At 55.5% G+C, this 55646-nt stretch overlaps 1 protein-coding gene across 2 annotated transcripts; it reads right to left on the bottom strand.

Annotated features, from left to right (window-relative positions):
* Positions 1-2278: 2278 nt before the first annotated feature.
* On the bottom strand, positions 2279-46470 carry ASB2 (ankyrin repeat and SOCS box containing 2). Of its 2 annotated transcripts, none has more exons than XM_072762218.1 (10): positions 45471-46470; positions 32958-33251; positions 25020-25109; positions 21944-22110; positions 20971-21126; positions 18731-18976; positions 15421-15592; positions 7019-7589; positions 5361-5514; positions 2279-2952 (listed from the first exon to the last, which is right to left on the bottom strand). In XM_072762218.1, exons 2-10 carry the CDS (start codon positions 33161-33163, stop codon positions 2816-2818), a joined length of 1899 nt encoding a protein of 632 aa, XP_072618319.1. In that variant the 5' UTR covers positions 33164-33251; positions 45471-46470; the 3' UTR covers positions 2279-2815. The 2 variants fall into 2 exon arrangements, with proteins under 2 accessions (XP_072618319.1, XP_072618321.1); XM_072762220.1 differs by having other exon boundaries at positions 5365-5514; positions 45471-45866.
* Between the last annotated feature and the right edge of the window lie 9176 nt (positions 46471-55646).

The following is a 55646-nucleotide window of genomic DNA, read 5'->3' on the forward strand; positions in this document are numbered from 1 at the left end:
TTCCAGGATAGAGTCCCACATCGGGCTCCCTGCAGGGAGCCTATTTCTCCCTCTGCCTATGTCTCTGCCTCAATCTCTGTCTCTCATGAATAAAATCTTAAAAAAAAAAAAAAAAAAAAAAAGCTGTGGTTAAAAAGAAAAAAAGCAGCTGCAGTAGTAGCCGCAGATGACTCTGACCCAAAAATGAGTCAGGCAGGCTCAAAGGGAAACACAAAGTAACCCATCTCCTAGCCTCAGATCTCCAGCACTGTGCTCTTGCCCGTGAAATGGGAACCACTTCCAGGATTTTGAGTGTTTGGTGATGCTGTTGAGACTACCCTGAGGCCAAAGTTTGGGGGTGGGGGGAAGGGGTTTCTGCAGAGGGTCACGGCTGTGAAGCCCTGTGGGGAGCAGTGGTGGTCCAGAAATGCAACCACCAGCACAGCCTGAGCACCGACCAATCAGAACTGACCCTGGAGAGCAGCTCGCCCCCTCCCTTCCAGGCCAGGCATTAACCCTTCAGCTTCTGGGTTGTGGGGAGGTGGGGGGGCCCTGGACCTGAGAAGGCCAAGGGTGGGAAAGACGCTTCAGGAGGAGGGGCCTTGACCAGTGCCTGTGACCTACAGTGTGGACCAGCATCAGTATTCTGAGAACCCAGCGTGATGCTGGTGCATCCCAGCCCCGGGTACCCCACATCCTACATTCAGTGGTGCTAATGAATGCAGAGACTGAGCCTTCCTGCCCCACCCCTCCCACCTACCTTCTCAACCTCCTCTCCTCCAGGGGGGCACCTCCCTCAGACTGGATTCGTCCTCCCCGTCCCCCCACCTCCTGCCCCCAGTGGCCACAGCCAGTTAATACTGGTACAGGTGACCTGAGGAATGCTATAGTGCCCCATACCCAGCCCCGGTGCACCCACGCATCTTTCTTCTCTGGTTCATCGTGGACGGCCGACCCCTTCCCCACCTGAGAATAAAGGCTCTCCCTCCGGCTGCCAGATGAGCAAGGACAATTTTCCGACAGGGTTTTCCACTGACTATGCACTGAGCCCTCTCTGGCCACGTCCCTGGGGCCCCTTGGTAGAACATCTCCAGTGTGGAGGTTTCCGTGGGGAATTCTTGAGGATCTCTTGCAGCAAGGCCACATGGGACCCTGGCCCAGCACTGTCAGGTTAAACCCCAGGGATTTGCTATGTGTGTCCAGGCAAGTCCTCTCCCTTCTTTGGGCCTATTTTCCCATCAGGACCATGAAGGAGTGGGCAAGATGCACTGGGTTCCTCTGACCTGTGGCTGGAAGTGCTGCTTGGCAGACTTTTCCTCCTCATGAAGACACTAGATCTTACTGGTTCCATGGAAAGCCAGTGTGTAGGGGTTGGCAAGGCTGCTGGGGACCACACGATGGGGAAGCTGAGGCCCCAGAGGAGCACACCAAGGGCAGAGCCGGACCTCCAAGCTGTGCTCCCCCACCGGCCAGCTGCTTACTTTGCCAAACCCAGAAACGGACATTGATTGAACCTAAGACTCTTCCAGAATCTGGGGCGGGGCAGGTGCAGGTTCTAGGCAAGGTCACCTCTCCCGTGTCACCGCAGACTGGCCTGGACTCCCGTGGTTTTCATCACGCTTCTTTCAGAGGGAATGCTGATGAGTCACTGCAGCTTCATGGAAACAGGGTTCAGCGGCCTCAGTGCCAGGCCACAGAGCCCAAGAAGGTGCTACGACCATGCCCGTTTGAACCATGGGCTGGCAGCTCCAGAAAATGCCTGGTGCGCCCCACAGAGCCACACGAGGACCCACAGAGGCAAAAGAGGGGACAGGACCCCATGTCCCTGGTTTGATGCCTTTGCAGGAGTTGACGGCGGCCTCTGCTCCAGTGCCGTGGCTCACGGTGGTCAGCATTTAGATTTTTTTTCCTCCCTCACATCTCAACTTCTGTAGCAAAACAAGGGTGGGCAGGACCTGAAGACAGAGTGCCAGGAAGCACGTGTGTGCGAGGCAACCCCAGGTGTCAGGAGACTTGTAGACACCAGGCCCTGTTTGGGATGGAGCTCCGGTTTCCATGGTGACTGAAGCAGGAGCGAGAAAGCAACCCCAGCGGCCAGGCTCCGGGGCAGGAAGCTGCCCCTCTCCTTGAGCTGCAAACTCTGTTCTGGCTTTCAGAAGCCCAAAGGGGACACGTCTAGCGGTCTGTGCACCCTATCCCAGAACCGGCCCCATGCCCGCTGCCACCAGGAGCGAGGCCGAGGACCCCAGGCCCTGGGCTGGGGTGGGGGGTCTGATGAGAGGGACTTTGCTGGGCAAGGTGTCATCCGTGTAACATTTATTGTATCTATGGTGGACCTCCCACCTATCCCCATCAGACCACATCCCCGGGAAGAAAGCTCAGAAGTCACGTGGAGAGTTTTATGGAGCACAGGCGGAGGGGACTGGGACAGCCCGGCAGCCGGGTTGAACTGAAAAGGCAGACTCATCCCTGAAAGCGTTGGGGTCGGGGCTTCCCTGCTGGCTCCCACCCTCCCCAGGCCACCCCAAGGTCTGCCCTGCCCCCTCTCCCAGCCCCAGGAATGGAGGCTCTGCTGTTCCCAATGGCAGAGAAGGTCTGGGATCCACTCAGCAGTTTGAAAACAAACACGGTTTTTCTCCTACTGGACACATTCTGTTCTCTGGTCCGGGCAAAGCTCTGGCCCAGAGACCCGGCGAGGTCACGGCAGCTGCCCCAGCTGGACAGGGAGGCAGCCCACAGGCTCGGTCTGTCCCCAGGTCCCCCTGGATTTGGGGACACTGCCGTCCTGAGGCTTTAGTGAAACAGTCTGAGGAGCCGCTCCTCCACAAAGCCTTGGCTACTGAGTGTTCTCGTACTTCAGGTACCTAATCAGCCTGCCCGGGAGCGGCAATAGGTCTAGGAGTTTTATGCGGTGCTTCCCGACAGCCTTTCTCACTTGCAGCCGGCACAGGTGAGCCAGAGGTCTGGGAAGTTCTGGGGAGAGAAAGAGAAATCCTGATGTGTTATTTGCAACCAGCAAAGAGTTTGCACCTGTGCCCACTGGCAGGTAGGAGACACCCAGTCGATGTGACCGAAGGCTGCTGGGGGGGGTGGCGGTGGTGGTGGTGGGCAGCACCTGAGTGGCTCAGGCAGTTAAGCATCCAAATCTTGATCTCAGGGTCATGAGTCAAGCCCTGCGTTGGGCTCCATGCTGGGCGTGCAGCCTATTTTAAAAAAGAGAGGGGGGGTTGCTTGACCTCCCCCTCCTCGGGCTCTGTAATCCCAGCCTCTGCCAACTGAAAAGATCTGGCAAAGTGGCTTCCTCCTTGTAGCCCCTCATTGATCTGCACAGCCCAAGGAAGTAGATGGGGCAGGTACAAACCCATTTCACAGGTGAGGACCTAGTGAAGCCACACCCGGAACCGGAGCTGCCATGCCCCTCTTCTTGTGCTCCTTCCTCTATATACACAGCCCGGACGGCCAACACAGCCTTAGCAAAAAGGTCAGACAGTTCCACTGTTAAGTGCCCCCATAAATGGAATTAAGCCCTGAGCTCTGGTGGTGCAGAGAGGCCAGGGTGTGGGCAGGGATGGGGAACACCTCCCCACGCATCCCAAGATCCCACTGGGCTGCCTCCCCCCAGAAGCCCTCCTGGGATACCTCGTAGAGTTTTCTCATCTCAGGGGAAGGAGGTGTGGTAGGAACAGGGATTGATGTGTCTAGTAATAGGGTAATTTATTTCAGCCTTGGGCTCAGGGTCTAGCACGGGGGATGGGGGTTGTTTGTTGAATCAACACCATTCATTCACTCAACACACACACATGTTGATCTTTTCACTGGCTGGTCCCGTGTTAGGCCAGAGATGCAGAGATGCCTACCCAGGACTTTGGGGAAGGCTTTCACACCACATGGTGCCATCTGAGCAGGGTCTTGACAGGTGGGCAGGTGTTTGCCAGGTGAAGAAGGGAGGCAGGGGCATTCTGAGCAGGGCAAGTGGCTATGCCACGCCAACGAGCCCGTGGCTAATATGGAAGATTGGGATGTGGAGGGAATGTGGAAACAATGGCAGGTGGCTGCAGTGCCACCCAGCTGCATTTCTCGCTGCTTGGTCTTGCTTAGGACAGACCTCCCATCTGGGAAGCTCAGTCCCTTTCTCAGCCCAAGTGAAGACTAAGCTGGAGGGGAGGAAGGCCAAAGGCCACTGCGGAGCAAAGGATCATGGAGAGAGCAACCAGTTACTCATGAATGTGGTGAATGTTCACCAAGCCTCTCGGGCTATGCCCCGGGTGAGTGGGCAAGTCCCCACCACCCTCCCCCATCGCTGCTTCAATAACTTTATCAAAGGTCTAACTCAAATGCTTCCCAGGCATTTGTGCAAATGAGAAATCCTATTGTAGGTTTGGGTTCTATGGGGGCACGGGGATCAAGGAGAAAGGTGGCAAGTCAGAGTTGGGGCACTGGGGCATGGGCACCTGGATAGTCAGGGGACAGGCAACAGGGTGGCACAGACTCATCTGGGGACAGCAGCAGTGGTGACATAATAGAAACTTGCTGTGAGTCAGCCTCTTGGCTCCATGATTGACAAACACTTGGTCAGAGATGGGCCTGTGCCCCTCAGAGTGTGAGAAACCCTTCGGGTAAATGGATCTCCTCTGGGCAGATGCTTATTTCTCAGTACCAGTGGCAGCACCCAGTTTGATTACTTCTGACACTTTACCTGCCCAGGTGAGCTCCGTAATGCCCAAGAGGGGTTCTCGGCCTGACTCGGCCAGGCTGCCCCATCGACACCACTGTGGATGGTCATCCAGCAAGCCCCTGGCTCCAGAGGCCTGCCTCTCGGCCTAGTGCTGCTCCCGGTGTGTGGACTGGGGACCAGCAGTTCGGACACCACCTGGGAGCGCGCTGAAATGCAGACTCTCAGGCCCTGCCCCAGGCCTGCTATATCAGAGTCTGCATTTTTAACAAAATGCCCAGGTGCTCTGTATGCACTTTCCAGTTTAAATGCCTGAGACCACCATCTCTCCTCTACCCCGTCTCACTACCTCTCAGTGACCCACAGACATAGGCAACTTACTCCAAAAGTCCCAACACCCCTCAGCGAGCTGGAGCCGTTTAAAACACCTGGAAAGATTTGGCAGAGAGACTCCGGGGTTGGTCAAACCTAGGTTTAAATCCCAGCTCTGCCACTAAATAGCAGTGAGACCTTGTCTCCCATGACATCATCTCTTGGAGGGTCAGGCTTCTCATTTACAGCAGTGTCATGGAGACACCGTATGCGACACGTGGCACAGAGCTTGGCACGCAGTAGGTGTTCATCAAATGCTAGTAGGCGGCACGTACGGTGAGTCCTGGGCCTGAATCAGGCAGGGGGACCTGCCAGGAGCGACAGCAACTGCCCCTACCTGCCTTCTCCTTGATGACGGCCCAGTCCTCGAAGCTCTCGATGTGTTCCTTCAGCCGCGAGCACAGCTGCACGTTGCCCACATAGTCCAGGAGGATGTCGATGATGGGCCCTGCCCAGCGGCTCACTTCTGGGGTGGACAGGATCTCGCAGAACTGGAAGAGATCACGCATTGGTGCTGGGGCTCCCCGGACCAAAGGCAATGCCTCAGGGGGCTTGTCTGTCGGGGAACCTGAGGCCGGGGAGGGGAGGGGAGGGATCCGAGGACCGAGGACTGGGCACACACACTCATGGCAGGATCCAGTTCTACAGACGCACCCCTCCCCCATCCACATATCCTCTGCTGCGGAAAGGGGGAGGTGGGCAGCTTGACCATCATCTCTCTAAGCCTCAACTTCCTGTTCTAGAAAATGGGAATATGACAACTGGAGGGTGGTCCTCTCTCTTTTTTTTTCTTCAAATGAGAATTAAGGTAATATATGAACATATAAACTCCTTTGCAAGCAACAAGTGGCTCCTAAATGATTCCCATTAGCTATTACAGATCCGACCTGTGAAGTCCTCGGCACAGGCAGGTCCGGCCTCTGGGTGGCCCTGCACCTCATCCGACCTTGGCCAATCTGCCCTCACCTTCCACCCCCATCCTGGTCATCATTCAGCGGCATATTCCAGGTGCAGGTTTGCCACGGGTGACGCACCCCCGAGTCTTACACCTTATACGTTCTGGTCACTCCTCCGCCTCACTGTCAGTTCCTGACATTCCCCACCACGGGGCGGCCCCAAAAAGGACGCAACGGGTCCTCGAGCCACTAAGTTCTGCTGCCTCTAAGGTACGCTAGCCATGCGGTTCGGTGGCCTGCAGGTGCGCCCGCTCTGAGGGCGCTGGGCTGGGGCGGGGGCGGGGGGGGCGGTGGTGGGCATGAGCCCCGCATCCCCCATCCCCCTCTATCCCCTTCCCCCTCCATCCCCCATCTCCCTCCATCCCTCCATCCTCCTCCCCTATCCCCCTCCATCCCCATCTCCCTCCATCCCTCCATCCCCCCATCCCTCCATCCCTCCATCCCCCTCCATCCCTCCATCCCTCCATCCCCCTCCATCCCCCATCCCCCTCCCCTATCCCCCTCCATCCCCCGTCTCCCCCATCCCTCCATCCCCCTCCATCCCTCCATCCCTCCATCCCCCTCCATCCCCCTCCCCTATCCCCCTCCATCCCCCGTCTCCCCCATCCCTCCATCCCCCTCCATCCCTCCATCCCTCCATCCCCCTCCATCCCCCTCCCCTATCCCTCTCCATCCCCCGTCTCCCCCATCCTTCCATCCCCCATCCCCCCATCCCTCCATCCCCCTCCATCCCCCTCCCCTATCCCCCTCCATCCCCCTCCATCCCCCCCATCCCTCCATCCCCCTCCATCCCCCCTCCCCCTCCATCCCTCCATCCCCCATCCCCCTCCATCCCTCCATCCCCCTCCATCCCTCCATCCCTCCATCCCCCTCCATCCCCCTCCATCCCCCATTCCCCTCCATCCCTCATCCCCCTCCATCCCTCCATCCCTCCATCCCCCTCCATCCCCCCCATCCCCCTCCCCTATCCCCCTCCATCCCCCATCCCCCTCCATCCTTCCATTCCCCCCCCCCCCCCCCCCCCCCCGCCCCCGCGCACCTGGACCTCCGCGGGCTCCTTGTCGGCGGCGGCGGCGGGCGCGTCGCTGAAGCGGCTGGAGCGCGGCGGCGCGGGCGGGTGCGGGCCGGTGCCGAAGCGGCAGGAGAAGCAGGGCTCGCCGTCGCAGCCCAGGTCCATGAGGAACTTGAGCAGCGACAGGCACTTCATGGCGAACATGATGGTGGCGGGGAAGGCGGTGGGGTGCGAGGCGATGCGGGCGTCGATGTCGGCGCCGTGGTCCAGCAGCAGCCGCACGCTGCGCAGGCAGCCCAGGCGGAGGGCCACGAGCAGCGGGCTGATGAGGTCGCGGTTGGGGTCGGCGCCGGCCCGCAGCAGCAGCTCGGTGGCGGGCACGTTGTTGTTGACCACGGCGAAGTAGAGCGCCGAGCTGCGGCGGTCCTCGTACAGGCGCGCGCGCTCGGGGGCCAGCGGCGCGTTCACGTCGAAGCGCGCGCCCAGCAGGGCCCGCAGCACCGCGTCGTGGTTGCGCTCGGCCGCCAGGTGCAGCGGGCTGACGCCGCTCCTGCGCACGCGCGTGCGGCTGGTCACGGGGAGCAGCATCTGCACGATCCTGGGGCGGCGGGGGGGGGGGGGGGGGGGGGTCGGATCAGGGAACAGGCCCCGAGCGCCAGGCGCCTTCCCCAGGGCACGCCGCCGCCGCCGCCCTAGGGGCCGCCGCTGGGCCCAACCCTCCTCCGAGCCGAGCCTCGGGGCCTCCGGGGGCTGGTTCCGCCGTACTTGGGCCGGACTGGACCGTGGGTGCGAGAACTTCGGGGGCACCTAACTTCAGGCTAAGGAGTGTTGCCTATTCCCAGCTCAGTGATATGGAGGGATTGACTGGAAGGCCCACACCCCCAGGGCAGGAGGCAGCGGGCCGTGCTGATGTTTGCAGGTACAAGTTTGGCACCGGCCCTGCCTAAGCGGAGTAGCGGTGGGGGAGCTCGCCATGTGCCAGGAGACACCTCCAGGGTGGGGGGAGCTTGCAGCTTGCTATGTGCCAGGAGACACCTCCAGGGTGGGGGGAGCTCGCCATGTGCCAGGAGACACCTCCAGGGTGGGGGGAGCTCGCCATGTGCCAGGAGACACGTCCAGGGGTGGGGGAGCTTGCTATGTGCCAGGAGACACCTCCAGGGTGGAAGGAGCTGGCCATGTGCCAGGAGACACCTCCAGGGTGGGGGGAGCTCCCCATGCGCCAGGAGACACCTCCAGGCTGGGGGGAGCTCGCCATGTGCCAGGAGACACCTCCAGGGTGGGGGGAGCTCCCCATGTGCCAGGAGACAACTCCAGGGTGGGGGGAGCTCCCCATGTGCCAGGAGACACGTAAAGGATTTACAAACACATTTAAGCTTAATCTTTTCAACAACCAGGAAGTATGTCTCATCATTCCCATTGTGCAGATGAGAAAGCTCAAGGCTCAGAGAAGTCGAGGGACTTGTCCAGGCCACGTATCGAGCGAGGCAAACCAGGAAATGTGCCCTCTTCCTACTCCAGGGCTGTGCTGTCCCACATCTCTGTGGAGCTGCCCAGTCCGGGGAGATAGGAGGGCACCGATGTATCCAACCCCAACCACTCCTGCTCTAGGCCCCAGGCAGCCCTAGGTGACCACGAAGTGTCCTCCCCTCTCCTGTGAGTCTTGACGCCTCTTTCCCTAAGGCTGATTTGAGCCTCCCCCAGGCTCTCTGCCTTGCCTATGGCCGGGGAGGCTTGAGCAGCCACTCCTGAGGCTGGAGATGCCTGCAGGCCCTGGCTCTGCGCTCCTGCTCTCAGGATCCACATTAATCAGTCATGTCCTCCCAGTAGCCCTGGGAGGTAGTATTGCGCTGTCCTCGTTTACAGATGAGAAAACACGGGGCCCAGAGACGGATGTGACTTGTAGGAGGACCAGTAAGTGATGGAGTGAGGGTTTGAACCTAGGCAGCCCGATTCCCCAGGCCACACTCTCAACCACTGTCCTACGTGACGGTGACAGCTGAAATGTCACAGGGTTTTGCATTGTAATGCGTTGACTTGCCTGCCCCTTTTAACCTTCCCTGCAGTCCTGTGGGGTGGCCGGAGCAGCTCTGTGGCCTTCCTTTTAACAGACGTTGACTCAGAGAGAGGAAACAACTCATCAGAGGTAGTAAGCAATTTTAGGGGGTCAATTCCAGGGGCTCTTGACACCTTGTCTTTGCTCTCTTCCCCTAGACCCCTGGCACTGACGTGACTCCAAACCCTAATCCATCCAATCCTTGCTGACAGGTGACCTTGTGGCCCCATGCAGGCTCAAAGGAGGTGGCCATGGTGGGGCAAGCAGGTGCCACTGGGGCCTGTTCCCACGCCTCTCTGCCTCCTGGCATGCTGGCTTCGCGGCTTCCTGGAAATCTTATGCCAGTGACCTCCTGCTAGGATCTCAGTGGAAAGTCTTATTATTGTTAGTGACGCTATGTTTGCCTAAAATCTGCCTCTAAAACCTCAAAAGGAAATTCACACACCCAGGGGGGCTAATTGCCTCCTAATTTCTATTTGTGCAGACACAGGAGGCCTGACCCCGCTCTGTAGAGGTGCTGGTCAAAGGCAGGGCTGGGGCCTCACCCTGGACCACAGCCATCGCCAACAAATGCTCCCTAACAGCCGTGGCATGCCCGAGCTCTGGAAAGAACAGAGAAAGAGAGACTGCCCTGGGGCTGCTGGCCAGAGGAGGCTGGTATCCCTGGCAGGTCACAACCGGCCTCCAGAGATCCCTTGCCCAACCAGGGCAAAGTGGCAGGAATGTGGGAACATGACTGGATGCTGCCTACAGGTCCCAGAAGCATCATCCTACTAACGCAGGAAAATCATCCCATTGTGCACGTCTGTAGGATTTTCCCGACCTGGAAGTAAATGTTCCCTGCGGGACAGGATCTGGAGATCAGTCCGTGCAGCCCTCGCATTTTCTAGGGGGGTGAAACTGAGGCCCAGCATGGGGTGGGGGAGAGAGTGAGGTTGGATTGGAGGTGGTTGGCAAAGTGAGGGCAGGGTGTAGGTGTTCAGAACCTACGTGCAGGGCCGGGCCTTTCTGTGATGTTCCACTACCCTGGCCCCAGGGAGGGACCGTGTTGGCCGCCCTGCCACAAATCATCACTTTTTTCCCCAGCCCTTGATGTGGGATGGAAGGTTGGAGGAGGAAGGTGACCCCATGAGAAGGGCTGGAGCCTCCCTTACTCCTCCCACCGGCAGGTCCTAGGCCCACAGCACTCAAAGTGTCCCTCATGAAGAGAAACGAAGGTGCCCACTGCCCAGGGGGACCGTTGGTGCCTGCCAGGCTCCCTGCTCCCCCTCCCCCCTTCCCCAGCACAAGGGCCACACCTATCCCCAGACCAGAGCAGACCCAGCTTAGGGCTTTTCCAGGGAGGCCTCAAGCAGCAGCTGGGCAGGTGACCCTGGCCCCTGCCTTGTGTTTGGGACACACCGGTAACTGAAGCCAACTTTCCCTGTCCCAGGCAGCCTCATTCTCTTTTCTCCAGGCCCCAGGTCCCTACCCAGGATCCTGATTTCCTCAAGGCTGTTGCCCTGGCTCCGGTGTCCTACCTGCACTCAGCCCAGTGAGAAGGACTAGAGCAGAGCACTTTGAGTCAAAGGACACTGCTGTCCTGAGCAGTGTGGGGCCCTGCATGGGGCCGCGGCCCTGGGTACACCACCAGCACTGTCTCTCAGTGCTGAGCCATCTGAGGCATGTCACTCGACCTCTCTGAACCACATCTGAAACAGAGGGGTCGTTATCACAAGAGTGATGATGATGATGATGGTGGTGGTGGTGGCCACCCTTTAGGGAGTCCCTATGAATTGCTGCGAGCACTCCCCGCTCCTGAATAATATTGCTGAGCGTTTACTCTGTGCCAGGCACCAAAGTGCTTTACAAGCTTACCTCATTTATCCTGGAAAGGACCCTGTGAGCTAAATATTTTATCCCATTCACTCTTCCTAATAGCCCAGCAGCGTGGGGCGGCCTGGCCCAGGTTACAAAATACAATTTAATGATACCTTTCGCCGAGGCTGCTTTTGAGGATAAAATGAGGTCACGCTGTTGGGCACATGGTAGGTACCCAATACGCGGTGGCTGTCGGTGTCTTGACCACCACTGTGACTGCAGCGCGCTTCCCTGCTACACCAGACATGCAGGCATTCTGGGTCACAAGGTCATGGTGGCGTGACCTTTGTCAGCGCTGGGTGGAAATTCCATTGCAGACTAGACCTTCACAAGGGAACCGCCACAGTCACCCACAGATGGCTCGGTTGCCAAAATCAGTGTTCAGCCTGCCATGCACATGTGTGTGTGCATGTGTGTGCATGTGTGTGTGTGTGTGTGTGTGAGAGAGAGAGAGAGAGAGAGAGAGAGAGAGACTACCTCTTCTCTGAGCCTGGGTGATGCTCCTCCTGGGGCCAGAAAAGGCTCTACCGTGGAGAATCTGCCTGAGGGCCTTCCCAGGGCTATAGTGGGACTCTTGCCCACGAGGGATCCTTCTAAGGGGAAGTGCGCAGCTTTCCCCAGAGGTCCTAGGAGCTGGAGCAAGGGAGGAGCTTCTCCATGAAGGAGGAAGAGCCCAAACAGCAGAACCGGGTGCCCTGCTGCATGAACAGGTGCGCCGAGGGCTCTCTGGGCCTTCAGAGACTGGAACCTCACCAAGGCTGCAAACCGCCAGCTCCGTCACAGCTCAGGATGGCTCAGGGAGGCCCCACAGTGCAGACTCCTGGGCTCTGCCAACCGGAGCCTGATTCAGCAGGTCTGGGGAGGGGGCCCAGGAGGTGTTACAGGTGACCTGTGTGCCCCACCTTGGGAAACTTGGATGCAAACCTTCATCATTTTCCTCCAGAAGATACAGGCAGTAAACCAGTTTCCTTTGGAGGATGGGCGTGGGTAAAGGGGTCCTGTGCCCACAATTCCCCCTCTGATTCTCTTGGAGGCCTCAAGCTTTGAGCTTCAGGTTCCCTTTCAGCCAATGGGGAGACTAACTTGCTCGTGAATGCGCTTTATAAACTGCGTTTTAACTTACTGTGTTTACTGTTCTTTCTTCTCCCTTTCTCCAAAACAAGTGTTAAAGTGGCTTGCAAAGGTGATATAAATTAGAAGTAAAAGAAAAACTATAGTTGAAAACTAGGACGTCAGAAATGAGGCCCAAAAGGCCAGTCTCTGTTATATGCCAGGCACAAGACAGACTCTAAGATCCTGGTTCTCTATGGGGCTGCCTGGTGAAATCATCTGGGCAGCTTTTAGAGACCCTGAAACCCCAAAACCCCAGCCCCAGCCCAGACTGCTTACATCAGAATCTCTGAGGATGAGTAAGGGCCAAACATTAAGAGTTTTAGAGCCTCTGGCAGTGGTGGTGGGGCTTCCAGTGTGTAGCCAAGGCTAAGAATCCCTGGTCTTGGTGCTATTCTAAATTTAGTGTAAAGGAGTCATGGGGCATCTGGTCTTGTCCAACACAGTTTCTTAACAAATCGATGCTTGATGTTGGGTTTTAATCTCATACTGTGCCTTTACTAAACTGGAAATGAAGTACAAGGTAAGGTGTGCCTTGGAGGTGACTTGGGTGTCCTCTAGGCTCCCTTCTCAGCCATGCCCGAATGTCACACCCTCTGGTTAAATGTGCTGTAGCGATGGCACCATCTGGTGAACCCTGAGACCAACTGCTGGGCGCTGCTTTCCACGCCCTAGACAGGCAGGGTGTTTTGGCAGGTGGCGGAGTGTGGAACGCCTATGGAATGTCACATCAAATCCCCGAGTAGCCTATGGGAGGTCAGCATGGACAGGGCCATTAGTGCCACATGCCCGAGGAGTGAAGTGCCCAGGGCTTGCCTGGCCATGGGCCTTGCCAGGTGGCAGGAGCTGCTGCGAACCCGGCTTTAATCCTTTGTTGGGCAGCCCTCAAAAGTGCAGGCCTGGCCCCTCTCACCCTCTCAGTCTTGGGGAGCAAAAGGAAGTGGGGCCTGGGAATGGAAGGTGAACAACCAGGGAAATCGTGTTGAGAGTCATGAATCCAAAGAAGATTGGGAGGAACACAAACTGTCCAGAGAGAACCAGCCTAGCTCCCTGGCCAAGCTTAGGCACACCCAGTGCTCCTTCAGCGTACCCTCCCGCTGGGGCCAGACTGCTAACTTCAGGGGCCATGTGAGGCATTCGGGTGTGACCGAAGGATGCCAAGGGACAGTGCCAGCTCTGCCACTCTGTGGCAAGCCACTTCCCATTTCTCTCCTCTGCAAAATCAGGGCCTGTATTACGTCAGTGATTCCCCCGAAGGTGTGGATGCTGTATCTGCGTGGCTCAGGGAGCTCTTCACAGGTAGAAGCTTAGGCCCCCTCCCTCCTGGCGATTCTGGTTTAGTGGTTCTGGGATGTGTCGTTTAACAAATAGCCCAGAAAGACGGTGCTGTACAGGAAAGTGTGGGGGTCCAGGGACCCTGGAGACTTCAAGGGCCAGCCCCTTCCCTCTCCTTCATTCTTTGGATCTCTCCCACTGGGTCATGCCTGAGATAAACCACGTCTGCTGACTGATGCTGGATCTTTCTGGGGTTGAAGAGAAAGAATCCATCTTGCCCGGCACCACTGCCTGACGTGGTGCTTTCTTCCCTCTATTGGCTGAATGGAAAAATGAGGGAACGTGCTCTTCCTACCTAGGAGAGCGTGAGCGCACCGACCTGCGGGGTACCTGCTGTGTGCCGGGCAGTCTGCGGGGTGCTTTACTTCCATTCCTTAGCCGTGTATATCCACTTCGCTAACAGTCCTAACAACAACCCCATGAGGCAGGTGTAACTGTCCCCCATTTTGCAGAAGGAGAAACTGAGGCTCAGAAGGGTTTAAGCAATGTGACCAATGGCTTCAAACCAGGGGAAATTCAAACCCAGGTCCGTGTGCCTTGCAGCCTCCTGCTCTAGGGTTCAGGGAAGGCGGGGTCTCCTCTGTGCATGTAACCTCGGGGAGGGCTTGTGGGCAGGGCATCTTTGGTTGGCCATACGTGCAGACAGCCTGCAGAGCGGGGCCTGGGGTTCCGGGGGGTCCTTCTCTTTGTCTCCATTCCTCTCTGTGGGATGCCACTCTCACCCCTATTTCCATCTGCCTTAGCAAACACAGCCAACACCCCCCAACGTGAACAATCTGTGTTCTTCCCTCTTCTCTCTACCTGATGGCAGGTAGATGGGGAGGTGTTGCCCAGACTGTGTCATCTGGGGTGCGCTGGATGGAATTTTATGTGAAAAGCTTTCCTTATTAATTGTAAATTGGCAATTTTGGCGATTTAACCGTGTGATGAATGTTTCCTTTTGAAACCAAATTCATTTTATGTAAACATATCTTCAAAAGAAAACACCCAGCGGTGAACGTATAGGTGCCTAAAATCAGGAAGGAGGTCTGTGAGTGGTCAAAGTCTGGAAAGCACTGGTGGAGCGGCTGTTACAGAGCCCTGTCATCCTTCAAGGGCAGCTGGGGTTCTGCGTCCTTCAGGGAGTCCTCTCTGAGCCCACCAGCTAGTGGCGATGCTGGGGTATGCTTAACAACCAGCTCTTCGGGAGCAAAGGGGACCCTGATATGTTGCACTCACCAATTTCCATGGCGTGAATACTCTCGCTATGGCCAAATGTCACATCAGGCTGCCCTGGTGAACAGTTGGCTCCCGTGAGCTGGGACGAGCCAGCTCCAGCACACCTCTGCTGCCAGGCCCCACTAGTCTCTCTCCTCTAGGACTGCCACAGAGCTCAGCTCTTCACGCTCTTTCATGATGTCATGAGTCCATGTGCCTGTGTCTGTGTCTCCCCCTTGCCACCAGATCGCCCCCTGAGATTTAGGCTTCTTTTGTTTTGCTCAAAGTGCCCAGCACATAGTAAATGCTCAGTAAAGGTTATCTAGCTATTATCATTGGCACTATTTGTGTTATTGTATGGTTGGTACTATTCCTATTATTCTATGTATCCCCTGCATGCTAGCTAATTGCCTGAGTGGTTATCTTTGCATCCCCCCAAAGAAATAGCCGCTAGTCCAGACTTATATCTGGCCCCCCTGAGTGCAGTTCCTGTAGATGTGACATTTGTAGCAGGTGAGCTCTTGCCATACAAGATGTGGGACCTTGGGCAAGTCACTCACCTCTCTGTGTCTTACTTAGCTTTCTCATTTGAAGGGAGGGATGAAGAGAATAGTATCTACCTCCAAAGATTTGTTAAAAGGCTTGTTAACAGTAGAGTGGTCAAGAGGGTGAAGGAAGTTAATAATGTAACGTGCTCTAGCTTGCCACCTGCTGGAGAGTCTCCTCCTTTCTACCTGGAAGGTGCCCCTCACCCGGCCACTCCTGGGCCTCCCTGTGGGAGGGACGCTTGCAGCAACCCCCCCACCCTGGCCCGCACCAGCAGTGTAAGTGTGGCGAGGAGCCACGGAGCACAGGTGGCGGCGCCCGGGCTGACCTGTAGTTGCCCTTCTTGGAGGCGATGTGCAGCGGGAGCAAGCCGTCTTTGTTGGCCTTGTTGGCGTCGGCCCCTTGCGAGAGTAGAAACTCCACCACGTCCTCGTGTTCATTCTTGCAAGCCTCGTAGAGGGCCGACGCGCTGTCACTGGCTTGCGTGTTGATGTCAGCACCTGGCCAAGGAGAGGCAGATCAAGGAGTGAGCGTGGCGGTCCCCGTCCAGCACTGTGCCAACCATGGTGATGCATCGGATCGCTTAAGAACCACTCCTGTCTGCAACAGCAAGACCCAGGGGGTCTCAGTAAATGCTGGCATTTACTGAGCACTTACTATGTGCCAAGCCAGCACCATGCTTTACGTGGTGCTCTCTCTTTGAGTCCACAGGAGAGTTCATGCAGGGATCCCTGGGTGGCTTAGTGGTTTGGCACCTGCCTTGGGCCCAGGGCATGATCCTGGGGTCCTGGGAGTGGGTCCCACATTGGGCTCCTTGCAGGGAGCCTGCTTCTCCCTCTGCCTGTGTCTCTCTGTGTCTCTCTCTCTCTGTCTCTCATGAATAAATAAATAAAATCTTTTAAAAAAACAAAACAAAAACAGAGTTCATGCATTGGTCACAACTCTTGTCTGCGTGTGGCGGACAAGGACACAGAAGCACAGGCGACCTGCACAACTTGCCCCAGACCACCCAGCTCATAAGTGCAGAGCCAAAACTTGAACCCAGATGGCCTGACAGCAGAGGCCCCTGCAGATGGTCTGATGGCAGAGGCTATGATGCTCTTCACCCTTGCTCTCCACGTCAAAGTGATCCGGGGCCTGTCCTGAGGAAGCCCCTGGGCTCTAGGAGCACGCAGAGCCCCCTAATAAGGAAGGAAAGGCTACCAAAACTTTATTAATAGGGATTTGTTCTTCTCTGCCTTCCATGGCAAGGAGTAAGAGAGGGGTTGCTTCGGGTGTCCTCCGCAGAGGGCATGAGAGCGTGCTGGGAGGCGACGGATCGACCGGGGACACCCTCCATCAGCCTCGTCTCCTACATCTTCTCCATCTCCTGCTGGTAAGGGAGAGACCCATGGGTTTCTCTGCAAAAAGAGGTACGGTCTCTTCACCAGTCCCTCCTTCTTCTGGAAGGAGATAGAGCTGAGACAGTACCGAAGTGTCAGTAAGAGCTGAGATCACAAAGCATCTTTAACCACAGCTCCGCTCCGCCTGGGCGTTCTGCTTATCTCAGGCTTTCTGGTAGCTTTCAATTTTGGTAACTGGCTTCTGGTCTAGTGGAAAGTGCACACAGGCTTTTGCAAGAAACAAGAACTAGTTGAAATTTCTGTTTCAGGGCTTACAAGCCCTGTGGCCCTTGGGTGGCCCTCAGGGGCCGCAGTTTTCCCATCTGTTGACCAGGAAAAAATAGTACCTTACTTCGAGGAGTAAATAAGATAAAATACATAAATATCTGCCGTGGGCTGGATGCTTGTGTCCCCTGAAAATCCATATGTTGAAAGCGAATCCCCAGTGCAATGGTATAAGGAGGTGGGTGCGAAGGTTATGAGGGTGGAGTTGCCTTCTGAATGGGATTAATGCCCTTATGAAAGAGACCCTCAAGGGCTTCTTGGCCCCCTTTCACCATGTGAAGACCCAGCGAGAAGGTGGCTGTCTATGAACCAGAGATGGGCTCTCACCAGGCAACAAATCTGCTGGCACCTTGATCTTGGACTTCCCAGCCTCTGGAACTGTAAGGAATAACCATGTGCGGTCTCTAAGCCACCCAGTGCACGGTGCTCTGTGATAGCAGCACGAACAGACCAAGACCATCTCCTGCATGGTGCCTGGCATAGAGAAGGTGCTCAGCAAATGCCAGTTCTCCAGGATGGGGGGAGCGGGGTGCAGAGGCTGGCTCTGCTCTCCACCCTGAGGGAAAGTCAGCCACCAGGTCCAAGCTCTTGAGGTCAGGCTCCCTGGAAGCCTGGACCCCACCAGCAAAGCCACCCGCTCTCCCAAGAAAAATATTTGGGTTTGAAAAGGGACTCAGCCCACAGAGGGAGCAGACCTTGACTCAGACTGTCGGCAGGAGAGCCGGACAGATGTTCGGAGCTGGCCCGTGCCCCTTGCTGGCTGAGCATCCTCCCCTCTGCCAACCCTCCTTGCCTGGGCTCCCAGGACCCTGCCTCTGCCCCTTTGTTCTCAAGCTGGTCAGTCCAGATGTGTCCCTGGCTGCTAGGAAGTGCCCTGGGTTTGTTTTCCCATCTGTTAAGGCACGTGCTGAGTAAATGGATGTTTATTCAAGCAGGGTCCCCCGGTGATGGTTCTCGAGGCCTGCGGTGGACACAAGAAGCATGCAGCCTCGAGTCGGATGCTGTGGTCGCAGTCTAGGCTCTGATTGTGACTGATCGTTTAACCTTTCTGAGCCTCAGTCTCCTCATCTCCCGAAAGGGATGAGGACACCCCCCCCCAACCTCATACAGCTATGGAGAAAATCCCATTGGCTTAGTCCATGTTCACGCTCAACACAGTGTCTGGCACACAGTAGGTCCTCAACAAATCCCTTAAACTCAGCCCAAGGGTCTGGTTTACCCCTGGCCTCTCTGTGGCTAGAGAGGGAGGCTCACTCCCCATGGAGAGAGAAAGAAGAAATCCAATATTGGGGAAGAACAGAATAATGATGCTCTTTAGCCAGAAGAATGTCTGCCATTGTCACGGGGTCTCTGCAATGCAGGCAGTAGTATTTTATTTTCTCCCATTAAGTGACTAAGATGTTTTCCCCAGGCAAAGAGTGCCAAGATCCGGGTTCAGATCCCAACTCTTTCGCTACTTCACTGTGTGACCTTGGACAAATCACTTTCCCATCCCCGGTCCCTGGTTTCGTCACCTGTAAAATGAGGAGGGTGACCTAAACATTGCCTGAGGTTCCTTCTGGCCTTAAAGTGTGACATGGTGGAAGGAGAAGTGTCAGGAGCCTAAGAGTCTGGCTTGTTCCACCACTAATTTGCGACGTGACTGTAAATAAGTCACTTCCCCTTTCTAGGCCTCAGATTCCTCATTTGTAAAATGAGGATGTTGGGCTAGATTAGAGGAGGCAAACATATGGCACGTGTGCCACTCCCCCCTCCACCCCAGGTTTGTGCCGAGTTGCAGGCGTCGCTGGTGGATCTCAGCACGTCTCCCACTGAGCCTAGACGCAGCCTCTGAATCCTCAACCCAGCGCTCCCAGGAGATACTGTCACTCCATCAGAGTATGTCCGCAAGGCGACACCTAAACTTGCCTCCCCTGAGACCTCTGTGCCCCTTCCCCTCTGCTACACGACCCAGGGACCCTTAGCACTCACCGTACTTGGCCAGGAAGCGTAGGGCGTCCAGCTGCCCACTCTGGGCAGCCACGAACAAGGGGGTGATGCCGTAGGCATTCTTGGATTCTACTTTGGCGCCTCTGCTCACCAGGATCTCCATGACCTCCAGGTCGTTGCGAGAAACAGACTCGTGCAGAGCTGTCCAGCCTCGGTTGCAGCGGTGGTTGGTGTCCGCGTTGTACTGCACCAGGATCCTCACTGCCTCCACGTTCTTGCGCTCACAGGCTGTGCCCGGGGAGAAGCCAGATGGTCAGCGGGGCCCTGGCAGGACCTGGGCGGCTGAGACTTCGTTCCTTTATTTGGCCGTTCCCCCATTCATCCATCAGCCACTCATTCAACAAATACCCACTGGGTCCAGACTGAGGTCCAGTCCCTGCATTTTACCTGGGATATACACCTAAAATAATAGTAATCCTAATAGCAGTAATTGCCGAGGTATATAGCACTGATTGTGGGCCAGGCACTCTGTTCCAAGCACCTTCCGTGACCAACTAACAGAATTCTCCCAATCACCCTTAAAGGATGTAGTGTTATTATCCCTTTTCACAGAGGAGGAAAATGAGGCAGAGAGAAGTTAAGTGACTCGCCCAAGGTCACACAGCTAGTGTCAGAACAGGGATTGAAGCTCAGGCACTCGGGCCCAGAGTCCTTGTCCCTTGGGAGATTCCAGGGCATCCCTAACTCGTTTCCCTCTGCAGCGCTTCCTGCTTTAGTTCTTCACGTTGCCAGCATCAGAAGAGGAGGAGTATGGTCATACTCCTGCCCAAAACCCTTCCCCAAAGCCCCCTCACTTAAACTGAAGTCAAATATGTCTTCTGAGGACAGCTCATCAAGTCTTCTCAACCTGCTCAGACGTCCCTGTTAAGCCTCATCGCTTGCGAGAACCTGCTCTGGTCCAGGGTTATCACCAGGGAGGCTGGGCTCTTGTCCAGATGAACCACTTCTTTGGGTTGATCAGGGATGATTGCGAGAAGGGACCCCAGCAAAGCTCCCTACCCCCCTCGAAGTCGTGGTTTCCTCGCCTGCAAGCCAGAGATCACGAGACCTTCCTGAGAGGACCCTGTGGGAGCACCGGGTGCGTGGGACACTCTAGCATGGTGCTTGGAGTGTGTGCAACACCAGGGCCGAAGCTGTGGCTGAGCATTGCCCAGTGTTCTGGGAGCTCTCTCTGGGACACCTGCGTCTCCAGACGATGGCTCTGGTGCCCAGGCAGATGTGGCTTCAAGAGACACTTCCACCACGGGTGTGCAGCAGACCCGGCTACCAGGTTCCTGCTTCCCATGGAATGTTCCAGGTCCTGGATACTAGGCACCTGGGAAAATGGGGGCTTTCTGTCGGTTTTCAAAGTGTAAAGGTCCTATCATCTTTGTAAGCCCCAAGGCCGATTGCTTAAGCATGTAGACGTGATCTGAATGCTTTATAATGTCATAGTTCAGAGTGTGCTGTTGGCAACTCGCTCCCTGAGTTTAAATCCTGGGTCTGCCCCTTGCTGGAATATGTGAAATCCTGGGTGCCCCGTTTCGTGTCTCTGTAAAATGGGGATACTTCCTATGTAGTGCCTGTCTCATATGTAGTTGGATATTAGGGTTAAGTTAAAGAACAGTGCCTGGCACATAATAAAAACTCAGTAAATGCCAGTTATTACGATTATTCAGATTTTGACTCTGGGCACTTGCTAGAGATGCCAATGTCCTTGGATGATATATTGAATGAGCAAGGGGTTTCTAGGTTTTTTTAAACATCCCAGAGGTACACATTTTCTTTCATACCTCTTTGCCTCTGCCTCTGCCGTCCCCTCTGCTCGTCCAGCTGATAACTGCCTCCTGTTCCAGCTCAGCTCAGGCATCCCCTTTTGTGGGGGCTCACCCCTAGTGTTAGAGCCCTCCCCCATGCTCCCAGGTGCGTCATGCCAAGCTCTTTGCTGCCATTAGCTGGCTGTTATGTTGTCTGTGTGTCTGTGTGCACTGGACTGGGAGAGCGCATGGGCACCGATCATATCTTTTTGTTTCTGGGCCCTCGGCGCTCCTCAGTGGGCCTGGCTCATGGGAGGACTTGGGAAGTAGGGCCCGAACAGGTGCATGAAGGAACGACTCAATTATACAAGTTACACGCCTGAACAAGACTGCCCCTTCAGAGGAGACCCCTGGTTGGGATGGGGGGAGCAAGTGCTCCCTACTCTCTGGGCCCTTCCCCAGGGAAGCCCACCCTGGCGGGCTCACCTTTGTAGAGCGGTGTCTCTCGGGACTTGTTGGAGATGTCAGGCTCAGCCCCAGCCTGGAGCAGAGATTGGAGGCAGTCCAGGTGTCCCCTGCACGTCGCCAGGTAAAGGGCCGTTTCCTCCTGCAAAGTGCGCTGGTCAATGACTGCCGGGTATGCTGGGGAGAACAGATGGGAAGTTCACAAAGGGGGAAGATACCCCCTCCTCCGCAACACAAAGGTAGCCCCAATTTCCGTCCAATTCCAATGACAGACCTGTGTAGCATCCACCTAAATTTACCACCCATCCTCTTAGCCCTGGATTCAGTCGCTTTCACAGGACTGTTTCAGCTTCCCAGTCGTATTAACTCAGCTCAGATGCCGCCTCCTCCGGGGAGCCTTCCCTGGTTGAGGCCCCTCCCTCTGTGAATGACCCTGTCCTTCCCTCGAACCCCCAGCAGCCATGGCCAGAAGGTCTCTCTCATACATCTGTGCCTGCCCTAGCGTGTGGTGGGCTATCTGTGGTTCCTGCTGCTTCACGACAGAGCAGAGGTAGCTCCTGTCTGCAGGTGCCACCCTTCTCATCTGGCTTGGGGGAAGCCAAAGCTCAGAGAGGAGGCATGATTTGCCCAGGTTCCCACAGCTGGGGTGGGGGGGATGGCCTTGGCGGGGCATAGGCACAGCTGTGGTGTTTTCCACACCAGATCAGCCCCTGGAACATTCTGGAACAAGCTGGCAGTGGGTCTCCCAAAAGAGTGAGCCCTCCCTCATTCCTTTTCTAGGAATTAGGCTCTCCTGTCCCAAGAGGCCTGGAGAGGTGACAGCAGGGTGGGTGGGGACAAGTCACTTCCTTCTCCCAGCTTGGGGTGATATAATCTTGCCTTGTACCCCGCCCTCTAAGAATCTGAGGGGCAAAGAACACAAAGCTCCAGAAGGAAGGAGTTGCTGCCCTCTGAGTCCTGTCGCGCCCCTCACTGTACCTGCCTGCCGCCTCACCTTGCTGCAGGGTCTTCAGGCAGCTCAGCTGGCCGTAGTAGGCCGCCTCGTGCAGCGGCAGCCAGCCTTCCTTGTTGGGCTCTGCAAGATTCTTCCCCGACTTGATCATGGCCTTCAAGGCCTCTTCATCACCTTCCTTGATGGCCTTCAGCACAGGGTCCACAGGCCTGTGACAGCAAGTGGCAGGTCACTCCTCGGGACCGAAGCAGGGCAGAGGTGGGGCGGGCCAGCCTCTCTCCCAGAGGGGAAGCAGGGCTACAGGTGGCCCCGGGGGCGATGCTAGCTGTGGGACCACGTGGTCCTGCTTGTCCCTGCTGGTCTGGAACAGGTGCACAGCCCCCCGCGGCCAGTGTCCTCCTCAATAAGGAAAATAATCCTTCCTAACCCATGTGGGTGTACCCTGGAACTCAGCCCCAACCTTGGCCCTGACCTTGGCCCCTCCAGCTTATCCGTCCATCAGCTATCCATCACTGCTTCCTCAGGCCTGTCAGCCTCAGCCTGCAGGCCCGGGTCAGCCTCTCGCTGCCTCTGATCGTAAGGCCTCCTGTAACCTCTGGCCTATACGTGTCCTTGAATGGCTACTTGACTGCTGTCTCCCCACTGGACTGTGAGTTCCAAGAAGAAGGGAACAGTGTCTTTATTTCTTTATTTTTCTTTCATCTCTTATGATTTCACTCTTAGGGCCCAGCTCAGTGTCTGGCCCATAATAGGTGCTCAAAAAATATTTGTTGAAAGAGAGAGAGACAGAGAGAGAGAGAGAAAAAGAAAGAAGAAAGAAAGAAAGAAAGAAAGAAAGAAAGAAAGAAAGAAAGAAAGAAAGAAAAAAATCATGGGTGAGAGGGAAAAATTCAGAACCTAGGATCCCCAGCAATTATTTCCACTCCTTCATTCCTTCTATTTCTCAAAAGATGGCCTCTCTCCTATTAGCATTTTGCTTGTTTCTTTGGGAGTTTTGAAAAATATCTTGCTCAAAACCTTCTTTGCAATAGCCTCCTTTGAGCATTTGGAGGACACACTGGCCTTTAAAAGCCACCGTGCGGGCTCTGATCCAGCCTTGCCAGTGTTCAGTCCCCCTGTGAACACCCATGGACCAGGGGTACTTTCATGCCTTTAGCTCCAAGCGGGCGCTCTGCAGGAAAAGACTGCAGAAATGGGGTGAAACACGGCAAGCTCACTCACTTCCACAGATGGAAACTGAGGGTCTCTTTTAGACAGAGCTCCTCGGTGGCCAAAAGAGAATTAGGGAACCCCTCGGTCCCTGCGGCTTTCATCTTCACCCCTAGATGCTTTAGCTGCTGAAGGACTTACATACTTGAAGGATTAATAAATTTGAATTCACAGTTTAAAACTTCTGAATATCAAATAAATAAATAAATAAATACATAAATAAATAAATAAATAAAACTTCTGAATATTGAAAAGATTCCGGGGCTCATGTGAATGATAACTTCTTTGCTACTTTGTTCATTCATGCACTGAGCTGCCTTCCCCCCCGCCTCCATCCTTGAATCAGTGAGGACCAGGACTGCTGTCATTCCCACATCTACTCCTGGCGAATGTTCTGCATGAGTGGTCCCATTTCCCAGATGGAGAAGGTGAGGCTGGAGGCAGGTCTCGCTCCCGGGGCTCTCACCCACGTCAGGGGCCAGGATAGGCTCGGAGGGTTTATCAGGCCAGCCCCTTTACCCTCCCAGCTGCTTCCTCCGTTGTGAGCGGCACTTCCTCCTGCCTCTCAGCCTCTCTGGTTATTAATAGCTTCAGAGCACAGATGCTGGTTAAGTTACAGACCCGCGAGCACCATGGGTAACTACCAGATAAGCCCTGAAGTCCCCATCAACGCCCTCACTACCACCTTGATGAGCTCTTCTCCCGAGCGGCCAGAGCAGCCCCCGCTGGTATCAGGAAAAGCCCCAGTGGGGTAGGTATCCCGTCTCCCCCAGAAGGTCTCCTGTGGGACCCCCGCTGAAGTGGAAGAGAGGAGGGCTGGCTGTTCCTGTGGACTGAGGGGTGCGCGGGGTCACGAGAACACTGCCAGGACCTGCCGCCCAGCCTGGGTCTGGTCCAGCTGTGGCACAAGGACCCTGAAGCTCTCGGACGCACCCGGGGCCGCTGCTCCCTGAGTTCAGCCAAAGCCCCGCCCCGAGGGCTGGGGAGGCTGCCGGGGGTGTCAGACCCTTGGAGACCAAGGAGCCGGACGGGACCCGGGAGGCCACTCTGTCCCCTGCATCCCTGTTTCACGGACAGGGGAGATTTAGAGACGGACAGCGATTCACAGGCAGCCACACAGGAGGGGGCAGCGGCGCAGAGACCAGAGCCTGGGGTCCCCCTTTTCAGACCCTCAGAATTTTACCCCCAGCACCAAGGAAGTGGGGGCGACAAGGTTTGAAAAGAGCTGGGAAGAGACGCAAAGCACTGGCCAGTTGCCTCCTTCTCTCTCTAACATAACTGGAGCAAGGAGATGGGGGTTCCTGAAGAGGGGGCCCCTTTTTTTGCTCTTAGCTGTTTCTGGAGTCCGTATGGGGGAGCCGGGAAGGGCAAGCACAGATCTCTTTTCCAAGGACGCACCTAGCCCAGCCTCCTTGGGCGAGGCAAACAGAACCCCTCCTGCAGCTTGGATTAATTCTGGATTTTACCACCTGGCATGGAGCAAATAAAAGCAATGAGGCAAAACAAAACCCATGGGTGTGAGCGTTGTGGATATGCCCCGTATCCCCAAGGTGACACACGGGGGAACTGAGGTACAGGGAAGGCATGGCTGACTCATCAGCTTCAGCCCCGAGCCCCTCTGGGCCTCTGGGATCCCGGGGCTGTCTCCCCAGGGGGCTGCTCCGTCACCTGGGACCCACTCCGGGGCATGGAGGGGTTAATCACAGACCTTGAGGAACTGAGTCTGTGAGCGCTGAGCCCAGCTCAGCAGGAGCAGCTGGGGCTCAAGGGGACACACCTGGGAGGTCCCTCCAGAACGCCCCCCTTCCTGGGCCCTGCGTGCCTGCGTCCCACTCCCCGCCCCCCACGAACCCTAGTTGGAAGGGTGAACTTGGAAGGTCTCGGGGGGCCGGGCCGGGGGGTCACTTACGCCAGCTGGGAGTTCTTGTATTTCTGCATGACCCCTTGGAACAGCCCCTTGGGGCCCGAGGCGGGCGGGTTCTCGGGAGGCACCGTCGACCTGGAGGGTGCAGGGCAGGAGTGAAAGAGGGAAAAATACTCTGCATATGAGAAGCGGGTCATGGCCGGAGGCAGGATCGGGGATGGAGGGCTAGCGAAGGGAGACCGAGACAGACACAGGGCTCAGAACCAAAGCAGATGGCCGGGTCCTCTCTGTGTGCTGGACACAGCTGCTGTGTCTCCGGATTATTTTTGGCCCTTGGAGGAAGCCCTGGGAGATTTAAATGACCATATAAGACAACAATGAGGTTAACCTCATCCCCACCCCCAGGCCCCCTCCCCAGCCAACCACGCGGGAGGCAGATACGAAGCAAGGTGACATTCTTCACCCGGGAGGATGTGAGAAGGGGTCAGCAGCAGGTCCCTGGATGAAAGGGGTTTAGCGTCCGGCCGGCCAGGCTGGGTCCCAACGGGGATGGGCAAGAGGGTCTTGGAGGTTGTGGGGGGACAGGGGAGCATAGCTGGGAAGCCAAACCAGGTCTGTACTCCCACCTCCACCTGGCCGGGTCCTGGTCAGAGGGGCCTGCCGTCCCAGAGGCAGGAACTGTAACAGTTCAGAAGTTAGAGCACAAGGCTGTCACGGCCGGGACGAGGAATCAGGATGACACGGGTTCAAATCTGGACTCTGGCACTTTCTGGCCACGTGACATCAGACAGGTTGAACTTTTCTGGGCTTTAGTTCCCTGCATGGCCCAGGGTAGGAAGACTGAAGAGGCTGGAGCCAGTGAGCTTAGCTGGGGTCTGGGCACAGGGGTGCGCAGCGCGTGTCCACCATTGACTGGATCGTTGTTTTGCTTCTATGACCCTGTTTCCCACCCCCTTGGGCTGTGGTAAGGACGGGAGGGGGTGAAAAGAGGTGTGGCGGTCACTCCACATATCAGACTGATGAGGGTGACCATGCAGATGGGACCACGCATCTGGCAGCTCGGGCCCTGGTGCCTTGGACACCCCTGCAGGCCTGCTGTCCTGGTGTCCTGTGCCCCTCGGGGTGCCCTGTGGAATGGAGGAGGACATCGCTACTGGGGACCAGCACCCTGGCGCTGCTTGGAGGGGCCAGAACCTGCAGGTTTTGTGGCTATGCTCAGCGAGGCCGAGTCGTGGGGAAGGGCTGAGTGGGCAGAGAGCAGGAAAGAACACCGACTGCTTTGCTTCAGCCACCTGGGGGCAGGGGGACCACCAGGTCACCATCCTTGGCATCGTGTCCTTGCCTTCCTCTGTCCCCCTCTCCGTCCCCTTGCTGCTAGCCACTGCCTCCTGAGCACCATGAGCCTGAACATGCCCTGCGTGGGCTCATTTGTTAGTCCTCTGGAGTGGGTGCCAGTGTCCCTGCCCTCTATAGTTGGGGACACTGAGGCCCCACGAGGTGGGTGGCCACGCTGGGCTCACATGGAGCTGCAGCTGGGAAGGGAGCAGAGCAGAGCACACTCTTGTCGGTCTGCAGAGCTCCTGATGCTGTCCCCTCCTCCACGGGCCTGGGGTCCTGCTGCCTCCTGGTACTCTTTCTGGCTTATCGAAGGCCTCCCCTCCGGCAGGCCCTGCACCTGTGAACAGGCCCCTGCCCTGCTTTGTGCCTCAGTTTACCCCTTTGCAGGGCGAGGAGGTAGGACCGGGGGGTTTTCATCGTTGCTGCTGTCACCGTGGAGCCTTTGTTGAAATGAGCTCACGTGAGAACTTTGCGTGTCAAACAGATTTAAGAGACCACATCCTGGGAAGGGGGTGCAAAGCCTGGCCCCAGCGAGGCCCCACTCCTCCACCCGGAAAGGGGAGCATGCTCGGGGTGGTGGAAGGCAGCCTCAGGCCAGGCTCAGCTCGCAGTCCCCACCCCGTGGTCTCGACGAAGCTCTGGGTCTCAGTCCTCACAGGACCCTGGGGTCCCGGCCACCCACACCATGGCCCATGTGTGTGGCCTCCTGTCACTTACTGTTTTTAGGATATTACTAGCAAGGTGATAAGCCCCTTAAAGCCCACCCCATCACCCTAAAACCAGGACTATCTCTGAGGGCAAAATAACAACAGCAAGACCAGGCCAGTGAGGCTGGTAGGGGTGGCAGCCATGGTGCGGGGATGTCCCTCCCGACTGTGCAGGGCATCGCCTCACTTGCATGCTGCCCAGCAGCTGGATGGAGGCAGGGGTTGTATTGTTCCAGCTTCGCAGAGGCAGAAGCAAACACCGAATTGCCCTATGCTAGCACCTGAGATGCAAATCAGTAGGACACTTTGGTTGATCCCCAAGATGTCTGAGGCCAACAGCCAGCCATAGGGCCACCAGGGAACGGGGGTAGAGAACAGGAGCTCCCCTGAGAGCCCTGCAGTTGGTGGTGAACTTGGCATTAGGGGCAGCCAGGGCGGGTGCCCAGAGCAGCTGAGTGCTGAGCCTGGGCCTGGAGGGGGAGCTAGTCCGGTCCAGGCTGTAGACCCCTCTTCCCCTCATCCCCCCAGCCTGAGCAGGGGATTCCCAGCAGAGAAAACCACCACGGCTGAGTCATCAGAGGTGAGAAGAACCTGGCAGGATGTGGGCACAGGTCATGCCCTGGAAGAGGCCCAGGTAGGGCCCTTGTCCTTCATGTGGGCGGGCAGATCGAGGGGGTCAGGGGTGCATCACTGTCACCCAGCTCCCCACAGCCCTGTCCTGGAGTCCCGCTGGCCCCTACTTCAGATGGTGAACGTGGGCAGTCCCCTCATTTCTCAGTGAGCTGCTGGCCCCTGGAAGGACAGACATTACATGGGGCTGGACCTGGCTGAAGATGGGAGGCAAGCAGGCCTCTCTCTCTCTTTTTTAATTAAAGATTTTATTTATTTATTTATGAGAGACAGAGGGAGAAGCAGGCTCCCTGTTGGGAGCTCAATGCAGGACTCCATCCCAGGACCCCGAGATCATGCCCTGAGCCCAAGGCAGACGCTCCACCACTGAGCCCCCCAGGCGTCCCAAGCAAGCCTCTTAATGGGGGATGAGAGCTAAGGGACACGAGTCTACCTCACGCTCGCCACCCTCTATTTGTCCTCTCCTCCGGTCCTCACACTAAGCCTACGTCAATACGGGTGACAGAGGACAGTGCCCGGCACACAGCAGGCGCTGGATACATTCAAATAAATGAAACAGAACAAACAAAAGCCTTCGAAAGGGTAACATCCCAACTGGTGATCTTGGTGTTGTGGGGTGCCGTGGCAGGACGTCAAATTCCAGGAGAAGCAGCCCTCAACCCTCCTGGGTAAAGAGAGGGAGAGCTCACGTGGTCTAGCCACCTCCACCCCTATTCCCACCGGTCTCTGAAATCAGCCTCCTACCCACGGGCCAATCCATTCTTTCTGGAGCAGCCAGAGAGGAGTCCCATGTAGAGGAGAACGTGAATTCCAAACTGCAGCAACTTCTGCTTCCCACCCATTGCCGAGATTTGTTGAGTGCTTGCTCTGTGTCCAGCCTTGTGACACGGGCACATGGCACAAAGCATCTCATTTCCTCCTCTGTGAGTCCACTTAGTGAAGGAGAGTTAATCCGGCTCCCTTTTGCAGAAGAGAAAACTGAGGCTCAGAGGTTTGCTTCCTCTAGCTCGCGTAGCGAACTCCTGTTCATCCTGCAAAGCCCACCTGCTCCACTAAGTGAGTCGATCCTCTCTGTGTCCCTCTGAAACTGAAGGCAGGCCTCCCTGCTGCGCCCTTCCTGCTGGGTCATTATGTACATCTGGGACCCCCGTTAGACTGCAAATTTGGGGAGGGGAGGGGTGAGGCCTGGTTCACACCCAGGTTATGAGAAGGCAGCTGGCACGTCGGAAAAGCGAGGTAGGTATGGGTGGCTTAATGTGAATTATTTGCAGCTGTGCACTCACCAACCCAAACAAGTTCCTACTCTGTGCTTTCTTCCTTTGTCTTCTTAGAAATATAACCTTAAAAAAATTCAGAAGTTTAAAGACTGGGAAGACCCAGCTTCCTGGGCCCACTCTGTCTGGTCCATCAACGTACCCCTTGGGCTCCCTGTTTCATGACTGCATGAACCCTACATCTCCTTGGGATGGGAAGCTGGGTCTGCCTTTCAGGGAGCCCTCAGTGTGAGGCCAAGCCTTGTTTCTGACTTCATCCCTTACATTGTGGTAGGAGAGAAGCAAATTGGAAGAAATGGCTTTAAAAGGGCACGTTCTGTTTTCTCCGGGTCGCTGATGTGGCTTTTATTTCTAGGATCCCCAAGGCTTGGTTGACCTTTATGTCCACAGCTGCCATTTTGGTCACGAGATGATAACAATAAGTTGTATTTGTAGAGCATTTTATTGGTTTCAAAAATGCATTTCTTTGCCTAAAAACATTTCTCGGGCACCTACAATGATCCAGGCTCTTTGCCAAGCACTGAGGTTGCAAAAGTGAGCAACATGTGCTCTCTGTCCCCGAAGAGGTCATATAGTATAGTTGGGGACGCTCTCAGGAGGCCAATAATGCCTCCCTTAGAGTGGCATGAAGGCTTGCCCACGAAACAGGCGGTCATGAGGTGGGCATTCCGGGGGCTCAGGGAGGAGGTGGGGGAGGCGGATTCAAGCTGTGGGAGGTGAGGAAGGCGCCAACATTTTACTTGCTTTGCAGACAACACTGCGAGTTGGGCTAGGCAAGGTTTCATGGTGAAGATAAGCCTGCGGTGCTCAGCAAGGCTCAGTAACTTGCCGAGGTCACACAGCCAGTAGGTGACAGCGGAAGGATTCGAACCTCCAAGCCCACTTCTCTTTCCGCTCTACTCTGCTGCCTCTTCATTCACTTTATTCACTCATTATCCGCTCACAGCGATTTGATGATGTCTGTGGGGGGCCGAGTGCTGTGTTCTAGACAGGAGGCTTCACAGGAAGGAAGATGGGTGAGGCCCTGTCCTCATGGTTAGAACAAATACATAGAAACTTCAAGTCGTAGTCAGGGTGATGAAGGAAACGTCAAGAGAGCAAGGAAGGGGGCGACCTGCGTGACCTGGGAGGGTGCTCAGGCGGGATTTGCTGAGGAGGTGATTTTCAATCCGCAACAGTGCTGGGGACATGTGTGATGTCGTGTTCCTAAACCTTGCTCCGGGTCTCTGGATGGAAACAAAGGATCCTACTGGGTCCTGTACTTTCTGAAAGGCCGTGACTGGGAATGTGAGCACGAGCTGGAGTGTTTCTTGTCCCCGGGGACCCTGAAGGTCTGTGGGTACGAGGAGGCTGCAATGAGACCCAAACCCACTTCAAAGTGGAGGAGGGAGAAGAGGCATTTGCAGTATGGGCAGAGCTGGGTACATGTCTGAACCTGGCTCTGTTCCTGGCCCTGCTGAGTTAGCGGGTGTGTAAGACGGGTACAGAATGTCCTCGTGGGATGCCTGCGTGGCTCAGTGGTTGAGCATCTGCCTTTGGCTCAGGGTGTGATCCCGGGGTCCTGGGATCGAGTCCTGCATCGGGCTCCCCACAAGGAGCCCGCTTCTCCCTCTGCCGGTGTCTCTGTCCCTCTCTCTGAATAAATAAACAAAAGCTAAAAAACAAAAATGTCCTCGTTTCGTGGCTTCTGTAAGGGTTAACTGAATGGCTGTGTGCTGGCCACATGGGAAACACTCAGGGTGCATCTGGGGGAAGAAGGATTGGCTTCCCCAGCAGGACCCAAGCCTGCCCTTCTTCCAGAGACAGAAGGGAAGGACTGAATCTGGGAGGTTTTAGCTCCCATCCACAGTGAGCGGATGCAGGCTGAACCCCGTCCCCTACATTACTTGTGCCTGGAATTTAGGTAAGGGTTGCATGACCCTGGGTAAGTCATTTCCCTTCTCTGTGAGCCTTTTTCTCAGGAGGCTGGATCAGCGTTTGTGTCCCATGGTGGGTCTCTGCTTCCTTACCCACCGGAGAAAGGAGGAGATCAGGACCCGGACCCCATGAGCCAACTCAGTGCTAACATTTTTGAGTGTCCCCAGAACTCCACAGAAAGCTCCCACACTGAGGAGAAGGCTGCAGATGCCCCGGGGGTGGGGGGATGCCCTTCTTTCTATCTGATCCCCTCCTGAGAAAGAGGAACTTGTGGTCTGGCGTGGGCTGAACCAGCCGGAACAGGAACCAGGGCCTCCCAGAGCACCGGCCACGAAGAGTCCTTGCTCTGAGTCCTCGCTTCTGTTTCTCAGGCTGGGTTCCAGAATGGGACCCCCTTGGGGCCAACTCCGTAATCTGGAGTCTTCCTACTTCCTCCAGCCGCCCAAGGAGGCCGCCTGCCTTGCCCTTTAGAAGGGGCTCCTCAGGGATGCCTCGATGGCTCAGTGGTTGAGCATCTGCCTTCGACTCATGTCATGATCCTGGGGCCCTGGAATTGAGTCCTGTGTCGGGCTCCCCATGGGGAGCCTGCTTCTCCCTCTGCCTGTGTCTCTGTCTCTCTCTCTCTGTGTCTCTCATGAATAAATAAATAAAATCTTTTAAAAAAATAAAAAGAAGGGGCTCCTCAGTGTGGGGCATTCCAGATATTTGCATCATCTGCCTGGCAGAGGAGGTCAAGCCTTAGTGAGAGCCAAAGTCACTTGGGGAGCGCCTGGTGGGTATCATCAGGGGACAGGGCTGGGATGTACCACCACCCACTTCATCCCTGCCAGCTGGGACTGGACATTGGAGATGGTCTATCTCTTGTTGCCAGGAGAGTTTAAGAGACTTGCCCAAGGCCTCAAAGCAATCAGCTGGCTGCTGGAGACAATGAGATTTTTTTTTTAAGCCGCCCCCAGTACCCAACCAAGAGCTGGAACTCACAACCCCAAGAACCTCACACTCCACTGGCTGAGTCAGCCAGGTACCCCTGGAGACAATGAGATTTGAGGCATGTCCCACGGCCACACAACACCATCATTTCAGCAATGCCCACCCCTTAGCCCACCCACCCCCACATACATACCTGACTTGGACTTAGCGCTGAACAAAAGCATTTTTAAATTTATATATTTCCTTTCTAAGAGCACGTTAAGATCCAATGCGTAATGGCCTCTCTGGCTTCCACCTCCTACAAAGGAGGTACCCTCTGGGTCTGTGCTGTCTAGTATGGTAGCCACTGGCCACGTGTGGCTAGAGAGCCGTTGGGATGCACCTAGTCTGAATTGAGATGTTCTGCGAGTGCAAGACACGCACTGGCTTCCAAAGACTTGATTTGACAAAAAGAACATAAAATCCTCATTCATAATTTTTATATTGATGACATGTGGAAAATGAGAATAGTTGAGACCTAAATTACTTTCACCTGTTGGTCTTTACTTTTTAGTGTGGCTGTTAGGATACTCAAACTTGCACATATGGAACTCCAGGTATGGCCTGCATCCCATCTTTAGGGGCGCAACACAGGGCTGCCCTAGGTGGCCCTGCCACTGGGAGGATGAGGTCATGCTGAGACAGGGGAGCCAGAGCAAGGAGGTAGGGTGGCTTGCCTGGGCAGATGTCACCTGCTTCTCAGACATGTTTTCCCAGGGAGGCTGCTAGATAGGATTGAGAGCTCTGCTTGGACTCAGAACATCAGCTCCACCGCATTCAAACATAAAGCCAGTGGTACAAAGCAAAGCCGTGGGTGATGCAACCCGATTGTTTCCATCTCTGCAACACCATCTACTAGCTGTGCGATTTGGGACTAGCTCCTAGCCCTGAGCTTTTGTTTCCTTGTCTATAAAATGGGAATATAGCATAGAGGTTGCTGGAAGGTCTTCGAGAGGGTTAAACAAGATGAAGCGAGTAGAGCACCTACCGCGGTGCTTGGCCCTCCAAAGCTCAGATGGTTTGGATAAGAAATGTAAGTCATTAAGGTGTAAACACGCACCCTTACAGACCAGGAGACTCTGGTCTTGGATGAACAGTGTTCAGGATCTACATCTCACAGGTGTCCTAGTTGGCCTCTCCTTGCTCACCTGGTCCACGGGTAGAAATGGGCAGGTTGGCGGTTGACACATGTGGACGCAGTGGCCTCAGCTGTGGTCGGGCCCCAAGTCTTGTCAGCCAGGCTCTGCTCAATGGCCATCTGGACCAGCTCATCCTCGCTCAGGCTGCTATACAGGCTGTATTCCTCATGCCCAATGGCACGCTGTCTGCCCCGAGCACTGATCTCTGTGGTCATCCTCTTCTGCCTCCCACCTCGGCCACCAGAAGAGGCACTCCGTGGGGGTGGGAGGGTGGGGGGCGAGGAAGCGGCAAATCAGAAGGCCCTGCAAGGAGATCAAAACCATCTTGGTCACTAACAGTTTTGTAAGGGAGTTAGGTTTACCATCAGGGAAGACTGTGCTTTCCTCTGGCAAGTTCACAATCAATTTTTATCCATTCATTTTTGTCATTTGATCCATCCAAATACCTATTTATCTACACATCTATCCATCCACTCGTCTACTCATCAATCCATACCCATCTCTCTCACCCTCCATCCAGTTATTCACCCATCTGTCCGTTTATTCATTCTCCCTTGTGTCCATCTGTCTACCCATCCACTCAATCACCCATCCACATTTGTCCATTTATCCAATGACCTGATCATCCATCCATCCAACCCCTGATCTATCTGCCCATTTACCTGTCCATTTATCCATCCACCCTCCCATCCTTCCACTCATACCTCTAACCACCCAACTAACCATCTGCTCATCCACCATTCCTTTTGCCATTCCAGATAGCTTGTCTACACATGTGTTCACGCTTCATTAACTGAGAAATTACCTACTGAACACTACTATGTGTCAGGCACTCCTCTAAACACTGGTGATACAATAATGATGCCAAAGGACAAAAATCCATGTCTTCGTGGCGCTTACACAACAATGCTTACATTCCTTTTTCCAGTCATCCAGCAACATCCTATTCTAGCGTTTCTCCTCATCTCTGTGCTGTGCTAGGGCTAAGAATGTAGAGATAAATCAGACACGAGCCCGCTGCTTCAGTTTGCACGATCTACTTAAAATCACTTGTTAAAGTAATTTGCCATGTTAATAATGCCAAAGACTCCCTTCTTTAAAAAAAAATTTGCCTCAGGGAGAAATGAACTTTGGTTGAATCCACTGATTTTAGGAAATGAGGTAAACTCAACTAAGCCTGGTTTTTGTTTTGACTGGCTGACATGCACTGTGACTGTAGGTCAATGGTTCTTAGCCCTAGCAGGACATTAGAACCACATGAGGCCATTAAAAAAATACCCAAAATACCAGTGCTATAATTTGGTTTGTTTGGCAAATTTTCACCCCCCATTCCTTGGAGGCAGGGTATCCTCCACTCCCTTTCCCATTGAGATTGGGCTTAGCCATGTGACTTTCTCTGGCCAGTGAAGGAGGTTGGGGGCACGATAAAGCAGCCCCCTGATATGTGCTTGTGCAGTGAGGCTTGCTCTTCTGCATCGCCAGGATAAGAGCTCCCCACTGGAACCACTGGGCCCCAGAGTGAACCGACCTGGGGCAGCCTGAGCCCAACCTGCACAGAGGAGCCCCACCTGGCAGACCGTGCAACCTGAAGCCTACGTCAGCACCCCCGCAGTGACCTGCAGACCCAAATCATGACAATAAATGCTTATTTGGGGTGCTTTGCTACACAGTACCCTTGTGGCTCTAGTTAACCTGTGCCCAAAACGCTAGGCCAGGCACTTCACAGAGGATACCCAAATGGCCAACAACCAAATGTGAGGATGCTTGACTTTTTAACCGTTTAGGAGGACACTCCAATTAAGATCCCAATATGACACCACTGTGTGTCTACTCAGCAGATTGGTTCAAGTGGAGGGGCGCCTGTGTGGCTCAGTCAGCTAAGCGTCCGATCTGACTACTGATTTTGGCTCAGGTCATGGCCTTGGGATCCTGAGATCGAGCCCCAAGTCTGGTTCCTGGCTGGGCGTAGAGCCTGCTTGAGATTCTCTCTCACCCTCTCTTTCTGACCCTGCCTCCATCTGTACTTGCTCTCGGGGGGGAAAAAAAATAAAAGAATGGCTCAAGTGGAAAAGACAAGGAATAGCAAGTGTTGGGGAGGATGTGAAACAACTGGAAGACTCACTACCACTGGTAGGAATGTCAAATGGTACAACCACCTTGGAAAATTGATGGCATTTGCTAGAGCTGAACAAACACATCCCATGACCCTAAAGTTCCACTCAGCCCCGTGGCCAAGAGAACCATGTACATGTATTCACCATAAGATGAGTTCGAAAACATTTCATAGCAGTGCTAGTCATTATAAAACCACGTGGAAACTACCCACATGTCTATCAACGTTTGAATGGATTCCTACGTTGTGGTATAGTCACATGACAGATAGTATGCACCAGGGAAACAGACAAACCAGCACTGCTCCCAGGATGCATCTCACACACCAGAGTGAGCAAAAGAAGTCAGGTAATAAGGAGCATACACACATGATTCAATTCATATAAAGTTCCAGAACAGGCAGGTGAAGCTAAGGGGGTAGGAGTCAGACCTTAGGTGGCTGCTAACTGGGAGGGGACATGAGGGAGACTTCTGGGGAGCCAGTCATGCTGTATTTCCTGATCTAAGTGGTTACACGATTGGTTGGCTCCCTTTGTAAGGAACGTGGTTAGGTATGATTTGTACACTCCTCCATGAGCGCTTTACACTGCAATAACACACCTATTTAAGAAGTAGGAGCGCCTGGCTGGCTCAGGCAGTAGAGCAAGTGACTCTTGATCTCGGGGTTGTGAGTTCAAGCCCCACGTTCAGTGTGGAGCCTACTTAGAGATAATAATTTAAAAATTAAAAATAATAATTAAAAAGTACATAAAATAGATTCTAAAGGGTATTGGTGCTTGGACCCGCTCTCAGACCCATGAAGTCAGAGTCTCTGGGAGTGTGGCCCAGCCTACTACAGCTCTTTGAAAAGCTCCGCAGGTGCCTGGAAACCACCACTTTGAGGAGGATCAATCATAAAGCAGGAGTAGAGGTGGGACACCTGTTGTGTGAGGATGGGGCAAGGGGTAGGACCTGACACCTGGCTAAGTTCTTGGTAGATATTTTTCTAATTCTGGTAACAGCCCTAAGAGTGGCAACTCTTGCTCCATAAGGCACCAGCCAAGTTATTATTAAGCAGATCTGGGCTTTCCAAACACGGCCAGAGGAGGCTGCAGGTCTGAAGACAGCGGATCAGCAGCATGGGGCGTCTGGGACTGGTGATTCTGTGCCCTGCCTGTGCCCAGGCTGGCTCAGGCCTGAACTTCCTCCTGCCCCCCTCAGCCGAGGCCTCCATGCGATGTCCCAGCCCCATCCAGCCTCCGTCCCCTCTGTGCCCCACACCGCAGACCTTACCAAGGCCCTCCTCTGCCTGCGCCCGTTGTCTGGACCCGCCGGCCCTTTGAATCTGGTTCTCACTCTTGCTTCACCCTCTGCCCCCGCACACCTGATCTTCCAGGTAAGACGAAGGCACACCTTTCCCCCAACCCACCTGGAGCTCCCACCTCAGTGCCCTTGCTTGTCCTATGCCAGCCTGTCTCCTTCCTTTCGACACTCTCAGAATCCTTTCTCATTCCCCAACGCCCAGAGCAAGTGTATCCTCTTCCAGAACATCTTCCAAGAAGTGTTCTGCTGCTACAACTTCTCCCTCTGGGCTGTGGTCAGTAGTTCATATGTGCACTTGACCCTGGGTCCTCTTCCTAAGGCGTAGGGAGGCAAATACCTGGTTAAAGTTTACCACAACCCCTGGATCCCCCACCCAACAGCCAAAGACAGTGGAACCTGGCTTTGTTCAGGCAAGACTGTGTCCTCTCCCATGGACCAATCATGATTGTTCCGAACCCATTGGAACAATCTCACCCCTTTGGTCAGTGACTAGTTTAGGGTGGTTATATAACCTAGTTTTGTCCAAAAGGCACATAAAGAAAATTCTGCTGGGGCCTCCTAGAAACAACTGTCCTTTTCCTAATAAAAGAGAGAGCAGTGAAGAAAATAAGTCCTTGCCTACACCCCTGCTTCGTACTTGGAGGACTTGATGCTTGGCGCAGGGGAACAGTGCTGGTACAATGAGTCTGACAGAGTGAATGGTAGGTCCTCGGGGTCTTTCATCGTATTGTTGATCTGCTGAACCAGAGCTGGTCCACTGACCGTGGCCTGCTTGTTAGGCAGAGACCGAAGATCCTTCTGGTTTTCTGATATATGTGGTCAAAATCATCTTAACACATGATTCTCGGGTCTGGTCAAGAATCTTGAGAACGTATCATGTCTGTCAGAAGTGCTGGTGTCCAGTGCCTGGCCTGGCATTATGGTGCCCCCCTCTGAGGGCATCTGTTCCAGGTCAGGGGGTGGGGGGGGCAAAAGGGGAAGAGCACTGGAGAGAGGCAGAGACCTGGGTTATAGTGTCCACGTTGATGCTAGAGTGCTGTGTGACCTTGGTCAAGTCCATACTCCTCTCTGGGCCTCAAGTTGTCCTATTGCAAAAAGAGATTTGGGGTTTCCAAGTGCTCTTCTAGTTCTTTAGCTTCTGTAACTCAGTGAGGCATTTGGTTCATCTTTGTGCTATAAAACCTCAAACTCTCTGTTCCCGAGGGTCCCCTATAGCCACCTTAACAGGTCTACCACATGCAGACACGGGAGAATAAGGAACCAGGTGGGAGTAGAAGGATCTCAGATCTAGATGTCAGGAGCCCAAGGTCTAGTTTCAATTTGCAACTTACTAGCTATGTGACCTTGGTTAAATCATTTCCCCTTGTTGGGCCTTAGTTCCTTTATCAGTAAAAATGGGAATGAGACAACCCACATCACCATGTTGCAGAAGCCATATGTGCCCTGAGGCAGTGGCTGGATAGGAGGTAAAGCAAGCATTTGACAGGAACCCCTCCTGCCCCTCACCCCCAGGCAGCCCTTGGCCCTGCAGGCTGGCATGGGCTGATCCGAGGCATAAGGACAGCACTGGCTACCCCCTTCCCTGACCAGATGCCTGTGGACGGAGCCTTAACAGTAAATCTCCTACAATTCCAGACTCAGCAGGCCCTGCCCCACGGGTCTGAGGGCATCCAGAGACTTTCCTGCTTGTCAGCCATTTCATGGCATGGCCCTGACAACAGCTCTAGAAGGTAGGATGGTTTTCTGTTGAATTGACATTAATTCTTCTACACCTCCGCTCCCTCTGAGAGGACCTGATGCCCCTATGTGATTGCTTCCATTTTATAGATGAGGCAGTTAGGGTTGGAGGAGGGGAAGGGAAAGGTTTGCACATGGACAGAGAGCTGGAAAGCTGGGATTTGGAACCCCAGGGCTCCTTCTGGGAATTCCAGGAAAACAATCCAAGCAACTGGCCCACACCTGGGCTCTGAGCGGGCAGGGGTACCATTGCCATCCTCAGCCAGCCCGGCCACCTGGCCTGCACCTGTGCACCGAGCCCCCATTCGGCTCTTGACCAACCCGGAGGAAGGTGCATACAGACAGGTGAGGGAGGGAGATGACCTTAGAGAGACCTTGAAGGAGAGGGTCTCTGCCTTGGAGAGGGTGAACTATCCCTCCCTGCCGTGAGACCAGGCATCTCTTGCTTTTCCCACTGAGATCCTCGGCCACTGAGGGTGAGGGTCCTTGGGTGAGTCGTGAATCTTCAGTTCCCACATGTGCAAAATGGAGACACCAGTAGGTAGAATCAAGGACTCAGGCGTGCCCAGGGTGAGCTCCAGGTCCGACCAGTAGTATGTGATACGAGGGGCCTCCCCATCACTGGGCCAGTACAATCGCAGGCGGGCACACCTGCCAAGGACACAGGGGCCCATCTCCTGCGGGGGTGGCTGGGGCTGTCTGGTCGCAGCCCAAGGGGCAGTTCTAAAGCAGCCTGTGGGGTCAGCTTGACCAAGTTCAAGTCCCAGCTTTACGGGTTATTCACTCTGTGATCTGGAGAATCTCAGATTGTCCATCTATGAAGTGGACATAGTGAGGTTGCCTTTGTCATGTCAGAGGGAGGGGCGGTATCCTGGGCGATGCCCTGTCCTTCCTTCGGCCTCAGTTCCCTCCTCTGCACGCTCTGCACGCTGCCTAGCTTGATTTCTGAGGCCTCTGCCTGGGGCTGGGCCACCTTCTAGGCCAGAGTCCTGGAGAGAGGCCAGCAGTCCCTAGGGACCCTTTAGGAGGCTGAAGGGGATAAAAAAAAAAATCCTTTCCCAGAGAAAGCAGGAGGCCGGTGGCTGTGCCCAGGCAAGCGGGAGGCCTGCAGAGGGAGCAGAGTTCAAGGGCAGCCAGTCCAAGGCCTGCTTGGAATGGGGAGACCAGGGCCACCCCTAGGGCCTCTGGGGGCTCCACCATTACCTCCTTTGCAGTGTTGCAAGCATTGACTCCAGTGAATCATCCCTCCAGGGGGTCTCTGTAAAATGGGATGACAGTGACTGCGACAGTTCCTTGAGTTAGCTCGGGCGAAGCACACAGAGCAGTACTGGGTCTATCCAGAGTCAATGCTCCTTTAAGCTGGGCCTCAGTTTCTACATCTGTGAAATGGCCATAGAAAACATGGGCCCTTTGAGGGCTGTGCCGAGGATTAGCATTGGAAAAGTGGTCCTTCCTCCCCCTACTGCCTGGTTCCTTCCCTCCCCACGGGTCCTGGCCAGCTGACAGCCAGGGTCTGCCTGGAAGACGGCAGTGGGGCCAGGCTCCTGTGCATGGGTGGGGTCTCCAGGGCTCTCTGGGGGCTGCAGGGGGACAAGTGGCTCCCAGACGTCTTATGGGAAAACTGATGGTGGGGGCATGGCTGGGAGGGCAAGAGGCAAGGAGAAGTGACGGCCGTCCTCCGGCACACCGGGCTCCCCCTTAGCCAGGGACCTGGGTCGAGACAGTGAGCCTGGACGAGCCCCTTCCTGTCCTCAGGCTGTGTGTGGACGGAGCGCTGCTCATCCCCTTTCCCATCCCTCTTGCCTGTCACCTGGCTAGTCATTCTTCCAGATGCAGTTCCAGCATCTCCTTCACCAGGAAGCCTCCTTGATCTGATGTCTGAGGCCTGCTCTGGGCCTATCTCCCCCCGCCCCCCCCCCCCCCCCCCCACCACACACACACAGAATCCAGAAACTTCTAAGTTGCAGGACTGTGTCGCAATCTGTGTCATGAGCCCAGGATACAACCCAAGGCCCCTACACAGTAGATGTATATTAAATGCTGAATGAATGAATGAGTGAATGAGTGAGCGAATGAATGAATGTCAAAGCTTGGAAGCACAGCTGTTATGGAGAAGATCACCATGCCGGGCAGGTGGTGTAGCCTCTGGTGTCCCACTGGCTGGGTCTGACCCTGGCTCTGCCCCCTACCGGCTGTGCCTCACTTGGCGCATCTGTAAAATGGGGATGGGAAGATAATGCAGCCCGTGGGACTGTCGCCAGCTGAATGAGGTAACACATTCACAGTGGAGAACAGCCCTCGGCACGTGGCCAGTGGCCCATGACAGTCAGCTAATGTCATGCAACAGCTCTCAAGATACTGTGATTCTCTGCTCTGAGTTACTCCTGCTGGGACCGTCCTTGGACCCCGCTCCCAGCCTCCCAGCCTCCCAGCCTCCCAGCCTCCCAGCCTCCCAGCCTCCCAGCCTCCCAGCCGGCGGTTTCCCAGGAGGCTCCCTCCTCACGGGTTTGGATTCCCCTACATTCTCCTCCGTTTGAAAAGAGAGGCAGCAACAGCAAGCTGGCCTTCTCTTGCCGGCTGGGCTCAGGAGGTGAAGCCGTGGCTGGGGGTCCCCAGCCTGTCCTGGGGGGGTGACCTGGGACCCCAAAGACCCCTCTGAGCAGGGGCCAGGAATGGGGTCAGCGCTGGGAGGGAAGGAGGGAGTGAAGGAGGGGGAGGGTGGGAGGGGTCTCCAGGTGTTCCCCAAACCAGCCTGGGTGCAGGATGGCTTCTGCCCCCTAATGCCACACCTCTGCTCCCCGGGGCCTCCCTCCCCCTCCTCTCTTCCTGCTCATGCCTCCTGCTGTCCTAGGGGCTTGCAAGGAGTGACAACCCATCGTGCACTGTCCTCTCAGTCCCAGGCTTGAATTATACATTGGGGGGGGGGGCGCCTACGAATGATAGTAGTGGGTGTTCAGTGACACTTAGTTCATTTACCAGCTCCGGGCATGCAGTAGGTGCCACGGAAGTACTCCAGGTAGGGTCCACGTGGGTCTCTCAGGTGTGGGAGGGGAGTGTGGACCATTCAGCTTAGCTCTTACATGATGCACTGCTGTTCGGACCCATCTATCACCATAGGTCCCAAGGGGTGTTTGCCGAACACCACACACCGCCTTCCCTCGTGAACATTTATGGACTCACATGCGTTGTTAGTTTGAGGCACGAGATAAATCTTCGGTAGGGGTTTTGGTCCCATTCTACAGATGAGGAAACTGAGCCATACCAGGGAAAAACTGACAAGGAGGAGACTAGGGGCTGCCTCTGACTTGATCCCTGTCCTCACACCATATAACCGACAGCAGAGTCCTGGGCTGATTCTGTGGGTTTGAGGAAGGGCCCGAGTCCCACTGAAGGCTTGACCCTCCTCCTCGCAAAGTCCAGTATGTTTCTGTCAAAACTTCTCTCTAGGATCTGCCGTTCCCCCAGGCTGCAGAGGGGCCTTAGAAAATCTATGGAAACACTTCCAGCTGGAGAGCTCGTGGCTGTGAACCATTTAAAATGTTCTCTCCCCTTCCTGGGTCTTACTGTTTTAAGATCCCAACCATAAAAACGTCTGACACTTGTGGTCTTTTTCCTGCACTGCACCATTTGACCCTCTCAGTACTGGCGGGGCTGGGGTAGGACTCTTCCCATTGTGCAGATGGAAAGACTGAGTTGCAATTGGCTTGGTGGGTTGAGAATGGGCCTCTGCCCGTTTTCATCAGACCCTCTGACGCACATATTCAGGGCAGTGGCCAGGGGTCGCTTACTCCGGAGAAGAGGTGAGCAGCCTCGGGGAGATGAGGAGTGGGATCCAGACCACCTTGCTTGGGCCCCAGGAGGGGCTCAGGTCAAAGCCCCAGGGTAGGTTTTTGCAGTGGGGCAGTGCTGCAGGCCTCCCAGCTGCTGGGAGTCTGGCCCTTTTGTTCAGGCTCTAAAGATTCGAAGAAGCCCCTCCCAGCTCTGCTAATCCCAGACCCTTTGATGCCTGCTTACAAGCTCCTGGCTTCCCCCAGGCCAGGACTTTCAGGCTTCCCAGGTTGGGCCAGGATTGCTGGGAGTTACTGAGGGCAACTGCTCCGGGCAGCAGTCCTCAGCCACCCCCACCCCCCAATACAGGCACTCTCCCCATTGTATGGAGGGGAACCTGAGGCCCCAGGGAGATGTCTGCACTGGCTCAGGGTCACCCAGTTGGGAGGTGAGGACGGAGATTTGAACCTGTCCAAAGCTGGCTGTGCTCCCCCTCGGCCCATGCCCCCGGACTCTGCGCATGGGATGGGTCAGGGGCGCCTGGGACTGCATCTGTAGTGGAGGTGAATACCCCCTGCTGACCTGAATCTCTGAATCGTGCATCGCTCCCAGGGACCCTGGCAGCGAGTCTCTAGGTAGTTGATGTGTTGGCATACACTGAAGGAGCCACCCAAAACAGGAGAGAGGGTGAGGAGGAGGGAGGTAGGAAAAACAAGGGGAAAAAATCTTTCTTCTGTTTTTTTTTTTTTTTTTTTAATGTGGAAAAACACTCTTTCCCAGGGAGACACGTCAATCCCACGCAGGCCCAAAGGTCTGCGATCTGAGGCATTGCCTTGAGCAGCTGCTCCGAGAGGCATCAACGAATACTTCTATTTTATTGCTTTGGGCCTCAAGTGATTGAAACTCCAGGTCTGGGTGCCTCAGCCTCCCAAATGGAGGGTTCTCACCTGCCCAGCCCGCCCCTCCACACCCCTCCTGACCCTCTCCCTGTCCTTCCCCTGCTGTAGCCAGGCCCATCAACAGGGCTTGGCCACATACTGGTTGAGGTGCCGGATTCCAGGTCCCAGTTTCTGCCTAGGGCTCGCTGAATGCCAGGGGGCCATCTGTGGGGGCAGCCTGGGGGATGCGTGAGGAGGGGCGGGGCATCTGGTGCAGGTCTGAGCCTTTGCTCCTTTCCCTGGGCACCAGGACAGGTGGGTTCTGGAAGCTCCAGCTCCAGGCTGCAAAGTGGGAAGGTTTAGCAGGACAAGGAGAGTCCTTCCAGCCTGGCTCCTCTCACCTGGGCCCAACCTCAGGACTGGCTGGAAATCTCTGAATTGGGATCACACCAACAGCTTTCTCTTTTCTGTTTTTTCCCCCTGTCTCCTGCCTTGATTTCCATCTTTTTCTCCTCCTCTCTTTTTCCAACCCTCTGCTTTGTGTCCCTTTCTTTAAAAAAATCAGGCAAATTAGGAGTCAGTTCACTTTTATATCAACACCACTTCTCCAGAACATTTCCCTCAGCTGCAGCACTCGTAAGGGCCTCACTGATATTCCCGGGCATTAATTAGTCCAAAGAAGGGGTTAAGGATAATAAGAAAAACCAGGCCTGTGACCACCACCTCCTCTGGGCAGCCTGACCCCCCTGCAGCTCAGACGTGGAAGGACATTGGGCGGGTCCAGAGATATTTTTGTGCCTCCTTTGGGAAAACTCTCTTGGATAGATCTAGCCTGTCCACAATATGCGGGGACCTTATGATACCCTGACTGTGCCAGGGACAGGTCTGTTTACTGCTGGGCTGGGCCCCAAGGGGGCCATGGCCTTGAGTGTGGACGCTGGAGGCCAAGAGGCCAGGATCTGATCCCCAACTCCCAACACCTCCTAGCTGTCTGGCTCCAGGCAAGACCCTGAACCTCTCAGAAACTCAGTTTTCACATCTGGAAAGTGGGAGTAACGATCACGGCTAACTCAGGATGCCCTTGAGAAGAGTCCACGAGAGCAACTGCCTGAAGCACGGGGCCAGTGCCTGCCTCACAGTCACTGCTCGATGAATGCTCACGGGGACTGATGGCCACGTTATGAATTGTAAGGTCCCCGGGGGCAGAGTATCCCAGGACTCACAGCCGGGTCTGTTTGTGCAAGAGTGGATGATGCAAACAAGAACAGCGCCAGGCGGGGGCCGCTGCCAGCTCCCAGGGGAGGCCGAGCTGTAAACAGGCCTGCCACCAGCTGTCGGGACCCATCCAACTGTTTTGGAAGTGACTGGAGCATCTGCCACTGGCTGCTGGCTGTGCTCTGCCCCCGGCCTCCGCTGCAGAGGGCAGGGAGTGTGGTTGCTCTGCTGGCCCCAGCTGCCTCTGCCTGTGCCCTGGGGCTCTCTCCACCCCTGTCTCACACCCCAGCTTTCCCTTATGTGAGGAGAGCTGTGCTGTCCTTCCTGCACAGTGGGGGTAGGGGGTTGGGGTGGGGGTGGGAGGCTTGGCCTCCCCACGCCTCATGTCTCCATCCTTTGCCTGGTTCTCTTCCCCCACCCCCTTCCAGGCCATTCCCCTGGTTTCCGAGGAGCCACCTGAAGTCAGATCCCACCTGCACCACCTGAAGTCAGATCCCACCTGCACCCCCTTTGCTCAAAAACAATCCAAAAGTGTTCCATCCTCTTGCCTGGCCTGGTGGGAGCTGCATCTCCCTCTGGCTTCCCTCCTCTCCCTGCCAGTTTTGCCCCCACTTCTCAGCCTCATGACCCTTTGTTATAGCCACTGTGCGTTTTCCACTGTCACCCCAGATCCACCCTGACTGCTGACCTTTGCCCAAGCTGCCCTTCCACCTGGAGGGCCCTTTCTCTGCCACTCCGCCTGGGGACATCCACCCAGCTTTTCAAAAGCTATCTCCTCCCTGGATATGTCCTCATGCACTCTCTGTCTCTCTGTCTCTTTCTCTCTCTCTCTCTCACACACACACACACACACACACACACGCACACACACGCACACATGCGCACAGTGGCTGGTCTCCCATCCGGGCCCTCCCGAAGCGCATTGTTACATAACATTGTCTCTCATTCTTTACATTGCGTCACAGTCTCTGCAGACTAATTTCCTCCCCTGAGCCCCAAACAGTTGCAGGTACAGCTCACCATGCACCTGGCTGCTCTCGCCCCACAAAACTGCGCACGCAGACGCACTCCAGAAACGCCGCAGCACATTGATGGCCACGTGCATAAACCTAGCTCCCTATTCACCTGACCTAAGAGCCTTCCTGAAACTCACCTGTCCCCCTCAGATACTGCCCAAGGCCCACGGAACCCGCAAGAGCTCCACTGCTAAACCCGACCCGTTTCCATGTTTAGAAGTGCACAGCGGGTGATATTCTGAGCCGAGCGTCCTCCAGGAGAATGCATAAGTGCGTGCGTACCGGCTGATTCTCTGTCCCCCCAGGTCCAAAGTGGAAGTCCCCAGCATGCTTCATAACCCAAGAGACAGGAGAGACAGAGAGAGAGAGAGAGAGAGAGAGAGGTGCAGGCAAGTAGTCTTGACAATGAGTCACAGACAAGCAGTGCAGTGGTTAAGTCCCAGCCAAACAATCTTTCTCGAAGTCCGTGGAAGAAAGTTGAAAGCATGCATTACCTGTTAGGCTCTGAAACAGGGGCACACAGTTCAGGGGTACTAAAAAGGGTTTTCTTGAGGGTGTCTGAACTCAGAACATGCTCCCTGAGTTTTCCTTCTGCCCTGGCCCTGAGGCTCCTGGCTCCTCTGCCAGGCAGTTCTGAAATGCTTTCCTTTGAAGCAGGGAGTTTATTTCGGGCCCACCGCATGACCAGCGATGGCGAGCCAAACTATAAGATGTTGTGCATCTCGGATGTCCTGTTTGGAGATCGCCCGGGGGAGGCCGCCCGCCGCCCGCAGCCCCTCCACGGTGCGTCAATTAGGGACCTCGCGGCAGAGAGCATCTCGGAGCACGGCCCTCACGTGACGTCCTCATCTGTGATCCTTGACACGGAGGCCATATATGGGTATGTTTCTGGAACTCCCCGGGAGGGAGCGAGAGAGGAGAGAGATGGGAGGGAGAGAGACACAGAGAGGGGGAGGGAGGGTGGGCCGCCAGAGCTGGGAGCCCAGGAGACAGAGCGGGGGATGCTGGGGCGCAGGAGAAGCAGGGTGCGAAGAGGTGATGGAGAGGGAGAAGGAAGGGCAGAGGTGCAGGAGGGGTGGGCGTCGGGCATGCATGCGAGAGGAGAGAAGAAGAGATCATGGGGGAAAAGAGGGCAGCAAGGGGAGAGGGACCCTGGGATTATCCCAGGATGGAAAGGGGAGCGTGGGAACGCAGAGACAGAAGAGGGAGGCCAGGGGAAGGTGGGGGGGGGGGGGCAGGGAGGCAGGGGATGGACAGGAGGAGAGGGAAGGAGCCGGAGCCCAGTGTGTCTGGGTTGGGAGTAAGCAGCTTGGGCAGACCCCTGCTGAGCGTGCCCCCCCCCCCCCAGAGCCTGCTTGGAGGTTCAGGGATGCCAGGGATGCTAGGGTGGGGCTGCGCTGCAAAAGGCAAGGCAACAGATACGCAGACAGACAAACCAGCACGTGCACAAGCCCTGGCAGCCGCACCGGCGGAGGGAAGCCTTCCTCCAGGGCCAGGGAAGAAAGCCCCTGTTTCCGGAATAGATCGAATGGCACAAAATGTCACGGGCACAGACAACACCCGCAGACACACTCACTGGGCATCCAGGATGCTCCTGGCACGCTGCCGGACACTTGCAGCCCCACAGGCTGGGGTGAGGGAGGGGGCTGGGAATGCCACCTTGTCTGTTCTTCCAAATGGAAAATAATTTCCATTTTAAAAGCCCATTCCCCGTGGAGGGTATTGGGTTTATGATCCCATAGCGTGATTTCTTATCAAGCCCAACTCAGGAGAGCCTTGGGATGCCTTTACAGCCTCTTGGAATATTCCACCTGGAAATAAATCTCAGTGAAGGCAGGGTACCCTGGGTTCTGGTGGAGGTTCTGGACGTCTGACCTGGTGCTGGGGACCGGAGGACACGGTCAGTCCCGAGCTGTCTCCCAGCTACTTGCTCTGGCACCTGCCAACTTATGCATCATCCCAGCTGCCCCACCCCCAGGCTGCTGAGGTTGGTGGCCCCTCAAGGTTAGCTCATGCTCAGCCCCTGCCAGACCCCTGTGCCATGGTGAGGGTGTGAGAGAAGGGCAATGAGGGGCCACCCAGTTCTCTCTACCGTTTGGGGATTTTCCTCGGCGGTTAGAGGTTCCAGTGGATCCCGTGGAGTGCATCCCTGTGGTCCTGCTGTTTCATGGGCTCCCCCGGGGGTGGGGCACAGGTCCCTCTGCTCTCTATCCAGACCCCCTCTCCAGACTTGGCCTGGGAGGGGTGGGCAGTGGGCAGGCACAGCATCCCTTCCCAAGTGGCCCCTTGCCTTACCTCTCCCTCCCAATCCAGACACACCTCTTATGGTCGAGAGAGCTAGAGAAACTCACAGTCCAAATCCTGTTGCCTTATGCCTTCAATCAGTTTTTGAACATCAAGAGCCTAAATTGTGGGTAGAGAGTCACAGGGAACAGAAAGTGCATTGGGTGTGGCCAGCAGGGGCAGGGGCTGGCCAGGCACGCTTCCACTAATAAATGGCATCACTGCTCGGTGGGAGGATGGGGTAACTGGGTGACGGGCATTAAGGAGGGCACGTGATGTGATGAGCACTGGGTGCTGAAAGCAATGGATGAATCACTGACCTCTACCTCTGAAACTAATGATACACTAGAGGTTAACGAATCAAATTTAAATAAAAATGCATTCTTAAAAAAAATGGCATCATTTTTCTGTACCCACACAACCTTCCTAGCAGGTGCTGTCATCACCCCCATTTCACAGATGCAGAGACTGAGGCTCAGGCGGTTGGGGAACTTGTCCGTAATCTCATGATGTATAAGAGACGGTTTAGGTCTGAACCGCAACTGCCTGATACAGAAAGTAGTGCCTTTAGCCACAGCTACCCACCGCCCCCGGCCACCCACCCCGTGTAACGGGGAATCCGCATGTTGGAGCAGAACAAGGAACTAACTCCACAACGTTACGGAGGTAGGTTGGTGAACATTTGCTTTTACCCTGATCCTGACTCATCGCAGCTGAGAGGCTTGATGCTGTGGTCAAAGTCCACAAAGCCCAAGCCAAAGACAGGTTGGCCTGTCTGTTGACACCACAGGCTGCTTCTCTGCAGAACAAACAGGCTGGGCTGACGCGACAGCTCCTGCCTGGAGCTTCGTAGTGGAATCCTATTAAACCTGCATCTGCCAGAGTCTACCCTGGAGATTCTTTACTATTATTATTATTTTAATTTTTTAGGGAGGAGACAGAGAGAGTGGGGGGAGGGACGGAGGGGGGAGAGAGAGAGAATCTTAAGCAGACTCCCTCTGAGCGCAGAGCCTGGCACGGGGTTCAATCCCACGACCCTGAGATCATGACCTGAACCGAAATCAAGACTCAGATACTTAACGGGCTGAGCCTCCCAGGCGCCCCTCTACCCCAGACATTCTTATGAATTCATCCGAGTCAAGGCCTGAACACTACTGATTTCTTAAAACTTTTTATTAGAGCATTACATACACAGAAAAAGTGTACCTATGTGTACAGCTCAGTCGAATTTTGCAAACGGAACACACACACGGCCTATCCCTTCCAGGCTTCTCTCCTTGTTTATTTTAATCTGAATTCCTATAAATAGAGGTATGTGTACGTGTGTATGCTCGCGGGCATGCGCACACGTGTGTGCATACATGTGATGGGGAGGCCGCTCATAAAGCCCTACACCTAGCAGGGCCCAGAGAGGACGCCAATGCCAGCACATTTCCCTATGACAATGACACCTCTTCCAGGAAGGAGAGAAAGAGGGAGGGGGGGAGAGGAAGAGTCAGCTAAGCAGGGAGGAGGGAGCTGAGATGTGGGTCAGTGCCAAGTCCTGGGACAGCTCTGACCCAGCGATGGAATATCACCTGCTAAAATAAACACCCCCGTGGCCTTGGCATCCTGGCCCTCCGCCCTGGCTGCCTCTTGATACTAGTTTATTTTGGTTTCAAGAGATGAGGAACAGACAAGAGTCCAGTTCTCAACCTGGACAGCATCCTAAATGGGAGGGGTGGACAAAGGGCAGACAGCAGGGGTGGTGGGGCCCATGGAGGCCAAGTCCCGGGAGGGAGGAAGGCAGATCTATGGAAAGGGAAGGAAGGGACCAAGGAGAACGCAGAGCCACATCCCAACTTCTCTTCCTTTCTTTAAAGTGGGCACCGTGTCCTCTGATGTGTGGCAGGTTGTACTTTCCTCTGGACCAATCCGGATCCCCTCACCCTCCCAGGTACATGGGCTCCAGGGAGAGAAGACAGGCCACCTTCCCATTTCTAGAGAGTGGAGTTGGGACAGAGCCCTTACCCCTCAGGAGAAAGGGGCAGGCCAGCCTCCTGCCCTATCAACACCCTACACATAGGGGTGACACCCACTAGGATGAGGGCCCCGAGGGACCGGTCAGCGGCTGCCTGGTTCAGCCCTGTTCTCTCCAATGTCCCACATGCATGTAAGGGGAGGAATAGTGGGATCTTACAAGGGTTCCCATCAAAATGAGCTGATCTGTGGTACAAGTCCAGGCCTGGGACACTGTGCTCCTGAAGCCGGCTGGGGCCTTCCTGAGTCACAACTGACCCTTCACACGAGAGTGGTCAGGACAGAAAGAAACGGCAGGACCATGGGCTCAGCCAGCCTCACCGCTCCCTGCTCTAAACCCCTCGTGCAAACCAGTGACCATCCCCGGCTGGCGGCGCTGAGCTACCCCTGCTCCGAAGTGCAGAGTAAGGGGATCCCTGGGTGGCTCCGTGGTTTAGCACCTGCCTTTGGCCCAGGGCATGATCCTGGAGTCCCGGGATCAAGTCCCATGTCGGGCTCCCTGCGTGGAGCCTGCTTCTCCCTCTGCCTGTGTCTCTGCCTCTCTCTCTCTCTCTCTCTCTCTGTGTGTGTGTGTGTGTCTCTAATAAATAAATAAATAGAATCTTAAAAAAAAAAAAAAAAAGAAGTGCAGAGTAAGGCCATCTTGCACCCTCCTGGCTTTCAGCTCCTGGGAAAGACCCATCGGCTGCAGAAACCCCGGAGTCCAGGACCATCCGGGTGAGGGTTCTGACTTTCTCCAGTGGATGTCTTGACCCCCGGAGGGTGTCCCGGGCCTGGTAGGAGGGGGTCCCAAATGGCTGGGATCTGCTTGGCCAGCCTTGTGCAGATGGTATCTTCCTTGTTGGGAGATGCCACCCACATGCAATCCCAGTTAGCACCACACCATCCTGTCTCCAGCATGGGAACCAGTACCAGATAATCCCCGCCTATTCCTCACCTGCTGCGGGATCCTGGCCACAGCCCCACACCTCACTGAATCTGTTTCATCTTCTGGGAAAAAGGAGAGAGATGACTCCACTTTCCAATGGCTATTAGGGGGTGAGATGAGATCCGGGGCTCAAAGAGCCCACCTGGGGCTCAGGACTCAGGAGATGATGAGTCCTTAGGACTTCTTCCTCTGTACCTGCTACCTGCAGGGGGCTGTGTGGGAGGCGAGGGCATCTCTCATGGCCAGATGAGCTCAGGCAGCCGGTGGGCCTCATTGGGCTGATCCATCCCAGAGGCTGCTGGCCCTATTAGCTGGTCAGGTCACGTGGCCCCCTCCAGAGCCTGGTCTCACTGGGCCTGAGTCGCCCTTGGGAACTCAGAAACAAAGGTAAACCCGAGTGAGCTGCTGGGAGCAGGTGTTTTATGAACATCACTGTATCCAAAGGTAGGAGAGAAAGGACTCTCCCAAACAAGACCAGCACGCAGACCCTATCACCCATCCTCTTTCCCAGGGATGAGCCACTGGCTGTGTTGGACGCCGTATGCCCTGCTGGCCGCAGCAGCTCCTGGCTGCCCCCTCATCATCTGGCCAGAGCTGAGGCCAGATCTCAGACCCATTCCTTCTATAACTGCAGTGAAGAGGGTAAGGCAAATGCCTCTTGAATGCAGTCCCTGGTGCCGCCACTCTGGAGGCAGAGCTCACGGGGAGCGCGGTGGCTGCTGCACACATGCAGCTGTTACTGATTTGGCTGCTGAAGGGCAGTGGCCTGCTCCCAGGCGTCGGTTTCACCCCGGCCCTGCTCCCTGGGGAATCCAAAGTGGCCAGTGATGTGACATTACAGGGGTGTCAGCCAGCCCCGCTGCTCTGGGGATGTTCCTGGGTTTGCTGTGAGGAGGAGGGCAGGGCTGGTGGGTGTGATGGGTGTGAGCTGGTGGGCAGGGGGTGGACCTGGTGTCCCGCTGCACGGCTGCCCCTGAGGGAAGAGCCAGCATCCCACTGTCACAGGTGGGGGCTCAAAACCCTCCTGGGACTTACCCAAACTCGGTGATGGTGACACCTCCACCTGCTAGCCCCTGTCCCACACAGAACTGAAAGAGCAGAAGAGCAAAGAATGTTGGGAAGGGAAGGTCCTAGGGGTTCCTCTGCTCCAGCACCCTTTTCCTGAAGCTAGGAAACCAGAGCTGGAGAGCCATAGGAGCTGCCAAGGCTTTGCGGAGGCCACAGCTTCCAGAAACACACTCCCGGCTTCCGCACACCTCCCTCCCAAGCTGACAGTGGGATCTTAGCGGTTGACAGTCACGTTGTGCTGCAGACACTAGCACCCAAGTTGTTGGGCAAATGGGCAGGAACCCGGCCACAGCAGAGGGAGACGAGCCCGGAAGGCAGGCTGGGCCTCCTCATGAGCACATTTAAGCTGCCTGCTGCCCCCTGGAGAATCCCAGAAATGCTGGGGTAGGAGGATGTGGTTTATAATAGACCACAAGCCCCAGCGAACAGCCAGTGGCTTCAAGCACGGGCAGTCTGGGTGTCTGTGTCATTGCGCCTCGTTGTTCCCACTCCAAGGGGTCAGGCTGGGGCCACTCCCAGCACAGGACCACTTGTAAGGTGACTGCCCTAGATCTCCCGGCAGAGCCCAGTGGCCGAGATCCAGACTCTGAAGTCATCCGCCAGCTCCACCCTTGCTGGCTGTGTGACCTTGGACAGCTTACTTAAGCTCTCTGAGCCTTGGCTTCCTGATTTATAAAATGAAGGAAAAATGACGGTACAGATATCTTTTTCTTTTTTTATGATTTTATTCATGAGAGACACACACAGAGAGAGAGAGAGAGAGAGAGGCAGAGACACAGGCAGAGGGAGAAGCAGGCTTTCTGCGGGGAGCCTGATGTGGGACTCGATCCTGGGTCTCCAGGATCATGCCCTGGGCCGAAAGCAGATGTTCAACCACTGAGCCACCCAGGTGCCCTTCAGTACCCAAATCTCATAAGAAAGTATATCTTTCTTAGAAGAAGACTTATAAATGTTAGTGGTTGTTATTAATTTAAACTTCCTTGTAGAGACAGAGGGGATGGTGGTTGGCTGGAAACAGTGCTTCCTAACTGGGGACAATTTCCTCCCAGGGGACATTTGCTAATTCTTGGAGACATTTTTGGTAGCCACAGTTGAAGGGGCATTGCTACTGGCATCTAGCAGGTAGAGGCCAGGGATGCTTCTAAACATCCTACAAAGCATAAACATTCAAACAAAGAAACAAACACCCTTCACAGCACAGAACAGTCACCCCAATGTAGAGTTAACAGTCCAAATGTCCAGGATGCCTGGGTGGCTCGGTGGCTGAGCGTCTGCCTTCGGCTCAGGTGGTGATCCTGGGGTCCTGGAATCGAGTCCAACATCGGGTTCCCACGGGGAGCCTGCTTCTCCCTCTGCCTGGGTCTCTGCCTCTCTCTGTGTGTCTCTCATGAATAAATAAATAAAATCTTAAAAAAAAAAAAAGTCCAAATGTCCACGGAGCTGTGATGGAGAAAGCCTGGCTTGCCATGGAAAAAAAGCCAGTGGGTCTGCACTGAGCAAATGAGGGGAAGAGGCAGGGGTCTCCCCTTCGTTCCTGGGGGTGGCTTTGGATTCCAGGAATAGCTGCCATCAAGAGGGTCGGGGGCTTGGATTTCAAATGCCTTTGACTGTTATAGGAATGGTGCATTAAACGGGCTCGTAAACCAGCCCTGAAGATCACCAGCAGAGGGAAATGCAGTTGCTGCTTGAGTAAAGCAGAAGGAACAGCCCTGGTGATCATCATGAGGTTGGAGTTTCTCCATTTAGCAGGAAAGGGGGAACCCTAGGTGGGTCTCAGCTCTGCCGGCCAGACTCCTGCTGGCCGCTGGTGCCGGCAGACACACGCACGCAGGTGTGCCAACGAGGCTCAGCTCACAGGCATGCTACACCCACAGAGCTCACATTCTTTAAATGAAGAAAAGAGGTGTGCTTAATCCACCCGCTGGCACGACAGTTGGTAAATGAACTAGTCCTGTAAAAATATTAACTAACTGTTGAAGTCTCCTGTTTTCTGAAAATACGGTCCATATCTTTTTTGGTGTGTGTGCGTGTGTATGTGTGGGCGAGAGGCACCCGTCACAGTGAAAAGAGCTCAGACCTAGCCACCAGCATGCTGGTCTTGGCTCTTCTGGAAAGTTCTGTGTGACCCTACACAAATCGTTCCCTTCTCTGGAACCCTAATGGGAGAAAAGGTGCTGTTAAGATACAGGCCCCTCCCAACCCTGGAGGGTCTGTGAAACCAGAATGGGCAGCGACAAGTCGGTGCACCCATGTTATCTTTGTTCTCTGGGATCAAGATTTCTACTTGTCACTGGAATTCAAATCAAGCCTACATTCGGATTTTCAAAACAGGAATAAAAAACTGGGATAAGAATGATTCTGGAAGGTCTCTGAGTCCTGGGATTCCTCTCGTCGCACGTAATTTCCAATGATGGCTGTTGGCCAGAGTTTAGTTAATGTGTTTGCTGCTGGTCTTTGCACAAAGGCACATTCCCACCCATGCACACTCACAGTGTTGGACGTGACCCCCCACCCCAGGTCCCCTGGGGACCCCTGGCTTGAGCAGACCCTGGGAAGGAGGGTGTGAGTTGTTGCACACCCTGGTTGGGGGGTGACCATCCCCATTTCACAGCTAAGTAGGTGGAGGCTCAGAGACTTTAAGATACATTCCCAAAGTCACTCAGTACAGGGTTCAGATTTTCAAAATTCCTCTCTCTCTCTCTCTCTCCCTTTGTCCCCTACTTCCTGGTTTCCCTGGCACCCCTGATGCCGGCCAGCATCGGCCCCAAACTGCACTGTCATAGCTCCTGGCCTGGCCCCTGCAGAGCGTGTGACCAGGCACACCCCACGGCCGCCGGGGTTGGGGGCAGCCTCAGCTACAGGGCACCGCCAGCCGCTGGCCGCCTGGGCCCAGAGCCGACTTCTCTGTTGACGCAGGGCCTGCTCTGTGGCCCCTGCAGGCGGCCAGCTGGCCCTTCCCTCGGGGCCCCTGGGCCTATATTTAACGGCAGAGCCTGGCCCAACAGGATCGGGTGTCTTGTGCTTTGCGTCCCAGCAGAGAATCTTCTGCGGGCTACGGTGCCCACGGCCGGCCGGGGCTCGTCTGGCCGGCTCCCCCTGGGAGAAAGGCAGATCCCGAAGGATCTAAACAGGCCCCAGTTCATGCCTGTTGCTCGGTTGTCTTGATGGGGACCCTGAGGCCCCAGTGACCAGCCTCGCACACCTTCCTTGGCCGCTCTCCTTGCTCCATGCCCTCAGCCTCGCCCCACCTGTCGGCACACTCAGGCCCTTGGACCCTCTTGGATTGAACACCTGTTCGCTGGGGGCAGAGCAGGAGTGCGGGCGATGCGGGTGGTGCTCTGGAGGCCCCGCTGAGCGTCATGCACACGAGGCAGCTGATTTCCCCTTCTCCCAGCAGGCCCTTCTCACTTGTCCCTCGGGAGTCATTACTAGAACCTTCTTCCGGGGGCAGAAGGCTGACATGAGTGAGTCACCAAGAAAGCCTAGGACAGTGGCTGCCCAAGGCAAGTGCTTAGTAACTGTGACTCCTATTTCCATTGTCAAGGCACAAATTAAATGCCACAAGCCCTACTAAGAGCCAGAAGCAGGGTCAGCTGCTAGGATGTACAAGCCCTACCTGTTGGGAGGCACAGACTCAAAGACGGGGCAGGGGGTAGAGAGGAGGAGTGGGGGGAAGAGGCGGGCAAGGAGGAGAGGTAGAAGGATGAGTGGGGTCAGGGAGAAGCAGTGGGGGAGGGGGAGGGGAAGGGAGGAGGAGTGAGGGGAAAAATGGGATCAGGGAGGAGGGATGGGGCCAGGAGGAGGGGTGGGAAGAGGGATGGATCAAGGAAGAGGAGTGGAAGAAGGGTGGGGGCAGGGAGGAGAGGTGAGAGGAGGCATGCATCAGGGAGGAGGGATGGGAAGAGGGATGGATCAGGGAGGAAGGGTGGGAAGAGGCGTGGATCAGGGAGGAGGCATGGGGCAAGGAGGAAGGATGGGAAGAGGGATGGGTCAGGGAGGAAGAGTGGGAAGAGGGATGGATCAGGGAGGAGGGATGGGGCAGGGAAGAGGGGTGGGAGGAGGGATGGATCAAGGAGGAGGAGTGGAGGAGGGGTGGGGCAAGGAGGAGGGGGTAAGGGAGGCCTTCCAACAAAGCCCATGCCTCTTGTCCTGACTCTTGGCAGATGAAGCGTATGCAGGTGCCCAGGTGGGTGCCCGGCACCCAGGCGGAGGGGACCACCTGAGCCAAGGCCTGTGGCACTGAAGCCCGTGGCCAGCTTGGCCACCACGGGAGACGGAAATGGCCACAGTGCGGGCTGTGGGAGAGGGCGAGCGTGGGCTCGAGGCGTTGGCAGGGCTGGAGCAGGAGAGCTTTGTGAGTCATGCCAAGGGC

This window comes from Vulpes vulpes, chromosome 6 (genome assembly GCF_048418805.1).
Source record: "Vulpes vulpes isolate BD-2025 chromosome 6, VulVul3, whole genome shotgun sequence".
Lineage (NCBI taxonomy): Eukaryota > Metazoa > Chordata > Mammalia > Carnivora > Canidae > Vulpes > Vulpes vulpes.

Bases quoted from the DNA above. Each gene is read 5' to 3' on its own strand.
- ASB2 (XM_072762218.1), bottom strand. From the start codon at position 33,163: ATGACCACAGAGATCAGTGCTCGGGGCAGACAGCGTGCCATTGGGCAT. The intron at 21,127-21,943 runs GTGAGGCGGCAG...TGTTCTCCCCAG, and splicing joins CCTGAAGACCCTGCAGCAAG to CATACCCGGCAGTCATTGAC. The intron at 5,515-7,018 runs GTGCGCGGGGGC...GATCTCTTCCAG, and splicing joins AGGAGCCCGCGGAGGTCCAG to TTCTGCGAGATCCTGTCCAC.